The sequence below is a fragment of the Onychomys torridus genome, chromosome 1, assembly GCF_903995425.1.
Source record: "Onychomys torridus chromosome 1, mOncTor1.1, whole genome shotgun sequence".
Lineage (NCBI taxonomy): Eukaryota > Metazoa > Chordata > Mammalia > Rodentia > Cricetidae > Onychomys > Onychomys torridus.
This window is the reverse complement of record NC_050443.1, coordinates 120,368,068-120,438,092: the sequence shown is the minus strand read 5'-3', so window position 1 is coordinate 120,438,092 and position 70,025 is coordinate 120,368,068. Positions and strand designations below refer to the sequence as shown.

General features: G+C 50.3%; 2 protein-coding genes across 7 annotated transcripts; both read left to right on the top strand.

Moving 5' to 3' along the window:
- The first annotated feature begins 16,096 nt into the window (after positions 1–16,096).
- Ins (insulin) lies at positions 16,097–17,317 on the top strand. 2 transcript variants are annotated; one of them, XM_036176265.1, is made up of 3 exons: positions 16,097–16,290; positions 16,408–16,608; positions 17,116–17,317. In XM_036176265.1, the coding sequence occupies exons 2-3, from the start codon at positions 16,422–16,424 to the stop codon at positions 17,259–17,261; spliced, it is 333 nt and encodes a 110-aa protein (XP_036032158.1). In that variant the 5' UTR covers positions 16,097–16,290; positions 16,408–16,421; the 3' UTR covers positions 17,262–17,317. The 2 variants fall into 2 exon arrangements, with proteins under 2 accessions (XP_036032158.1, XP_036032153.1); XM_036176260.1 differs by having other exon boundaries at positions 16,231–16,294.
- A 10,599-nt stretch (positions 17,318–27,916) lies between these two features.
- Positions 27,917–43,198, top strand: Igf2 (insulin like growth factor 2). 5 transcript variants are annotated; one of them, XM_036176244.1, is made up of 4 exons: positions 27,917–27,941; positions 39,579–39,741; positions 41,046–41,197; positions 41,469–43,198. In XM_036176244.1, the coding sequence occupies exons 2-4, from the start codon at positions 39,585–39,587 to the stop codon at positions 41,703–41,705; spliced, it is 546 nt and encodes a 181-aa protein (XP_036032137.1). In that variant the 5' UTR covers positions 27,917–27,941; positions 39,579–39,584; the 3' UTR covers positions 41,706–43,198. The 5 variants fall into 5 exon arrangements, with proteins under 5 accessions (XP_036032137.1, XP_036032134.1, XP_036032147.1 ...); XM_036176241.1 differs by lacking the exon at positions 27,917–27,941 and adding an exon at positions 34,196–34,442; XM_036176254.1 differs by lacking the exon at positions 27,917–27,941 and adding an exon at positions 36,836–37,023.
- Positions 43,199–70,025: the final 26,827 nt, after the last annotated feature.

The window sequence follows — 70,025 nt, the reverse complement described above, 5'->3', positions numbered from 1 at the left end:
AAGTCCTTATGGCCTATGAATCATCCCTAACAAGGCCTGAACATCAGAAGATATCTGGAGGAGCTTACTTTAGTACTATTCAAATCTGAAGACATAGGCTTGGTTACAATCATTGGATAGGGAGGGCCTGGAGATGCTCATGTTAAATAGCAACTAACTGCTCTTCCAAGGTCCTAAGTTACATTCTCCAATAGCGTAACGCCACAAATTGTGCTCACAGCACCTAGGTATGACGATCTGGCCTCCTCCTCTCCTGCAAGATCATCATTCAGGCGTGTCAGAACATGTATGTAATAATGTTTTTTTTATAATATAATAAAATCTAAAAAATAAAAATAGCCATAATCCCATAAGTACTAAACAAAACAAAAAAATGGGATAGGACAGTAGGCCTTAGTAAATAAACCCAGGAAGCATCTTTCAGACCCCTAGAATGTGAAAGTACGTACAGGCCCCACTAAAACATCTGTAAATTGCCTGATCTTCTAAATGAACTGGGAGCAATGGTTTAATAGGCCAACTAGCTGCAATTGCCGTAATAGTCCTAAGACTTGCAAGTGCATTAGATAGGGTCCTATGGAGTAACTGTTAAGAAGTAATTGAATCCAGAGGTAGGCTTCATAGGCCTCTTCTAGTGAGAATTTTTTTGAGAAGTCGCCTTAAGATATAGTCAAGTTATCCCTTAGAAAGGCCTTCAGACCAACTGAGAATCAGTGATAACATGAGATTCTCAAACCGCCAGTGTTGCAGATCTTAAAAACGTGAAATATTTTGGGAAAGAATTTTTAGGGGCATGTCTCCACACACTGGACCCACACCACACCCTACACACCACCGCATTTTCATGCCCCCACACACCACCACCAGTGAAAAACGGGTATACCACTTTATAGACCACACTCCCCCACACCAGCACGGTGATTCACCGGCTCCGTGATGCGGTCAGATCCTGCTACCCACACCCAGGAACAGCCTGGGAATGGCTTATGGTTTGTTCTCCCGAGGACCTACCCACCCACCACTGGACCACACCGCTTGTATAAATAGGAATAAATATCGTTCACCCACACTCCCCCATCCACCCCCCAGCTCCACCTGAAGTAATGCCTTGAAACACCAAAATGAAAAAATGTAGAAAGGTCTTGCATAGCCACTGAGACGCAGAGAGGCCTAGGACGCATTAAACCTGGAGAAGGCCATTAAAATACTCATGTAAACTCTGGACATAGCCTTAAAGTTTCCAATGAAATTTGTGAAGTTTAGTTCTGTTCATGTGTAGAACATTGACCTTTAGATCCACTGTAATAATCTCTAGTTCCAAAGTGTAAGACTTGAAGAACTTGGGAACAAATTTTCAGATGTCTCTTTTTAGGACTGTGTAATCATATGCCTCAGTGAAACCTGGCTAAAGGCTATAGATAACACATTGAGCACAGAAGTTCCTGGACTATAATCATGTCCACTTTGCTCCCACCACTATCACCGGAGACACCTTACCAGTGAGGATTATAGAAAGTTTAGCCCCACGTTGATATTCTCCCATGATAAGGCTACGGTCTTGGTGAGAATTTGTAAGTAAGCCCGGACCTGGATGTACCCTAATGCCTCCCCAGTCAGAGACCTTAATAGTTTAAGGTTCCCGTAAGAAATTTTGAAGGCCTAAGCATCAAGATTACTTTGGAGAAGGTTCTATTGCTTCAGTCAGACCATTGGAAAAAATCCTTAAAGCCTAAATTAGAAGTAGATAAAATGTTTTAGGTTCCTCATGGAGAATATCAGCAAGGTCTTCAACCGTCAGTAAAATAACCTGTCTGTATGCCTTATAAAATCCTGTGATGACTAGAAAACATTTTAGGTCTCTAATTGACCCTTTGTGAACTTGAATACCTTTAATTACTTCAGTGAGATCTTGCACGGCTTTAAGTACCAGTGATGAAAAATTGAGAAGCCTTAGACCAGATAAACCTGTTGGAAGCCTTTATGTACATCAGTGAGGAGGGGAAGGTCTTAGGTTCCATGTGAATAACTTGGAAACCTAGCCCACTGATAATCTTGGAAAGTCTTATCCCGCTTATTAAGTCTTTTGAGGCAATCCTTTAGATTACAGTGAGATACCTGGCAGAAGGTCTTCAGGCCCTTTCCTATGTCTTATAGAACCTGTATGAACGTAGGATAATTGCCCACCCTGAAACCCTGGGTAATACCTTAGGCTCCAGTGAAAATTTGGGCAAGGATTTGACACAGGTGAGTGTAGTAGGAGAACTCTCCAGCCCCTGTCAAGTCCTCTTAGACAGCCCACTTATACAATAAATACACAGACATTTATATTATTTAAACTGCTTGGCCATTAGCTCAGGCCTACCATTGTCTAGCTCTCACTCTTATATTTAGCCCATTTCTATTAATCTATACTTTGCCACGTGGCTCGTGGCTTACCAGTACCTTACATCTCGCTTCTTATGGCTGTGGCTTGCAATCTCTCTGCCTCCCCTTCCTGTTCCCAGAATTCTCTTCTCTGCTTCTCCCACCTATACTTCCTGTCTGGCTACTGGCCAATCAGAATTTTATTTACACAGAGTGATATCCACAGCAGGTGAGAACATAGGGAATGACTTAGGCCTTACTGAGTACTGTAGAAGGTTTAGGTTCCTGTGAGAATCTGGGAATGTCTTAGTCCCCTGTGCCAACCTGGAATGCCTTAGGCACCAGTTATTACCTTGGAAAAGCCTTAGGTCCTGGTGAGAACCTGAAGAATGCTTTAGTCCACATTGGGATTTTGGGGAAGGCTTTAGATGCACAGTTATAACCTCAAAGAAGGCCTTAACTCCAGTGATAAACATGTTGGAGCTTTGGGCCACTGTAAGAATATGGTGATTGTCTCAGACCTAGTAACAGACCTGTCAAAGTCCTAATATGTAACCTGTGAGAATGTGTTGAAATTTTTGAGATAGCTTGAGACACAAGATTAATTTCTTAGGTTTCATTGAGAAGATGAGGAATGTCTTAGACTCCAGTGACAACTGGTGAAGGCCTTGGGCCACAGTAAGAAATCTATGGAATGTCTTAGGACACCAGTGACAACCTGGGAAGGCTTAGGCCCCAGAGATAACTTGAGCAAAGCCTTAGGCCTCAATGAAACTGTGAGGAAGGCCTTAGATCATAGTGAGAACCTGGAGAAGGCCTTAAGCATGAGTGAGAACTGAGAACATTTTAGCTCTAATAACAAAAAGAAGGCCTTGGGCCTCAATTAGACATTGCAGAAAGCCTTTGATCTCAGTGAGAACCAACAGAAGGTTTGAGGCCACAGTGAGAACATGGCAGAAAGCCTTTAGACACAGTGAAAATCTGATGAAGGATTTATAGAACCTGTGAGAACATGGAAAAATTATGGGGGCCCATGAATTCCCTGAGCATTACCTTAGGCTCCACTGAGAGCTTGGGCAAGGCTTTAAGACCCAGTGAGAACATGGGGAACACTGTAGACCATAGTGACAACCTGAGAAGTCCTAAGACCCGAGTGAGAATCTCGGGATGCCTTAGGTCCAGTGACAATCTAGAAAGGCCTTAAAATCCAGTAAAAAACTAAGAGACACCTTAGTCTCCAGTAAGGACCTTAGGAAGACTTCGGAGCCCTGAGAGAACCTGTAGAACAATTTTTAGGCTTCCAAGTGATAACTTGGGGAAGGTCATAAGGCTCAGGGAGACTTTCCAGGAATTTCTTAGATCTTCAGTCAAGATCTGGAGAAGGGCCTTTACAGGCCTGCTGAGAACCTGTAAAAGTCTTTAGGCCACAGTTAAAAACCTGGGGAAGGTTATAGGCTACAGTGGAAACCTGGGGAAGGTTATAGGCTTCAGTGAGAACATTGGGGAAGGATCATAAGGATGCCAATGACACATTTGGGAAAAGGGGGGGCCCTTTTTTTAAAGAATTTTTTTTTTTTTACAGTGAGAAACCTGGAGACTTTAGCCAGCAGTGAAAACAAGGTGAAGCCTTATTACCCCAGTGACAACTTGAGGAAAGAGTTTTAGGCTGCAGGTAGTAACTGCAAAAAGGACTTCAAAAAAATGTGAAGAATCTGGGAAGTACTTTTAGGCTCCATTTGACAACCCTGTTGAAGGGCCTTTGTAGGGGATTGAATCTTAAAAGACTCTTCATTAATAAAGAAATGGAACCTGGAGCCTTGGGTATTGGGGTGAAGGGTTGAAAAGATCAGAGAAGCAGAAAACGTATAGCCACCTCACCTTGCCAATTCCTCAGCTGATCCTGTTTCCTCAGACTGGAGGCCTCTCAGCTGAACTGTGCTACTCAAAAATCCTAAAAGATTAACCAGGTTCTATTTCCCTAGTCCTCATGCCTTACATAACTTTCTGCTTTCTGCCATCGTTTCCTGGGATTAAAGGCATGAGTCACCATGCCTGCCTATTTCCAGTTGGCTTTGAACTCCACAGAGATCCAGATGGATCCCTGCCTCCCAAGTGATAGGATTAAAGGCCATCGGTAGTGCCACCATTTTTCAGGCCCCTAAGTCTATCCTGTTCAGTCACCAGCCCCTAGATAGTCTGTCCTCTGACCTCAGACAATATATTGGGAGAAACAATATATCACCAGAGGCCTTAGGACCCAGTAATATTCTGGCAGAGGCCTTGAAATACACTAATGAACTAGAGCAGATTTAAGAGCCACTGGAACATGAGAAAGGCCTTAGGACACATTTATACCCTAAGGAATAACCTTAAATTACAGTGAGAATCTGTAGAAGTTTTTAGACCACAGTGAGAACCTGGAGAAGGCCTCATGAGAATTAGGGAAGGTCTCAATTGAAAAATTAGGGGAAGCCTTATTCACAGTGAAAAACTGGAGAATTTATTTCCCAGTGAGAACCTGTAGAAGGTTTTAGCTTCCAGTGAGATCCTTAAAAAAGTCTTAAGACCTCAAAGAAACCTAGAAAAGACCTTAGATTCCCAGTGAGACCTGGAGAATGAGATTAGCCCCAGTGAGAAAACTGTAGAAGGTGGTAGAACACAGGGAGAACATGGAGAAAGTCTTTAGACACAGTGAGAACCTGTCAAAAAACCTTAGAGACATTGTGAGAACTTGGGAAAAGTAGGCACCAGTGAGATCCTCTAGAAATTTTAGGCCACCATGAGAACATGCAGAAGGACTACAGACCCAGCAAAGAATATTGAGTGTCTTGTAGACTTAGTGAGAATTCAGCAAAATTATTATGTCCCTGTAAGACCCTGGGTAATGCCTTAAGCACCAGTGAAAACCAGGGCAAAGGTTTAAGTGTCAGTGAGAACATGAGAATAATCTTCAGACCAAGGAAATCTAAAGGCCTAACAGACCCTGTGAGAACTTGGGAAAGTTCTTAGGCAGCAGTGAAACCCTGTGGAAAGCCTTAGGCTTCAGTGAGAATGTGGGCAAGGTTTGAAGACTCATTGAGAACATGAGGAAAGACTTAGACTCCAGGGACAACCTAGAAAAGCCCTAAGCCACTGTGAGAACCTGTAGAATGCTTTAGGTCTCAGTGATAACCTGGAGAAAGTGTTATGTCTCAATGGGATTTTAGGGAAGACCTTGGATCACAGGGAGAACCTGGGCCTTTAGACCCAGCTAAAACCTATAGAAGGCCAGAGTGAGAACATGAGGAAAGCCTTCAGACATGGGAAAAATATGTTGAGGGGTTTGTAGAACCAGGGAGAACTTGACAAATATTTTAGACTCCATTGAGACCCTGGGTAATACCTTAGGCTCCTGTGAGAAGCTAGACAGGGCTTTAAGACCCATTCAGAACCTGGAGAAGCCCTTAAGCCCTGCTAACAAGCTAGGAAAGGCATTAGGCACCAATGAGAAACTGAAAATCTTTAAGAACCAGTGAGAACATGGGAAAGACCTTAGGTCCCACTGAGATCCTGAGGAATACCTTAGGATCCAATGAGAGCCTGAACAAGGATTTTTGAGCCAGTGAGTACATGGGGAAGGCCTTATATACCAGTTAAACCCTAAGAAGTCCTTCGGCCTGAGAGAGAAACTTTAGAAGGTTTTCGATTCCAGTGAATTCCTGGGGAAAACTGAAAGCCTCGATGAGACTTTGGAAAAGGCCTTAAGCACCAGTGAGAAACTGGAGAAGGCCTTCAGACATACTGAAAACAGGTTGAAGACCTTATGGCACCAGTGTGAAATTGAGAAAATGTTTAGGCCCCAGTGAGGTCCTGGGTAATACCTTAGGCTGCTGTGAAAACCTGAGCAAGGCTTTAAGACACATTGAGATCATGGGAAGGACTTACACTCCAGTGAGTATCTGTAGAAAATTTTAGGCACCAGTGAATACTTGGGGAAGACCTAAGGCCTTAGAGAAACTTCGGAGAAGGCCTCAGATACCTATGAGAACCTGGGAAAGGTTTTATGGCAAAGGGAGAATGGGGTCTTTAGACCCAGTGAAAACTAGCTGAAGGCTTTAAAGGCCCCAAGAAACCTAGCAAAAAATCTGGGGCCCCAATGAGACACTTGATAATGCTTTTGTCTCCAGTGAGAACCTGGGAAAGGCTATAAGACCCAGTGAGAACACTGAGAACTAGTAACAACATGGGAAGGCTTTAGGCCAGTGAGAACCTGCAAAAGGCCTTAGAAACAAGTGAGAAATAGGAAGGCATTATGCCCATGTGACAACATGGGGAGTCTTTAGGTGCCACTGGTAACCTAGGAAAATCCTTATACCACAGGGAGAACCTGGGGGAAGGTTTACACCCAATTAGAACATAGGAAAAACCTTAGGCCTCATAGAAACAACCAGGGATGTCTTAAGCTCCAGTGAGAACCTTAGATGGTTCTAGGCCTCAGTGAGAACCTGCAGAAGGCCTTATTCTTCAGTGAGATTTTGAGGAAGCCTTTAGATTGCAGTAAGAACCTGAGGATGTCCACAAGCTCCAGTGAGAACCTATAGAAGGTTTTAGGCACCAGTGAAAACCTGTGGAAGGCCTAAGGCCTCAATGAGACTTTGAAAAAGTCCTTAAATGCCTGTGAAGACCTGAGGAAGGTCTTAAGCCCCTGTGAGAACTTGTAGAAGGTTTTATGCCAAAGTGAGAACATAAAGAAGATCTAAAGACTCAGTGAAAACTAGTCAATGGCTTTAGGGACCCTGTGAGACCTAGGGAATTTTTTATGTCCTCATATGACACTTGGGAATGCCTTTGTCTCCAGTGAGAATGTGGGCAAGATTTAAGACCTACTGAGAACACAGGAAAAGCCTTAGGCCCTAGTGATAACCTAAGAAGGCCTTTGGCTCAGTGAGACCCAGTGAAATGCCTTAGACACCAAGGAGAAACAGGAAGGCCCTATGCCCAAGTGGCAACCTGGGAAGGTCTCAGGATGCCACTGATAATTGGAGGAAAGCTTTAGGCCCCATTGAGAACCGGTGGAAGATTAAGAACCAGTGAGAATGTAAGAAAAACTTTAGGTGCCACTGGGTACCTGAGGAATGCCTTAAGCTCCAGTGAGAAAATGTAGGAGATTTTAGGCCATGGTGAGTACATAGAAAAGGCCTTCAGACACAGTGAAAATATGTTGAAGGCTTATAAACCTTGTGAGAACATGCAGAAATTTTTAGGTTCCTATGAGACCCTTTTAATGCCTTTGTCTACAGTGAAGCCTGGGCAAGTCTTTAAAATACAGTGAGAACAAGGGAAAGGCATAATTTCCAGTTAAAAGCTGGAAAGGCCTTGGGCCTCAGTAAGAACCTGTAGAAGGCTTTAGGTGCCAGTGAGAAGATGGGGAAGGCTGTAGGCCTCAATGAAACTATGGAAAAGGACTTAGATCACACTGAGAACCTAGAGAATATCTTAAGCATCAGTGGGAACCTGTAGAAGGTTTAGGTCACAGTGAGAGAATGGGGAAGTCTTCAGATGCAGGGAAAATTTGTCAAAGTCTTCTAACTCTGTATTAACATGGAAAAAAATTTAAGCACCATTGAAACCCTAGGTAATACCTCAGGCTCCAGAAGAGCCTTGGCAAGGCTTTAAGATTCAGTGATCACATGGGGAAGGCCTTAGACTTCAGTTACAACCTGGAAAGGCCTTAGGCCTTAGGCCACAATGAGAACCTGCAGAATGTTTTAGGCCAGAGTAAGAACCAAGGGAAAGTCTTGAGATCCAGTGAAAACCTGTCAAAAGTGTTAGGCTCCAGAGAATACCTAAGGAAGGCCTAAGGTCTAAATGAGACTTTTGGAAAGGCCTTAAGATTTGTAAGGGTCTGATAGAACACTGAAGGAGACCACAGACCAAATAGTGATGTAAATCCAAAGATGTGGATATTAATATTCTAGCATAATGCAGGGTCTTTCACCTGTACAAAATGGTTATGGCCCCAAGAGGAAAGCTCCTTTTAGGGCACAGCTAAGGGTGTTTCAGGAACAGCTTAGCGTCATCTCATGTATAATTGGTTAAGCAAGCCGCAGTTACATTGTATACTTTTAATTGGCTGAGATTTAGTCCTATGCGTTTTTGGATATATTTACACAAGCTTGGGCAAGTTCAGACATGACTCAGAAGGGGCTGCTGGATTTGCCCTTGAGGCATGATGAGGGCTGACCTAACTCAGGCCACATGTTGCTTTTCTCTCATCCCTGAGTGTAAGGTATTGTGGATAAATGCCCTTCATAGGACAGACACCTGTTTTACCTTTCTCAGAGAACTGACACCTAAACTCAGCTGTGAGAGGGGGAGAGTTTAAACCCTTCAAGATATCTGTGAGGACCTGGAGAAGGCCTAAGCCCCAGTAAGAACCTGTAGAAGATTTTATGCCACAGTGAGGATTTGAGGAAGGTCTTCAGACATAGTATGTCTTAGTTAGTGTTGTGTTGCTGTGAAAAGACTTCACGACCATGGTAACTCTTATAAAGCAAAGCTTTAATTGAGGCTTGTTACAGTTTCAGAGACTGAGTCCATTATCCTCATGGCAGGGAGCATGGTGGCACTCAGGCAGACATGATAATTGAGAGTTCTACATTCAGATCTGTGGACAGAAAGAAGAGAGAGCTACTGAGTCTGGCTTGGGCTTTTGATCATCTCAAAGCCCACCCTTAGTGACACATACTCTAATAAGGCCACACTCCCATATCCTTTTAAAGAGTGCCACTCCAGTGGTGACAAAGCATTCAAGTATATGAGCCTATGGGGGCCATTCCTTATTCAAACCTCCACAGTGAAAACCTGTTACAGGCTTTAAAGACCCTGTGTGAACTAGGGAAAATTTCAGGCCCAGTGAGACCCTGGGTAATGTCTTAGTACAGTGAGAACCTGGGCAAGGATTTAAGATCCAGTGAGAACATGGGAAAGGCCTTAGGACCTGGTGACAATCTGGGAAGACCTAAGACCTCAGTGAGAATCTGGAGACAATTTTAGGTCCCAGTGAGAACCTGATGAAAACCTAAGGCCTCGATGGGAATTAGGGGAAGGCCTTAGGTCCCAGTGAGAATCTGGAGAAGTTTTTAAGCACCAGTGAGAACCTATGGAAACTATTAGGATAAATGAGAACATTTGTGAGGCCTACAAATCCAGTGAAAACAGTTAAAGGTCTTATAGACTCTGTAAGAACTTAAGAAATTTTTAGTTTTTGGTGAGAGCCTTGGAAATGTCTTAGGCTCCAGTGAGAACCTGGGCAAGGATTTAAGACTCATTGAGAACACCAGGAAGGCCTTACTATATCCATTGACAACCTGGGAAGGCCTTAAGCCCAAGTAGCAATCTAAAGAAAGTTTTGGGCTCCACTGACAATGCTGAGAAGATCAATAAGACTCTAGAGACAGCCTTAGATCCTGGAGCATAGGCCTCTGTGAGAAACAATCTTTAGAAGGTTTTAGGCCACAGTGAGAACATGGAGAATGTTTTCAGACCTGCCTAAAACATGCTAAAGGCCTTATAGGCCCTGTGAGGATGAGGGAAGAAATTTAGGTTTTTTGAGACTCTGGGTAATGCCTTAGGCCCCAGTAAGAACCTGGGAAAGGTTTTAAGACCCAATGAGAATATGGGGAAGGCCTTAATATCCAGTAACAGCATGGGAAGACCTTAGGCCCCAGTGAGACATTGAAGAGTGTTTAAGATCCAGTGAGAACCTGGGAAAGGCCTTAGGTCCCAGTGATAACTGAGAGGTCCTTAAGCCCCAGAAAAAATCTAAGGAAAGCCCTAGACTCCAGAATGTCCCAGAAGAGACCTTCAGCCCCATAGAGAATATGGAGAAGGCCTCAGGTCCAGAGAGAACCTGAGTAAAGCCTTAGGACCCAGTAAGGACCTGGTAAAGACATTAGGCCCCAGTGAGAATGCAGTGTAGCCCTTAAGCCATAGAACAAAAGCCTTAGACCTCAGTAAGTCCTGGCAGAAAGCCTTAGGCTCCAATCAGAATCTGAGAAGGCCTTACTTAGGCTTAGAACCCAGTGAGAATATGGGAAAGGCCTAAAGTGTGTGATGCCTGACATAAGATCTTGGTCCTCTGTGATATCTTGGATAAGTCCTCAGTATCTGTGACATCCTGGAGAAGTTCTCAGCTCCCATTATAAACTTTGGAGGGATGGAGGCCCCTGGGGAAGTCCTGAGACCCATAGAGACACTGTGCAGACTTTAAGCCACAGAATGGCCCTGAAGAAAACCTTTGACCTCTGTGAGACCCTGGGAAGTCATCAGGTACCATTAGAACTTGGAGATAACCTTCAGCTACCTTGAGACCCTGGGCAAGATGCTAGGATCCCAAAGATGTTACTCCTCTGGAAAGTCCCAAGACCCAGGTGAGATCCTGAGGAAGGCTTTAGCTACAGATGGTGTTTGGAGAAATCCTTTTACCTCAGTGAGAATGTGGGAAGATGTTACACTCTGTTGGGAGGCCTTAAGCACCAGTCAAGTCAGGAAGCCCCAATGAGACCCTAGGAAGTCCTTGGGCCCTAGAGAGATCCTGAAGATGCCTTATGTTCCAGAAAGACCTTAAGGAATGCCTTAGATCCCCAGAGAGACCATAGAAATATCTTGAGTCCAGTGAGACCCTGGGAAGTCCTTATACCTTACTGAAACCCTGAGAAGCTCTTAAGCTCAAATCAAACTTTGAAAAAGACCTTAGGCCCCAATGAGTTCCTAGGGAAAGTATAAGGCAAATTTAAATCCTGGAGATAGCTTTAGGCCTCACTGAGACCCTGGGGAAGACCTGGGATCTCAGTGAGAATCTGGGGAAGACCTCAGGCCCTAGTCAGTCCCTGTAGGCCTCAAAGCCTAGCAGTAACCTAGGGAAGGTCTTCAAACTTAGTAATAAACTAGTGAAAGTGTTAAGACCCACTGAGTCCCTAGGAAATTATTAATGAGACCCAGTGAGACTCTGAGAAGGTGCTAAGGCCCAGTGAGGCCATCTGGATAGGGCTTCAGAACACAGAGGGCCTGCAAAATGTCTAGGTGTCAGTGTAAACCTGGGAAGGCCTTGAGCCCTAGTACAAATCTGGGAAAGTCTTTGGGCCCAGTGAGAACCTGAGATAAGTCTTAAGCTCCAGTGAGAACCTGAGGAGAAGGTCTGCTACCCCAGTAAGTACCAGGAGAATGTCTTAGTCCCAGTCAGAAACTAAGAACACCTTAGGCCACAGTGAGAATATAGGAAAGCCTCAGGTGCAATGATACCTGATATAAGACCTTAATCCTGTGTGATAGTTTAGATAAGTCCAGGGTCTCACATCCTGGAGAAGTTCTCTGCCCCATTACCACTCTTGTAGGGCTGTAGCCTCCTGGGAGAACTTGGGTAAGGCCTGTGCCCCAGTGAGACACTGGGAAGGCCTTATACCACAGAGACCCTAGGGGAACCTTTGAACTTAGTGAGACCCTGCTAAGATATTAGACCCCATTTAGACCCTGGTGATAATATTTGGCTACAGGGAGACTCTGAGGAAAGCCTTTGGCTACAGTTAGGCTCTAAGAAAAGCCTTTGGCTTCAGTAAGTTCCTGGAGAAAATCTTAGGCCCCACTGAGACCCTGGTAAAGCCTGGTCCCAATGAGTCAGTGTGAAAGGCCTTAGTGTTTTTGAGACCATGAAGAAGTCCCTTAGGCTCCCATTCAGTCATTGGACTTAGGCCCTGGTTAAGTCCATCTACAGGTTTTAGGCTTAAGTGATACCCTTGGGAAGGCTTAACAAGTACTGACATCTGAGCTTAACAAGATGGCTCAGCTTGGAATGGTTACTAAGCCTGATGACCTGTGCTTGCCCCTAGGACTCATTCTGTGGAAAGAGGGACTCATGCCCTGTGGATTGCCATTTGACTTCCACATTTGGAAGTAAACAAACAAACAATTAATTAGTTAAGACATAGAGATAAAAGAAGAAGAGCTAAGACTTCAGGCAAGTCTGAGTTTTCCTGAGGCCATGGGATCTTGGGCAGTGAAAGCCCACAGATTCTCTAGAGAAAGTCTTCTTCCCTATTGAGACACTTACTTAGTGTTTGAGTACTGGTGAGACTCTGGAAGATTCTCCTGCTCTACTGAGGCCTTTGTTGTGAGGCAACTGAGCCCCTGAGGAGGGAGAAGAGCATCTTTAGGACACTGTAGAAGGGTCTCAAACATCAGAGATTCTTTAGAAATCCAATGAGCCCCACTGAGACCTGGAGGAGAGCCAGGAGCAGTGTTAAATCTTAAGCAAGGCCTTCAATCCCACGTGATCCGGAGGAAGACTAACCTTTCCTGAGATCCTAGAGAAGTGTGTGTGTGTGTGTGTGTGTGTGTGTGTGTGTGTGTGTGTGGCCCAGGAGCAGTGTTAAATCTTAAGCAAGGCCTTCAATCCCACGTGATCCGGAGGAAGACTAACCTTTCCTGAGATCCTAGAGAAGTGTGTGTGTGTGTGTGTGTGTGTGTGTGTGTGTATGTCTGTGTGTGTCATTATTTGATTTTTATTTAATCTTGTACAATATTTTAGAACCTGTGTTTCTCATGGAGTTCACAAGGTAAGATGTAAGATTTCTTGTATAATTCTGATCATAATATTTCATATGATTCTTCTGTTCCTTCAATCCATAGTGGTGTTCTTTTATTTGCTGATATTGATTGAGGTTTTCTCTATTGCTTGATCATTGTATTGACTTATCAACTTTATTAATTACAAATGCACTTATAATGAGAACATATTAAAATATTTAAATTTATGTTTTCTATTATCCTTATTTGCTTGAGTTAGTTTTCCCTTCATTTATCTGAAGGTCCTGTTATATGTACACATGTATATATGCCTTCCTGGTGCAGTGAATTATTCAAGAACTCTCCTTTTCTTGGCTGTAACCTTGTCTTGGAGACTATTACTTTTAAAACAATAACACCTGATTTTCTCCTGTTTGTTCTCTGCATGCTTAACCTTTTCCTTTCTAACTATTTTTTATTAAAAAAAATATTTTCATTCATTTTACACACCAAAGATCCCTGTCTTTCCTCCTCCTACTCCCTGCCACAAGAAGGCAAGGCCTACCATGGAGGGTTCTCTGTTCCTTTGAGACCTTAGGAGAAGCTTGGGTCCCACTGCAGCCATGGAGTGTTCCTGGTGTGATGGCTTGAGTGGGAAGCTTACCCACAGACTTGTGTCTTTGAAAATCTGGTCCCCAGCATGTGGTGCTGTTCTGGGAGATTGTGAAACCTTTTACACATGAGGCCGAGCTGATTGGCCTAGGGCCATCAGAATGAGCCTTAGGGTTATAGGCCAGGCCTTTTTCCAGTCTGACTCTCTTTCCTGGCCAGTGCCTCTGCAAGCTCCTGCTGCCACAGACAGACCAGTTCTAGCCACTAGGCCTTCCGTTCCACAATGGACCATGTCCCCTCAAACCATGAGCTGAAATAAACCTCTCCTCAAAGCTGCTTCTTTGGGAGATTCATTCATGGGGATATGAAAAGAACTAACACAGTAGGCAGGGGTAGTTAGGCCCTTTTCAGGTCTTGGGAAGTCAGTGACGCCCACTGAGACCTTAGAGAGGGCCTTAAGTCCCCTTGTGACCCTCAGGAATACCATGAGTTTGGATGAGAGCCAGGGAGACAGTGTGAACCCCACTGAGTACCAAGCAGAGACCAGGCTTCATGAACACCTGGAGAAAACCTAAGTGTGGTGATACTTTATTTGTAGAATGTGATTTTATTTGTATATTAATAAAGTTGCCTTGGGGTCAGAGCAAGCCATAGCAGAAGCTGGGTGGTAGTAGTGCATGCCTTTAATCCCAGCACTTGGGGGGCAGAGCTAGGTAGGATCTCTGTGTGTTCAAGGATAAAGCCATCATGGCAACACGCGCCTTTAATCTCAATACCAACCATAGAAGACCTGGAGGTCTGTACAGACAGGCAGTGACGTGGAGGTCATGTTGCTGGGTTTACAACCAATGAGAAAGCAGAACAGAAAGTCTACATAAAAGACAGGACCCAGGAAGTAGCTCTTTGGTGGGGAGGAAAGACAGAGCAGCAGTGAAGGGTAAGGTTTTCAGCTCTCAGCTATTGCTCTGACCTCTTGGCTTTTAACTCTGCAATTGGCTCTGTGTTTCTTATTTAACAAGATGGGTACATCTATATCTCAGTCCTGGGGAAGGCTGTAAGAATTTGAAATAGCAGTGACATGTGATATGGCAGGACCATGGTGCTTATGGAGACTCTGAGGAAGGCTGTGAGCTCCAAAAATGCCTGGAGAAGGTCTTAGCCCCACTGAGAGACTGGAGCTGTCTCTGGGTGTCATTGTCCTTAAGGGCGCTCTAAAACCTCACAGAGATTTGGGGAAGACATTTGTTCAGTTGAGACTCTAGGGAAGGCCCAGAGCCACAATGAAACCTTCACAGAGAGCCAGATGCTGAACCATGTGAGGCCCCATGAAGGCCTTAAGCCACAGGGAAACCCTGAAAGAGGCTGAGAGCCCTGCTGCAACCTTGGGATGGGGTAAGCCCATTGCAGTGTTGGCACATCCATGAGTGCCTTTGAGACTCAAGTTAGGTGTGCTCTCCATGAAAACCTCAGAGAGGTTTGAGGCCCCATATAGTTTTTCTTGTATTAGTTATAAGCTTTTTAAGGTCCCAAGAAGAGCCAGAACTGGTGGTACATACCTGAATTCCAGAACTTAGGAGGCTGAGTCAAGAAGACTGTGTTTAAGACACGCTTAACTATATACCACAGGACTCCTTGCTCAAAAGAACAAACTTGTAGGGAGACTGGAGCCCCAGTGAGTTCCTCATCAAACCCCTCTAGCTTCTCTGTGGTCCTGAGGACACCCCTCTCCACTGCCCCCATCTTCCCATCTGGATCCTGCTCCTTGCCTGCACTCCTCTGGGGGTACCCACATATCCCCTGATCCAGTGGACTCACTGTAATGTCCCAGATACCCAAAGTGTGGGCAGCTGCAGCACTTCCTGGGGGCCAGGGATCAGGGAGCAAGGGGCCCACCGTTCTAGTGTAATGGCTATAAAGCCCTGCATAGGGTAGAGTTCTAGCTCATGCAACTACACCAATAGTTTTTGCTGATTGTTTGGGGAACAGGGCAGTACCAAATCAGGGCCAGGAAGGGGTGTAAAGGAACCTCCAATCACTCCAAGGGGAGTCTGAGAAGGGTTTTGTAGCTGGGTAGAGCCTGCACTAAGAGATCAAGGCAGAGACTCTGAGCTCTGTACCTCTGGTGTGGACCTTGATGGTCTTCGAGTGCTTGTCTTGGGGTATTGGGGTAGGAGGGTGTACCATAGGGCCTCAGTCCAGCTGATCCCTGAGCGGTCGATGGGTTTGTGGAAGGAGGGATAGAAAGGAAGAGACCAGCAAGTGCCTTGATGCCTGAATTCTGCTTTGTTCCTACCTCTGTGGGTGAGCCGTGGTCTCAGCTGAGCTAAGGACCTGGCTATCAATGGGGACAGTGAAACAGTCCAAGGGACAGAGAAACCTGGCCCCCAACAGCTCTAGCTCCCTGGGGAATGATGTGGAAATTGCTCAGTCAAGGTCAAAGAAGGCCCCACTCTCACTGGGACAATGCCCCCTGCTGTGAATTGGATCATCAGGCCATCTTGCCCCTTGTTAAGACTCTAATTACCCTAGGGCTAAGTAGAGGTGTTGACGTCCAAAGAGAGCTTTCTGCAGACCCAGCACCAGGGAAGTGTTTGGAAACTGCAGCTTCAGCCCCCCTGGCCATCTGCCGACCCACCCCCTAGAGCCCTTAATGGCCCAAACACCAGAGTCCAGGGGGGCAGAGAGGAAGTGCTTTAGACTATAAAATTGGTAGGGACCCAGTAACCTCCAGCCTTAAGTGACTAGCTACAATCAGAGGCCATCAGCAAGCAGGTATGTACTCTCCTCACTGGGCCTGACTCCCTGGCCAAGACTCCAGGGACTTGAGGGAAGAGGTGGACTCCTCTCTTTCATGTGCTCTTGCTGGTCTCAACACCGCCTATCTTCCAGGTCACTGTTCCATCATGGCCCTGTGGATGCGCCTTCTGCCCCTGCTGGCCCTGCTGGTCCTCTGGGAGCCCAAGCCTGCCCAGGCTTTTGTCAACCAGCACCTTTGTGGTTCCCACCTTGTGGAGGCACTCTACCTGGTATGTGGGGAGCGTGGCTTCTTCTACACACCCAAGTCCCGGCGTGGAGTGGAGGACCCACAAGGTGAGCTCTGCCCCTGAATTTGGTCTCCAGTGCTTACCACCCTGGTTTTCTTCACCCTCACAGATTGTATCCTGAGTGTGAAGGGTCTCAGGGTAACTGGGGATGGGGGGAGGGGGCAGCGATGGTGCACATTTCCATGGGCAGCTGGACATAGGTAAACTTGGCAGCTGCTGGGAATGAATGACAGTCCAGCTTAAGGCTCCTAGGTGGTGGAGACCTGGGGGTAGGCCCCAAGATAGGCATCTATTTGGGGGCCCCCATAAAGCACTGATTGGGGAATGATGGCAGGATGTGTAGGCTTTGGAGCTCCTTGTGTCCATGCCCAGTGACTTGTCCCACATACATGTGGTCCCTGCCACCTGCCCTAACTTAGCAGGAGGGGCCAAGGTGAAAGAAAGCCTGGGGTAGGTAGGGGGCTGCTCGGCTGCTCCTGACTGGATTGTCCTGTGTGTCTTTGCATCTATGCTGCTGATGCTCTCACCTGCTCTGACACTGCCTCCCTGGCAGTGGCACAATTGGAGCTGGGTGGGGGCCCCGGAGCAGGTGACCTTCAGACCTTGGCACTGGAGGTGGCCCAGCAGAAGCGAGGCATTGTGGATCAGTGCTGCACCAGCATCTGCTCGCTCTACCAGCTGGAGAACTACTGCAACTAGCCCCCTCCCCAACCCAGCCCACCTTCCTGCAATGAATAAAACCTTTGAAGGAGCACTACAATCTGTGTGTCTGTGTGTCTGTAGGATGTGAGCAGGCACTGGCTGGTGTGGCCCCAGCTTAGTCCATCTGTCTGGCCATGATGGCTCCTAAAGGGTCTGCCCAAGACACCTTCTTTGGTGCTCTCTGAACTCCCAGCTTCTTCTTGGCTCCCTGAGCAACCACAGGTGTCCACTCCACCAAATCTGGAACATATAGTTCCTTCCTCAAAGCGGCCAACACTTACCTTACCCTTAGTGGTTTGGGAGGACTATGATCTCAAGCCCTGCTGCTTCTAGCTGAATAGAGAAGAGCTTGGAGTCTTTGGAAAGCATGGGTGGTGGCAGCTAGGAGCTGATGCTTCATAGCTCTGGCCTTCAAGGGCCCTGGGGAACTTTTAAACAAAAGAGGACCAGAATATTCCAACAGCAGCTTCCACCTAGCTTTCCTGAGTTCTGTCTGCAGAGCTATTTCAGATGGAGTCCCCGATGGGCCAGAAACTAGGCTTGGGAACTTAAGCTGGAAGGCTATGGAAACCATTCTCTCAGTGCTTAGCTCTGGGAGGACAGAGGACATCCCCAATCCCTCTCAGACTCCCCACAGGACAGGTGTTCCACATGGGTGAAAGGACATACTAAAGGATTCCCACAGGCACTGGGCAGGAGCATCAGAACCCCACTTCTCAGGAGTGGTCCAGTAGTGAGTTCTAGGCAATGTGGGCCATGAGGGAGCCAGATGATGCAAGGCTTAGGGCTGGGATCTCCTGTCACTTCTCAGCCTCTCCTTCCAGCTAGGTGGGGTCTCTCACTAGATGCCTTGAACCTGACTGCTTAGCAATCCCTCTAGAAATATCTTTGGTCCTAAGGAAAGGTCATATAACATCTAGGTCTTTGGTGAATCTCAATATAGAGCACCTCTCTTCAGCACCAACTGAGCACAGATTGGGTGGTACTTGTCAGTGAGATGAGAGCTTAGGGGCCTAGACAGTGATCCTGGTCACCCCAAGGCCTGGCTGACCTACCTGCCACCCAAGCCAAACCTATTTGTGTCTCCTTGAAAACTGCACCCAGGGCCAGGGATCTTGGTGGCTGGGAAGCTTCCTAAAGCAGTCCTGAGGACCCCTTCCCAGCCACCTACTTTCTGAGACAATACCACACCTCTACCTAGAGGAGACATGTCAGAAGCCCCTTGCAAGCTCTGCCCATGAAAAGATGGCCAGAACTGAACAGGGTGGGGGGTGGATGGTTGGACACTGGGCCTGGAATACGAGAAAGGAGGTGACTGCAATCCTTCTAGGGGAACAACACCCCAGCAGTCCGTTAGTGCAGCCTGAGACAGGGCACCCTGCTGCAGTGGAGGGTGTGTGTGTGTGTGTGTGTGTGTGTGTGTGTGTGTGTGTGTGTGTGTAGTCTCTGTAGAGCAAGAGCGGAAGCAGGAACTAGGAAGTGGGCTGGGTGGGGGGGTCTGCTGAACCTCCAGAAAGCCATTAGCCAGGGCTGCCTAGGCCTTGGGTGGATGGGCAGATGTGGCACCCCATCATTCAGGAACCACAAACTCTTGGGAGTGCATATAAGTCAGAGGTGAAGGAAGCAAGAGTCTTTGAGTCCTTAGGTCTTGTGGGGCAAGGCCAGCTTTGCAGCATGGGTTTTGGGAGCTCAGAAGTGTGGACCAGATATCAGAATTCCTGTCTAGGACTTCACTCCGAGGGCCTTTGACACAGACCTCAAGGAAGGAGCGAGCAGGTTGTCCTCAGGACCTGCCTAGGCTGAGGCATATCCCTATCAGCTTCCTGGGGCCTCCTGAAACTCTGGTTTGGGGCTCTCCTTCCTATCTCTTCTCATTTGGTCTCCTTGAGGAGAGGAGACAGAATACTAGAGTCAGGCATGTGTTGCCTCTCAATCCCTGCAGGAGTGGACAAGAAGCAGCCACTAAAAGGGACCCAGTGCCAAGGGAGCAGAGGTCGGGCCAGACTTAGTCTTTGATCAGCACTACCATGAGTGCTGACCTCAGAGATGCCAACTGAGGACTTCAGAGGTTCCCCTAAGCCCTCAGATCACCCCATGTAGGTCAGCCATAAACCTGCCTCAGGTCCTGCTGACCTTACCTCACTCAGCCCCTTCTGGGTACAGCACAGAGGCTATTGCCTGCCCTTGGAGCCCGTACCCAAACTTGTCCATGGGGTCTGCAGTGATAAGCATTTTCGTCAAGCTATGCCTGTCACTTTGGTGTTGGAGCTGGGGCTGTGTGTTATGGAGACCTACTCCCTAACAACCCCCAACCCTGCTGGGGCCCCTCACCATCTCTGCCTACCATCCAGGATCCTTCAGGGTATTACTAAGGACAGCCAGTACACCTGTGATGTATTCTTACCTGGTTCAGTTCCATATATGTCAGATGGAGAGACTCAAACTAATGCTACTACGCCCAGGGTGACGCCTCTCTTCTTCTCTGCACTCACAGTACAGGTCTCCAGACACCTAAGAGGATCTACCAGTGTAGCTGCCTTCAGGTTGGCTCCCCAAGATTGCATTGGCACAGATGAGCTGGCACCTCAGCCCAGCCCGGGATCGGTATTTGCCTTCTTACATTATCAATACATATTACTGAACTCATGTTCTCCAGGCCTGAACAGATCTTGAGTGACCTGACAGGTGGCTTCAGGGGGCCTGAAGTCCACCTGTTCTTCTGAGGTCCTTAAGGCCACAAAGTTTCTGAACCAAGGAATGGGAAGCACCCAGAACCAGGTAGCTTTTAAGTCAACCTGCCCACTAGGCAACACCAAACACTGGTTGGTGGATCTCTGGCCTAGCTATGAGTAGAGGAAATCCCCGAGGAGCTTTCTCAGAGACTCAGTCCCTCAGTGTTTTGGAGTAGATGTTTGTGAATTTTGAACAACATAGCCAGAAATGGCTAGTCGTGGAAAGTGTCCAGCAGAGGGCGCCAAAGCCTTGCTTTTGAGGCGCTCCAAGTCTGCAGGCCCTACATTTTACCGTGCTTGAAGCTGCAGTCTCTCCTTTTGCTCTTCTGCGCTCCCACGGACCGAGAGGCTTCCCAAAAGGCTGGCTGCTCTGGACGCGGAAAGGTATGAGGTTTGAGAAGGAGAGAGGTGTCTGATCATGCTGGGTGTGACCTTTGGGGGTCTAGACTCCCTAGATGCCCATAGAGCAGATGAACAAATGTCCAGGGGTCTGAAATATTCCTAGAAATGTCTCAGGTTACAGTCATCTACTGCCTGCCTTGAATTACAGCTGCCTAGAGGAGAGTATAGGGCAATCCCTGCAACTCCTCACACTACAGCTAAGCAAACAGGCCAGGGGTGCAGACTGTCTGTTTCCAGCTAGAACCTTGGTGGTAGCTCCCCAGAGCCCTAATGGGCACTGAGACTGGGAGCCAGAGGAGCCAGTGGTCTCTTTCTCTGCTTGGAGTTTTCTTAGGCACACAGACTGGAAAGCTAAACCCTGGTTTTCACATGAAGTTGGGTCTACAGGGACCCCAGGGTGCAGGATGCCTCATGCAAGGCCCATCTGGGACAGGGTCAGCCCTTTCCCATGTCTACCTTCTGCCCAGTGCTGAGAGGAAAGGACGGTCAATTTTGAAAAGAATGCTGGGGGTGGCGTGGCCCGAGGTCTGAGAGTTGAAGAACAGCCTGGATATGGTGTCACCCTTCTCCCCCCTGCCCCCCACTATTGTTTCTGGCTTGGCCACAGAACAGCAAGGCAGATTCCTTCGAAAGTGAAGCTGTGGAGGCAGCCCTGTGTGGTCCAGTCACACTGTGCTGGCGCCAAGTTACCCAGTGGCGTTGAGCCAGTCCCCTTGGAGTCACTGGCTCACTGCCTGGCCCCTAGGTACCCCCCCACACACACACACATACCTTGGTACAAACACCTCACCTGCCACCCTTCTGCTAGGGGTAGCAGAACCCAGTCCCTGATCTGCATACCCTTGAGGCTGACCCTTGAATCTGGGCCTGGGCTGAGACATAGGGTTACCAACAAGCCTCTCTCTCCAAAAAGGACCTAAGCCAGGGCTCCTCAGTCTGAGAGTTATCACAGTGATGCAGCATCCATCCAGTGCTTCATCCATATTCTCAAAATGACTAGATCCGACCTCTGGGCCAAGGCCACTGACTCTGGTTGGCTGAGCCAGTCAAGTCCCAATGGCCATATGTGCCTCCTCTCTGTGAACTATTGGTGGATTATTTCCCAGACATACCTGTATTTTGCCAACAACAGAAGTAGGTCTGAAAGCTGCCAAACCTGGGCATCCACAGACCCTCATGGTTCTATTAGGCCTCATTCCCCCACAGTCCTGCAAAGCTTAGAATCCTATGGCTGACAATGACCCACATTCCACCAGGACCTCCCTCTGACTCTCCCAGCCCATCTGTGTTTGTGGACAACAGAGTGGGAGCTCTCAGCCCTGCCAGCTTGTGGCTATTCATGCTGGGGCCCTGGCACCCCCACTCTGCTCTTCAAAGGCCACCCTGTCTTAGAACTGAGTCCTACTCCAGCTGGGTCTCTGGTCTTCTGTCCATCCCTAAGACCTACTGTGACCTGGACTGCTGGAGAACTGGAAGAGTCTCATAGCTTCTCTGGGGTTAGGGTTAGGGTTAGGGTTAGGCTCCTTAGAATGGGTCAGCAACACCTGGTAACCCAGAAGTAGTGAGAAATGGACCTGGGGACCAGGGATACACTGAGGCACTCAAATCTGTGCTCTGGCAATTGCTGACTACTCTTTTCCAGGCCTGACTTCTGAGGACCAAACACAGCTTCTGTTGGCAGAGCTAGGGAACTGATAGAAGGTGAATTGCCTCCATCTGAACCCAGATACTAACAAGGAGATGGGAGGGGCTGGCTGAGTTGGAAGAAGAGCTGAGAGAGAGAGAGAGCCAACAAAGGAGAGACCCCCATATCCCAGCTCCAGCTGCATAGTCATACCTTAAAAGCAAGGAGGAAGGGAGTGATGGGAAGGCTTTCTGAAGCAATATTCATGCTCTACAGTCTGTAGCCTTGAGGCAGGTCCACTATGGCCTCCCCAAAACTCCTAGCCAGGCACTGCTAAGAGCCATTATTGGACTTATGCTGAGCTCTTCCCTAAGGCCTGGCATATGGGCTGACCATGGTATAAACAGGGGGTGGCTATAGCCACAAATTGTACAATATATGTGTGGGGCGGTGAGTGTAAGAAGAGGTTCTCACCTCCCCTTTTTACCCTCAGCCTCCCTGGGTCAGTGGTCCTGAATCATGAGGGCTTGTGGGTCAGACTGGTGGAGGGTTGTGCCTTGGATCTGGGAGTCTCTGGCTTTCGTCTCCTGGAGCTAGCATGGCTCCCATGTGGGTTTTGTGGGGAAAAGGAAGCTGGTGCATTTCCTGTGTATGCTCCCAGGAGAGCCATGGTTAGATAGGAGCATCATACTCTAGGGGACAGGATCCCCAGGGATGGAGGATGGAGGCCTTCACTCATCTCAGAGTGAATCAGGGAGAAAGGTTTTAGCCAAGAGCAAGCTCTTGGGAGAGACCAGCAGTGCCATGCTGCAGATGAGGGAGTCCTCTGGTCCTGAGGTCCACTGTGTGTGCTGGGGCAAGAAGGTCTTTGAAGTTCTTTGAAATCTTTGCTCCGCTCTCAAGGCATCCCTAGCCAGTCTTCCACCCCAAATCCCAGAGTCCCATCTGGAGTAATGTTTTGTCTGGATAGGTAGAAGAGCCTTTATGAACAGGTCTCCCATGGTCATAGGTTCTGGATTGTTTCAGTTGCATTTCCACATGTTTCCAGAACAACCTGTGATATCAGGATGGAAAATGGAGGCTCTAGGTATATTGCCCAAAGTAATGAGCAGACTAGGTATTTGAACCTAGGCAGGCACCAATCACTTGTGCCCACTCTATTCCCATATGATACACATGCGTAGAAGTAGATAGAATGGGTCCCTCATCCCCAAGCACAAAGTTTTCTGGGTTCTCAGCTGTGGCCTTGTAGCTTTTGAGAAGGTGGCCTTAGTCTTTGCCAGTCTGCCAAGGGAAGGAGGAAGGAGGTCAATGTGCAGGGGTTAGGAACAAGTTCTATGCAGGTAGGACAAGGGGGCTTTTTTTTTTTTCTGGGCAATGGATTGAATCAGAACCTCATGCTTGCAAGATACTCTATCACTGAACTACATTCCCAGCCCTAACAGCTGCCCTCTTCTTCTCCCCATTCCCAAGGCTTAATAAAGCACCCTGTAATTATGATTGTGGGGAGAGAGATGTTTTCTGAGGCCTCAGTGTAATTTCTTAAATGACCACCAGATGTCAAGCTTGAGCCAGGTTTGCAAATTCCCTTTCCAGGTACAGGGTGGTGAGGCTGCCGATGGGAATTAAGAACAAAATTTAGCCCACCCTAGTTCTTCCCAGGGACCCCACGTCTTATCTGGAATTCCGGAATTATACCTAGAAAGATACCCTAATAAATTTAATTTTAATATAAATATGACAGTTTTCTTAGAACTAAACGGATGATTCAAGGTGTTTGAGGTTTATGTAGTTTGGGATGTTCCCAAGCTCTAGGACAGGAAGATATGCAAAGAAAACATGCCTGATAGGGCAGAGGCAAAAAAAAAAACCCAAGTACATAAAAGTTACAGCTTTGCCTCTCCCTAATTCCCCTTGCTGAGTACCCCCAAATTCCTGCAGTAAGAACTTTAGATTGTGCATTGTAATTACAGATATGGCCACCAGATGTCAGCATGAGGCCACTTTAACAGCCCAGCAAGGAAAATTAGATGCTAGAGATTTCTAGGGGTACCCCAGTTCTGTTTTCTATAAATGAGAGCCCAGACAGACTCCCTGAGTTAGATGACTCTCCTCTCCCCAAACTTCAAGTGAATACATTGTTTCTGTGCTTTGTCTTCATGGCTGTACCCCAATATTTGTTCCTTTGTGATCCCTTCCTCAGGGGTCCCCTAGACTGTGTCCCTCAACCATGGAAGATCCATGAAATATAATTATGAAAGGTCATTCCCCTCAAACCATAACTCACTGATGCCTAGTACCCCATTCCTGCCTCAGTGGCACCATAGTTTAGTTGCTCTTCCATGGGCACTCTTTACCTGCATTCTCCCCTTCCTTAAACATTCTGTGTTTTAAGACCCTAATATAATAAAAATAGTCCTGGGATTAGTCAGAGGTAGAAATTCAGGGGACAGAGCTTGGATTCATTTGGAAGAAGTACAGCTCTGCTTCTCTGCATTTGACCTGTGGGATATAAAGTCTCATTCTCCCCAAACATGCCTATCTCTACCACTAAGTAAGGAGTTCAGGGGGGACTTAGATAACAAAGGGAGAGGGAATAATTAAATCCTAGCCTGGGCTGATAAGCTGAGTAAGATAAAAAGATTAGGTGGAGTGCAAAGGGTACGGACTAGTGGATTTCTGTGGAGTGAACCGGTGTTTTTGAGTCTTTGCTCTATGCCCTGCTCTCCCTCAAAGCCAGGGGCAAAGGTTTCAGAGTACAAATGAGACTTCAGGCAATGCTTGTATCTGAGTTCCGTCCCAGCTGCTGTCAGCCCTCTGTGCCTTAAATGGAGCTGCATCTAAGCTAAAATGGGGTGAGAACCCAGCCAATCAACATCCCAAAAAGGACGAACAAGTGTCACTATACATGCCATCTGTACCAGTATACTTAGTGCTTGGCACCACTCATAGAGGGCAGGGGGCCAGGTCAGATGACTGATGACTCTAACTTGAGTGCTCATGAAACATGAAACGACACCATGATGGCGCTGTGTCACACAGACGCACCGGAAGCACTTAAAACGTAATTTAAATATTTATTTTGAACCTCGCATCTAATTTAAATAGGCCACGCCCCCTTTTTACCTGTGCCACGCCCACAGACATTCCAGGGTGTCAAGTGACTGCCATGTGTCACTCTAGTGAAGTCCCACCCATTCCCCACCCCCTGCACATAGTCCCAACCCCCTAGCAAATAGGAAGTGTTTCTAGCTTGTGTTCCTACCCACACAGAGGTCCTTATCAGGCATGGACCAAAGCCCCACCCCCTAATGCCCGCATACCCTAGGGGGGTAATTGCCATCGTCAGCTGCCCCAGAAGTCTTTGCTGCACTGTGCTGGTATATAATTTTCCACATTTGGAGGGGTCTGGAGACGAGCGTGTAGAGGACGAGGAGGTGAGGGGTAAGCCAGTCGGTTAGCATTTGAGCAGGTGCCTTGCTTGGTGGTGGAGAGCAGAGCTCACTTCTAGAGGCCCTGTTATCATGCAAGCTCCAAAAGACCCTCTCACTGGATCTTCAGCCTCAGCCTCATCCCCTTCTACCTCTCCCTCAACTTCAACTCAGCTGGAGTGTCTGGGCACCACAACCAGAGCACCCCCTGCTTTGGAGGAGGTTGCTAATCCTGGCCCTGCCAGCAGCTCATCACCCAAGGAACTTCAGAAGAAAATCCTTGGCACCAGTGAGTCCCCTGTTCTTTTTCTCCACCGTCCGGGGACTTCAGGGACTTCAAAGCGACTAGAGTACAGGTAACTAATTGGCTTTTCATTCCTTCTGTGTATGAGTGAAATTGTAGTTTAAATATTCTGATACAGTTAAGTGGGCTGGGGACTTGGGGCAGTTAGGATCCTGGTCTTTGAAGAGGGGAAGATTGCTGCTGGATCGGACCGGAGTTGGGGGGAGGGGTGCTGTAACGTGAACAGGTCTAAGCGTAGTGTGGACGGGTCTAAGAGAAACTTTAACTTCTGCAGGGACAGAAAAGACAGTTGGGGAGGGGACTTACGGGGCTGCACAAAGCTACAAGGAAAGTAAGTTTTCCTTCACTAATTTACCATGCAAAAGGAGAGCGGCAGGTCTCTTGCTTTTTCCCAGTGGGAGTACACGGCTGTTTTCACAAATGTGGAAGGAAAGAGTTTTTCTGTGTGAAAAATTTCCCCTTGGTGCACACTCGTCTCCATCACCCCCCCCCCAAATGTGCAGAGGGGCTAGAGATTCTAGAGCAGTGTGGGGTATATATTTTATATATATGCATATATATATAAAATCTTAAAAGCAAAGCTTCTCTGTCTATATCCTCTACCTCCTAACTACCACCAAGATATTGGAGAGTAAGGAGAAGGACCATGAGAGGATGATATCCCTTGCTATTCTCTAGCAGGGTTTAAAAAACAAAAGCTGCTTCTGTCCTGACCATGCCGGCTGCTTTGCTCACTTTCCCTCTGGTGACCCATCCACAAACAGTAATTTGGGGCAGCAGCAGCACTCCTGAGTGCACATTCGTTTGTGCATAAAGTTTTCTTCCCTGCAACTGGGATCCCAGACACTTTAATCCACCCAGGATAGCATTTATGGGGAGGGAGGCTATTTCCTGGAGAAGCCCTACCACCCTCCAGAGGCTGCCTTCCCAAAGCAGAGCCATGTGCCCTTTTGACTTTTGTTCCCATCCAAGGTGGGGGTGTGAGGAGAGGAGTGGAAGACTTCCATAGTTTTAGCTGTGACCCCTCAAAGGAAGCCTTTTGTGTGCAGCACCCCTACCCATGCCACGGCAGAAGCCCATCCACAATTAGGAAGGGGTCAGTTTGCCCTTCCCAAAGGAGGGTCTCCTGCCTCTCCCCGAGCAGTTGTCAAACTTGGCAAAGTGACTTCTCACCAACTGCTTTCTCCCTTCTACTTGCGAGGGTGGGGTGGGGGTGGTTAGGCAGCTGAAGGACTGGGCGGGGAGCAGGGCAACCCTGACAAGTTGACCCACAGGCTTCCCTATCCAGCAGCAAGGTGGGAGGGGGGCCAGACTCAGCTGGAGAAGACTTGTTTTTTGAGATAATCTCAAGGACTTTTGCTTCTCCTTAGGGGCCGAGTAGTCACCACCGAGCTCGAGGTCATTGTGCAGGAGGAGGAACCCAAGCCCATAGCCCAGGGTCCTCCATCTCCTTCGGCGTTTAAACCTGTTGCCCAGTATGCAACCAAGCCTGCACCGAGACCTGTGCCGATACCTCCACCAAGGCCTGAGCCAAGGCCTGTGCCGATACCTCCGCCAAGGCCTGAGCCAAGGCCTGTGCCGGTACTTCCACCAAGGCCTGAGCCGAGGCCTGTGCCAGTACCTCCACCAAGGCCTGAGCCGAGTCCTGTGCCTAAGCTGGAGCCAAGGTCTGAGCCAAGGCCTGTGCCTAAGCTGGAGCCAAGGCCTGAGCCAAGGCCTGTGCCTAAGCTGGAGCCAAGGCCTGTGCCTAAGCTGGAGCCAAGGCCTGAGCCAAGGCCTGTGCCTAAGCTGGAGCCAAGGCCTGTGCCTAAGCTGGAGCCAAGGCCTGTGCCTAAGCTGGAGTCAAGGCCTGTGCCTAAGCTGGAGCCAAGGCCTGAGCCAAAGCGTGAGCCCAGGCGTGAGGCTAGGCGTGAGCCCAGGCGTGAGCCCAGGCATGAGCCCAGGCATGAGCCCAGGCGTGAGCCAAGGCCTGTGCCTAAGCCTGAGCGGAAGCCTGAGCCAGGACCTGAGCCAGGGCCTGAGCCAGGGCCTGAGCCAGGGCCTGAGCCGAAGCCTGAGCAGCAACCAACCAGAGCAACCCGTGAATCCAGCCCCAGGGCCAGCTGCTGTGGCGTGTGGCCCAGAAGATCTCCACGCTCCCAGAACTGAATCAAGCCGCCCACCAGCCCCAGTCCTTCCCCAGAGGTGAGTGTCCATCATGCACCCAGCAGGGCAGAGGCATCTCTAGCACAGCAATCACATCTGGATGGCTGCAGATCCTGGGCTCAGCCAGGTCCCCTGCAGCCAAGGGACTAGCAGAGGCTAGGAAATCTACTCAGTCACACAGTTGGTATCTGGAACTCAGGTGGGCTCTGAGGTGCCTCTCCTTGGGAGCACAGGGTGTAGGCAGCGCCAGCATCCAGCAGTCTCTGTAGCCTGAAGATCCTTGAAGCTGTGCTCCCAGTTCCTGGAGCAAAGGTGGCAAGGGCTGGGGGTTAAAGGTCAAACAGCCCAAGAGGGAAAGGCAGAGGTTCCAGATGAGGAAAGAATCTGAGGAAAGAAAAAGAAAAAGAAACCGTTAGCTAGAAAGAATTGGGAGACTGAGGAAAGCTGGGCGTGGGGGTTGGGTGGGGCTGTTCCCCCTCCCCTGGCAGTTGCAGCTGTGGTGGCCCAGCACTAGTGGCTTGACCTCTCTGTGTCTATCCGCATTTGTCAAAGTGTGTGACAGTCTTAGGCCTCCTGGCTAACTGTGAATAGCAAATGAAATAATGGCCAAAGATACATTGTGAGACCTGTGAAGGGCCTTAGGAGAGAGCTCGTGTCCTGATCTCATTGTGTTCTGGAGGCCATGGGTTTCCTGTGCCTGAATGGGGATGGGAGGCAGCAAGAAAGGGCCTGGGGCCAGAAGCATTGTGGACTCCGCTGGAATAAGCTCTGCTGCTTGGTGGCCCCTGCAGCTCACTGCTCAGGTACTGGGGATCAGGAAGGCAAAGGCTCTGTGTCAGGAAGGCAGAGCAGTGGAGGTTGGGGGAGGGGAGCTGTGTGTGGGTCTGTGTCCTTGTGCCTAAGCCTCAAGTAATACAGGCTTTCCAGAGCGGCAGGGTGGGGCCCAGCAGGTAAATTCCTACCCCCCCACCTTCCAGGCTATCATGCCCATGCCAAAGAGAAACCAAAAACCTTCTTTCAAAGGTTGGTTCTGACACTAAAGCAATTAACATAGTGGTGTGGCCTCAGTCTATCCCCACTCAGCACACGGCCTTCTCTGCTGCCCCCCTCCAGCGCCCCCACAGCAACTCTTACTTACTTTTGGTTTGGGGTGTGTTGATCAGCCTGGTGGTGCAATCCTCATGGTGGTGGTTCCGGTAACGACTTCCCAGGCTTGCAGGATAACACAGAGCACTACCTGGGTCTTCCTGGTGTCGAGTCCCGGTGTGGTGGCCAGGTCCCCAGCAGAGTGTGGCCTCTGCAGCAGGCGTCTGTCCCTCCGGCAGGGCATGAAGGAGAGCATACTAAGGACCCTCAGAGAGGAGCTGGGTGTGCAAAATGCTGGGCTTGTTCCCAAGCTAGGGCAACAGCTGAGCCTGGGAAAGACACAGGGAAGTAAGGAAGACCCATTGCCTGAAGGGAGACAGACAGAGCCTTTGGCTAAGGGTGCTGGCCAGGCTTAACGGGTGAATCTTAAAGGGTATTTAATTTCTTCAGAATTTGAGCTTTTAAGCCCAGAAAGACTTGATTTGCCATGGTGGTGGGGCAGGGCAGGGATTGAGGCACACCTAGTCTGGTTGGTCAAGCCCTGCCTAGAGGAAACCATAGCCCCCTCCCAATAACATTTTAAGGGTGCTGTAGGTCCCTTCCTACCTCAGGGGATGGGGGGCAGGGAGTGAAAATAGAGGAAAGGAGGGGCCTTAGAGGGAGAATCCTGTTGTTGGTCCTGGCTGAGGGTGGGTTGAGTGCTTTTGAGTCCTAGGTTGACCCGGAACTGTACCAGCCTCTTCCCGGCCCCTTAAACCACACTTTGACTAAATAAGGCCAGGTGAAGGCTCCCTGGAGAGTCACATAGAGGAAGGAGAACATGCGTGTCCTTTTCCCCACCCTACCCCGCCTGTATGCTCTGGTGGCTCTTCAGTGGGCACCTCAAATGGCCTCAGCGTCTCCCTACCTGGCAAAATCCAGGAGTGCATCTCCAGGGGTGTTCCTGTGGCTTCTCCAAGGCACCTCTGCAGGGCAGAAAGCAGAGATTAGGCCATGAAACAGGCCACTTGGTGACTGCTGTCTTCTCAGTTGCCTCTTAGGAGCAAAGAAGCAGGACTCCGGAAATGGGGCTCTGGTCTCAGGATGTTGTTCACCCCCAACCTGTGCCACTTCTTGGGGAAAGGTAGAGAACCCCCAGCTGGCACTTGGGAGCCAATCTACCATTTCTTCCTATAAGAGACCCTTAGCAGAGGGCTTGTAGCTTGCCTGCTCTGGCTTCATGAGGACTGGGTGTTCACAGACACCTATTTTTTTTTTTTTTTTTAATGTTTCTTACTCCCAACAAATTTACAAGTATCCCCGAAATGGGGAATCACCATACCCCTGTCTTCCTAGCTGGAAGCTTCCTCAAGTCTATAGGCACACACCCAGGCAAGCCAGAAAAGCCAGGGATAGAGGCTGGTGGAAGGGGGGCAGCATGGGTGTGTTGGGGGGGGGGCAGGCCAGATGTTCTTGGAATAGGACACGGGGCTGATTGATGCGGACTGGAATTTGAAAGGGGAACATTCTCCACGTGCCTCATGCTCTGGGTGGAAAATGGGTGTGGGGGGGCTCTCTCAATCTTGCCAAGCTAATATGAAGGAGATGCCTCACCCTGCCTGGGTCCCCACACCTGTCGAAGGACATTAACTCCTGCCTCCCCAGAGTGTCAGGCTTTGAGAATCTACCCCCTACCCCAATACTGTCTTCTATGGGTCTCTCTGTGAGTGACTATAGAGACAAACAATGCTTATAGTCATGGTCCCAGGGTTTTCCCCCATTTGGTTGCTCCCCAGCACCTCCTCTACATACCAACACCCCACCCCAACCCCCCAGGTCCCGCTAGAATCGTGGCCCTTAACCTCCAGCATTGCCCAACTATGAGGGGGTGGCCTTGTTCCCAACAACATCACGGTGAGCCTATGTGTGGGTTTAATATTTGCCTTTAAGGAGCTGGACTTTCCCCAGCCAGAACCGAGTCGCAGAAATTTTCTGAGAAAACGAAATGAGGGCCTTGGCACCCAGTCACTGCTTCCACTGTGTCATTCTGCGCCCCTCCCCCTTTCTTCTCTGCTCCCCCACTTTTTACTCTCTTTCTATACTGTCCAAACAAAACTGATCCCTCCGTTGTTGATTGTTAGGGAGCGAGCAAGGCCGGATCGGCGCGTTCGGGGAGCAGGGGCGGGCAGGGGTGGCCACTGGGGGTGCCTCGGGCCCCCAAACAGAGCCAGGGACGAGCCTGCCCCCGGCGGCCGCACGGCCGCGGCTTCGCCTAGGCTCGCGGCGCCTGAACGCGTGGGGCGCAGGGGCGGCGGGGAGCCGAACCGGGCGCCCGAAGCCCAGGGAGCCTAGGGGAGCAGCGCTCGGCTGCTTGCTCAACGTTCCGCTCCCTGCCGAAGCCGGTCCGGCTTGGCCTCGCCACTCAAGCCCTCTGGGTGGCTATATGGCAAAAGAACGAAAAATGCAGCTGGCTTGGGCGCACGCTCCGCCGGCGCGGGTGCTCCCTGTCTGCTCCGCCTGCTCCCCTTTCCCGCGCCCGCGTTCCCCCGTGAGGGCGCCCCTGCTCCGTGTGAGTTCCCTGGCACCGCGGATCCTTGCGCCCCGTCCTTCGCCGCCTGGGAGCTCAGTTTCTCAAATACAGTTCTAGTTCTCTGTGGTCTACGTGCAGCCAGAGCAATTGGCCAGCTTCTCTGCACCTCAGGCGTTGTTTCCTTGGGATCCTCAAAATTGAAGCATTGCTTTCTGGGGTCCTCCAAAATCATTCAGCGTTTGTTTTTCTCACAAGTGAAACTTTTTTTTTTTTTTTGATACTTGATTTCCAAACGTTTCAAAAGGTGGGAATTAAGCCTCCGATGGCTCCCCAAAATTAGATTATGTGGCCTGGGCCCCCCGAGTTTGCTCCTGTCTCTTCAGTTTCATATGCAAGGTCTCAACTCAGTTCCCTAAAACTTAAACGTAAGCCGGGGGGTCTTGAGTCCTTTGGACACATTTTCCTTACTCGGGAAGGTGGACAGTTTCACAGCATTTAGGCGCTGTATCCACGGGGCGGGGGGCTATTTTTCTGTGTCCCTAGCACATCATATTATATCTGTAGCACTGTTCCAGCTAACTCTGTTTCCCCGCCAACCACCCTCCAGTTTCATTAACGTGGAACATAATACACTAGATTCTGTAGTCTGTTGCCCCAACCCCAAATTTTACAAGTTGAAACCCACTCAGACCTCCTAAACAATTTTCCTGGAACCCTCGAAATTCTAGCCTTTCTATGTCCTCCCCTAAAGGTAGGCAATTCAATCAACCTACACTCTCATTTCCCGGGTTCCAGAAAATTGAGGGAATGCTTTCACCAATTACCCTTAAAACTCACTCAACAAGAACCCCTGTTTCCCGCCCCCCCCCCCAACACACAAGGGTCGCGGGAGTTGGGATTTTCTAGGGCTCTTGAAAGCTTTCTGGCCACTGTTAAGTTCTTTAAAATACAGACGTTCTCATTCAAGCTCCCAAAGCAGGCTAAGCAATGATCTAAGGCATGTGCTCACATGTGGCAAGAGAGAGCTTTCCATGCTCTCTCAATTCATACATGTCTCTCTGGTTCACAGAAGGCACAAAGCCTTTTTCTTTATACTAGAATGTTGAATGTCCCAAATCCTTGAACATTCTGGGTATTTTCTCTGCACCAAATATCAAGAGTCCCTGGGTCCTTTTAGCTTTCCAATTTAAAAAAAAAAAATTTTGTGTGTGTGTTTTTAATTCAAACGCCAGTTGCAAAGTCCAGTACCATCCTGGACCCTTCTCCTCATTCCCCATGTTGGCCCATGCTGAGCACCCTCAAACATTAGGCAATGTTTTCCAGACCCCAAAACACGTTTAGTTAGCCTTGGGGCACGGGAAATTTCTGCTATGTCCCGCTGCAGTACCAGCCATGCACACACTCAGCCTTTTACATTTCAACTTTTTTCCCCCAGTCACCCTGCACAATCTCTGCAGATTACAAATTTGGGGCATTGATTCTTAGGTCCTAGGATTTAGGAACACATAATCTCTGTTCCTTGAAATGGAGGAATTGCCCCTAAAGTGTTCCAAGGATACTGGGGAACTTTAGATTCAGAAATTATTTTCCTGAGGCCCCCAAATTCAGGTACTCCAAAACAAATTGAGAGTTTTTTCTTCCAAAGAGTTGGGTTTTTATTAAACTTTAATGAACTTTGTTGAATTTATGACTCCTGCCAGAGTCTCCCTAAATTTAGACAATATTTTATGGTCCCCCAAAGCACAGTGAAAAACGTCCCAGATCCCCCAAATCCTAGGTTTTAAAAGTCTGTGTCTTACACATTTCCTAGCTACTAATTCTCCCTGCAATTTGGATTTCAACATCTATTGGGTAATTTTTATTGATCCCTAAAACTGTCGTATGTTTCTCCAAGCGCAAACATTGTCCAAGAAAACAAACTTCCCCCTTGTTCAACAAAATGACCGACTGAAATCTGTTTAAGAAATTAAAATATTAAAAGACATTGATTTTCTGTCTTCCTCAAATGGACTGCTTGCACTCCCAGCTCCCCTACATTTAGACAGCATTTCCCCATTCTCTGGAGGACTTCTTTGAAGCCACAGAAATTATAGAGGTGATTTTTCCCGGCTGCTACAAGTTCCACTGGCCTCAAGGGTAAATCTTAATCTCCACTCCTGCCCCCAAAATAACTGACCTGGATCCCTAAAATCCCATCTCCCAACTTTAAGCAATTAAAATTAAGCTCCCCAAATTTTATGTTGGGAATTTTCTTAAACTCAACAGCAACAACAAACTACCTAACTTCTACAAATTAATCTAGGTTTTTGTGGGTTTTCCTAAGTTTGCTGACCAAGATGTTGGGTTCCCCAAGTTAGGCTTGGATCAAAATGCCCCCTATTTTTGCATGTAATAATAATTTCCCTCATTCCCCAACTTGGGAGTCTATTTTTTTCTGGAATCTCAAATTTAGCTATCAACCAGTTTTCCCATTTGTGGAGTCTCTCCCGAGCCCCCCTACAGTCATCCACAGGGCTGCAAATCAAACAAGGGTCTGACTTGGGATCCCCGAATTGAGCATTGTTTCCGCTGGCCACCCGCGGCAGCTTCCCCTGTCCTGCGCATAACATTAGTTTCGGCCTCTTCAGTTTCCTACGGGCTCCCAGAGACAGCTCCGATTTTGGCTAAGTCTGTGTGCTCCAAATACACTCAGGACACTGCGCGACGGCCAGGACGTGGGCAGTGCTGCTCCCTCGTCCAGGAAAACGACTGGGCATTGCCCCCAGTTTCCCCCAAATTTGGGCATTGTCCCCGGGTCTTCCAACGGACTGGGCGTTGCCCCGGGACACTGGGGACTGCCTTGGGGTCTCGCTCACCTTCAGCAACGTTCACTGCGCTCCACAGATCCTCTCCAGCCTCTCTCCTCGGATCCTTCTGCGCCTGCGGACGCGACCCTCGGCCTTGCGGTGAGCTCCCCGTGGCGCGCTGCCGGTGCCCCAACTCTGCGGCTGCAGGCAACAGGCTACCTCTCAGCTAGTCCCCAGGGCTGCTGCCGAGCAGTGCTGGAGCAGGATGCTGGCTTCTCCCTCGGAGGCCGCGCTCCCTTAGGCGGGTGCCCCGAAACACGCGCCACTTTGCCTGTACTCTGCAAACAACGCGGTGGTAGGGCGAGCGCCTGACGGCCAGGAAACGGGAAGGGCAGAGCGTTGGGCAAAGCCAAACCGGGAAGAGGCGCTGAGCGCTCCGGTGGCTGGGAGCCTCCAGTCCTACGGGTCGAGGGCTTGGGGAGGCGCTGCGCGGAGCGCGGACTCACTGATTGATGGCCGAGCCCGGAGGTTAGCCCCGGGTGCGCGGGTTTCCGCCGGTGGTGGCCCCTTCCACTCTTAGAGGTGTGCGGCGTGGGCTGGTAGGGAGCAGGGTGCACCGGTTTATGAGTGGTTTCGACTCCGTAAAAATCACAATGGCTTCTTACATCGTCTGAACCCTCCAGGAGATAATTTCCCTCTCCTCTCAGACCCCAAATTATCGTGGTGGCCCCTGGGGCCGAACCTGCGGCTACGCAAGTTCATCGATCTGATTACAGGGAACTGTTATACTGGTATTCTGGGTGGGTCCCAAAGGCGTGCTGCTTAGACGCACTCCAGTGAGCTCTGGTTTACAGGTATGGTTTGAGCTACGTTTCCAGCTCTGCTTCCTTTTCTACGTTAGGATGCAGACTTTGCGCTGGGCTCCACGCAGGGCCCAACTCTGGCGTGGTCAAACCAGCCTTCCCTTCGTGGCGCACCTGGTGGCCCCCCGACACTGCTCAGGTATCCTACGCTAAGCACCGGGGGGCGCTCGGGATCTGGCTGCAACTCGAGGTGCCTCACAGTCCTCCCTGCCTGCTCAGGCAGGTGGCGGCTGCACGCTCCACCCTAGCCGATCCTGGGAACCGTCCACTGCCTGGGAGGTAGGTCCCTGTGAGGACCCCTCGACCCAGCACCCAGATACTTGCTCCTGAACTCTGCATGCCAGGATGCGCCTACTTTGTAACCCTCTAACTGAGCACAGGTCCCTTACTACCACTGAGGCCTAGGGTGCCACGCACATTGGTTCACACCAAGCGCCCCTGTCGCACGAGCACAGGGCACCCCGGAAACGTGACATGGGGCCTCGATTTTTTTGGAACGGATACCCGGTATTTCGTGGGCCTGCTGGGGCGCCCCACGCCCCCCCCCACCCGGCACACCCATGCCCAGGGCCCCCGGCCCGCGCCCCCCCCCCATGGCTCGAGTTGCGGGGGCGGTCCCGGGGCGGGGCGAGGGCCCTACGGGCGCCCATTGGCGCGGGCGTACGGCCAGCGGGGCCCGAGCGGGCGAAGAGCCGCGGAGTGGCGCGGCTATAAGAGCCGGGCGTTGGCGCCCAGAGTTTGCCTGCTCTCCGGCGGAGCTGCGTGAGGCCAGGCCGGCCCCCGGCCCCCCCTTCCGGCCGCCCCCGCCTCCTGGCCCACGCCCGCCCGCGCTCGGCCCGCCAGCGCCTCCATCCGGGCTGGCGGCCCCGCGTCGACGCCGTCCGCCGCCTCGCTGCTAACTCCCGCGCAGGGCGCCGTCGGCGGGGCCGCGCTCCGTCGGGCCTGCGGATCTCCCAACCGCCTCCTCCTCTATCTACCTCAACACCCTATTCCTGCTTCGCTAGAGGAGGCGGTCCCCACCGCAGGCAGTCCGGCTTGCAGGTCGCCGGCGTTGTCATCCCCCGCGCTCCCCCTCCCAGCCCTCCCCGGCGCGCAGCCCGGCCGCTCCCCTCTTCTCGCTGCTGTCCCGAGTGGCCGCGGCGCCGCCACGCCTGTCCCCCCCCCAAGAGGCCCGGGCTTACGACGGCCGAGGGCTCCGTCGGCCCTAACCGAGCTGGGTGCCCGTGGCCGGGGTGACGCCTCCATTCCTCCCCCCTCAGCACCGTCCTCGGCCCTTCGAAGTTGCGTCCTTTCCTCTGCTCGCGGTGCGCCCCCCCTCGCGCACGCACTTACCCGCCACCTTTCCTAGGCTCCCCTCCTGCCCCCTCCCCGTTCCTCCTCGCCTCAGACCCCCTCCCCCCTCACGTCCGCCCTCTGCCTTCGCCTACCCAAGTGGATTAATTATAAGCTTTCTGTTTCTCTCAGTGCTGTCCTCTCCCGCTGTGAACCTACCCGCCTCTCGCTGTCCTCTCTTCCTCTTTCCCTCTCTGTGGTCCCCCCCCCGTTTCACGTTCACTCTGTCTCTCTCACTATCTCTGCCCCCCACTATCCTTGATACAACAGCTGACCTCATTTCCCGATACCTTTTCCCCCCGAAAGTACAATATCTGGCCCGCCCCAGCCCTAAAACAGCCCATCCTCCCTAAAGAAGCAGAAGAGACGTCGTCCCCCCCCCACCAAAAAAGCCATCCCCCCGTTCTGGCCCGTCGCACATTCGGCCCCCGCGACTCGGTCGGAGCGGCGCTGGCAGAGGAGTGCCCGGCAGAGGGGCCTTCGCCCGCTCTTCGGTTTGCAAACACGCAGCAGGGAGATTGGGTGGTAACTTCGCCGGCTTCCAGGTAAGGGCTCTCAGGGGCCCCAGACGGGTGCGCAGAGCCCGACTTGGGCTTGGCGGGACTGGTGCGGCGAGGGTGGGGGCTGGGGTCCCGTCCCCTCTGCAAATTCACTCTCCCCCTTGCGCCGTGAGGTGGGGGAGGGGGCAGGGGTATGGGGACTGGTGGGGAGGGGGTGTGTAAGTTGAACTCACTGGAGATTTCTGATCCTTTGGTGCGTGTTGGGGAGAGGGAGTAAGCTGCTTTAAAATGTATGACTGGTGTTGTTCAGGCCCTGTCCCCGCAGGGTGCTGAGTGATGAGGAGGGGGGCAGACTCTCCAAAGCCCACCCTGGTATGTTGACTTGGTGCCAATGAGACTGAGAGAGGAATAGTGGGTGGGCGGGGCCAGGAGCCCCCCAAAATTGGCAAAGGAGTCAGGCCAGATGCCACAGTTCGCTGTTCCCCCCTACACACACACACACACACGCACACCCCAACTCTGTCCCCAACATTCTCAACCTAGAATGTAGGGAGAGGGGCCAGTTTCGGGCTCAGAAGGGCAGAAATGTTACAGTCTAAAGAGGAATAACTGCCCCTGCCTTTTACTGGGTGGAACTTTCCATAGGAGGATGTAGGAAGGAGCCCCCTCCCCGCCCCCATGAGTCTGTGCAGAGTGGGCTGGGGGCGCACGATGAGGCCCCCCCACCCCCAGTTGGTGGTGCTTTGCTAAGGAATGGTCGAAGGCTAGCTGTTGGGGGGTGCAGGAGAGAAGGGACTGGCTGGAAGGAGGGAGGGGGCGGGTGCAAAGGGGGCGGGGGGAGTGGTCAGTAAGGGGGGGGGGTAGGGGTAGGGTGGAGCCGGGACTGGGAGGAGCCGACTCAGACATAAAAGCCGAGGCACTGACCAGCTCGCAAACTGGACATTTAGCTTCTCCTGTGAGAGCCTTCCAGCCTTTTCCTGTCTTCCACCTCTTGCAGCCCCAGCGGCCTCCTTATCCAACTTCAGGTAACCAGGGCCGTGGAGCCTTAACCCTGCTGCCATCCCGCTGCTCCGGCCTGCCCCATGGGGTGGTCAGGGCATCGGCTAGCCTGGGGCTTCTGCCCTTGCAGCCGGGTCCGTTGCCTCTCCTGTGCTCCCCCAAGCCCCAAGCTTCCTCACCTGCTCCATTCTCCCCTTTCTCCTTTCCCACCGCCTGCCCCTTCCAGCAACTTTGGGCCTTCCCTGGGCCCTCACCTATCCCTTACCTCTTGGTCAGTCTCCTGCTTGCTTCTGCTGGCCACCCAGGGCTGGACCTGGAGCCAGTGTGATCTGGCTTTGGGAAGGGACTTCGAGGTCAGATCGGTCTCCCCATCCCCCACCCCACCCCCAGGACTAATTGTTGCAGCTATGGCCAGCTGATTGCAAGGCGGTGGTCGTGGCATAAAGGGTGTTAGGCGGGCAGTCTGGCTCTTGTAGAGGAGGTGGGCAAAGGTGACTTTTAGTTACCCGAGGGAGCTCAAACAAGTTTGTTTCTTGACTGTTCCACATTGGTCTCTCACATGTCTTCTTTGCAGCAAGAAATCCTCTGGGCCTGTGGAGCAGAGGCTTGAGACTGCGGTCTGGAGGGCACTACTTTCTGCAGGGTCAAGGGTAGCTTACTTTGGGCCGTGGTGGCCTCTCATCTCTAAAGAAAACCATTGCCCCAGCCTGTGGCCACACGATTTGTGACCCGTGGAGGGGGTGTGTTCCTCCAGACTGAAGTGCTCAGCCTCCCAGGGACCTGGGTAGAATTTAGTTCCTACCAGAAAGATGATCCTGTGGGCCATAGAGGGACTCTCTAGGGTCCCTGACCCTGGTTAGTAACGGTTGAGGCCTGGAATGGGACTTTAGGCTTTCTCTTGAGCTCTGAGGTGCGTAGGGGAGTCTGGATTTGGAGGTCTGGGTGACCCTGGAGAGCAAGGCTCACAGGAGTGCCAGCAGTCCCATTGTGCTAACCATTGGATTCTTGGCCTGAGCCTTGCTCAGCATGGCCTGAGAGTGGGGGTTGAATGGGTGGAGGTGGCTCTGTTGCTTAGGGAGGGGTGGCCAGCTTAGGGGGGCAGGGAGGTTGGCGACTGGTCCCTTTGGATGCACATGCTCCACGGTGGGTGGGGTGGAGCTGCCTGCCATCTTGGCCAGTGCTTGGAGGCCAGAGTAGGAGGGGCAATGGTGATGTGCCCTTGGGCTGGCCCCACCCCCATGATGTCATCACATGGAAACCAGGTCCAGTGTCCAGCGCTGGCCCCTGCTGCTGTGGGTGTGGTCAAACTGCAATTGCGCCTATGGGTGGGTGGTCTTCAAGGGTTTCTTACAGTTCAAAGCCACCACGCAGTGCCTTCCCGGGCTCCATTGAGTTTCTTCACACGCAAGTGGTTTTTTACCAAAGCCATTCAAGTGTTCCCGTTTTCTTCAGGTCAAATAACAGAATGAGCAAGCTGCCTTTCTAATTAAATTGCGTTTTCAATTAAGAGATGATAGGTGTCTTTGGTGGAGAGGAGCATCTTGGGACCAGGGGTGTGGCTGGGGGCCTCTCACTCAAAGCCTGCATCTCTTTTTTTCCAGATACCAATGGGGATCCCAGTGGGGAAGTCGATGTTGGTGCTTCTCGTCTCTTTGGCCTTCGCCTGGTGCTGCATTGCTGCTCACCGCCCCAGCGAGACCCTGTGCGGTGGGGAGCTTGTTGACACGCTTCAGTTTGTCTGTTCGGACCGCGGCTTTTACTTCAGTAAGTCACTCCAGAGAGGTGGGGTGGGGGGAAGGGGAAGGCCAGGCCTCCCTGGGTGGGGTGACAGTTAAGATATACTGGTTTGGTCTTGGGCTGACGCTGCCCCTCCCCTTTGGGCAGGCCTGTGGTCTCACACTCTGAAAGTTCGATAGTTTTTAAAAGTTAATAAAAAGTAAAACCAAAATGCGGTTGTCGGGTCTTGGCCAGGTTGAGCATGCACATGCAGTTTGGGGTGGCGGGGGTCAGGGGTGGGGCGGTACAAGGGAAGAGCCAGACTTTGACCATCCACATCCAGGGGTGCTTATCTGCTTTCAATATTGTTCACACTTCTGTTAATTTCCCAGCCTGGGGGGCTGGGCATGGGCTCCCTGCTTACAGAAGAGAGTTATGGGGCATGCCTGGGCGGGCAGGGGCATCAGAATGGATGACTCTCCTTGCTAGCATGGGCCCTTCTATCTTCCTCACCTGGTCCTGGACACGCGGCCTCCTCCTCTGCACCTCTGCCTACCTGCCTGTGAACTGCTCTGCGTATACTCCCACTTCACACCTCTGGAAACTGCTCCTGCTTCTGGGCACTCTGAAGCCCCCACCACCTGGCTTCTCTGAGCCCTCTGGCATTGCAGGGCCAGCCCTTGCTCAGGGAGCCACTCCTGCACAGAGAGGCTTCCAGAATAGGAGGGTCCAAGGTGGAGCCTTCAGTGGCTCTACCCTCAGCCTAGCCTCGGACCTGAATAGAATATGTGGGGGAGAGGGGAAAGACGGGAGAAGAGAAGGGAGTGGATTTTGGGTACCTCACTCCTCCCCTCCCGTCTTGTTCTCTCCTGCCCGATCTTCCCTGTCTCAGCTCAGTGCTGGGGGTGTGGGGGTGGGCCCCCCAGGCTCAAGGTGGCACCAGGCCAGGACCCCAAGTCCAGAGGCCACACCTGTGTCCACCATAGCCCCTTTGTGGGGCTCACCCTCTCCTCCCTGTTTTCCAAACCACTCCAGTGTGGCCTCTGGTCTCCATGGAGTTTGTGGGACAGAGAGGCTGTACCATGTTAGTTGCCAGACAGGAGGCACCAGAGGCCAGGGGCTGGTCCTGCAGCATGCACCTTTATTTCTCCTTTCTGGGCATCTTGGCCCACCTGGCTCACACTTCTACCTCAACCCTTCAGGGTGACCTAGTATCAGAGCAGGGCCTGGTGGGAGGGCAGAGGCAGTTACTTCCTTCGTTAGCCTTCCCTTGGGGAGCTGGGGAGGCCACCCTAATGGGTGCTGACCCCAGCTGATGGTGACTAAAGATCTCTGTCCTGTGGAACTTCCAGGCAGGCCTTCAAGCCGTGCCAACCACCGTCGCAGCCGTGGCATCGTGGAAGAATGTTGCTTCCGCCGCTGTGACCTGGCCCTCCTGGAGACATACTGTGCCACCCCCGCTAAGTCTGAGAGGGACGTGTCAAAATCTCTGGCCGTGCTTCCGGTAAGGCTTGGGACAGAGGGTACATTTTTAGGTAGTGGGGTGGGGGTTGAGAGAATGGGGGGGGTGGGGCCAAGAGACCATCAGCTTCTTGATTTGGGGTGTTATGGGGTCCATTCACATTTTATTATTGGCCCCTGCCCACAAACATAGATATTTGTGGGGAGCTGTCATGAGCTGGTGCGACTCTGGTGGGGTGGGGGCATATGAGACCTGGCTGGATCCTCAGCTAACATGCTACCCTGACACCTGCTGACTAGCGCCTCCTCTTCAGGACGACTTCCCCAGATACCCCGTGGGCAAGTTTTTCCAATATGACACCTGGAGACAGTCTTTCCAACGACTGCGCAGAGGCCTGCCTGCCCTCCTGCGTGCCCGCCGGGGTCGCATGCTTGCCAGAGAGCTCGAAGCGTTCAGAGAGGCCAAGCGTCACCGTCCCCTGATCGCCTTACCACCCATCGATCCCGCCCACGGGGGAGCCTCTTCGGAGATGTCCAGCAGTCATCAGTGAACCAAATTGTCTGGTAATTCTGCAATGTAATGCCATCACTCTGTGGCCTCCTCTTGAGCAGGGACAGTTCCATCATGTCCCACACTAAGATCTCTCTGCTCCACTTCTGTCCCTAGGCTTCTCCCCCCCCCCCCCATGCCCCGCCTCCCCACATCAGGCTACTTTGCCCCACAACATCGGGCAAGCAAACTCTTCAAAACCAAATCAATTGGCTCTGAACAACTAAGCCAAATTGATTGGCTCAAAACAAAATCAGTTGTCCCTAAACAACCCCAAAACAAAATTGATGGGTTCTAAAGAACCCAAATAATTTGAGACCCCCAAATAACTCTAAAAAAAAAATCTTTAAAACACAAAGTCCCTTTAAAACAAATTGGCTTTTTAGAAACACCAGAACTGTTCATTTAAAAATTAAATAACAAAAGAAACCAATTGGCTAAAAACATACTAAAAAATTAATTGGCTTAAAAACAATTGGCAAAATAAAGTAATTCGGCCCCCCCCCCTCTTCTTCCCATTTGGATCTTTAGTCAAATTGGCTTAGACTTGGATCTCAGAACCCAAGAAGAAAGGAGGGGGACCCAAAACTTCCCAGGTGGCATGTCATGCTTCGGTGCCCTCTCCTTGTCAACACTCAGATAGGGTGCTTTTAGCTTAAGCTGGCTGAGAACAACACCGGCCACCCAAATTCTTTCTTCACTGGCCATTCCATCACAAATGTCATCATGTCACCACGGGGCTGGGTGAGAGAACCCAAAAGAGGAACAGAGAACAAAACTTAATTGGCACAAGCCCCCAAGTCCCAAAAATCTCACTCACTTATCTGTACCTACCTAAAAAGCACTTTTATACTCATCCCCGCAGACACCCAGACATGCATTCGCGCGCGCGCGCGCGCGCGCACACACACACACGCACACACACACGCACACACACACGCACGCACGCACGCATTCACTCACTTACTCATATAGGTATGCACACCCCTCACAATTAGATGAGAAGATTGAAATTGCTAAATAACTCCTATTAGAACCACATTGCCCAAACCAAGGTTCATCCCAAATTCCCTGAGCAGTTTGCATGGTTTTAGCCTCCCCTCCCAGTCTATCTAGTTTCTGCTGCTGCTTGTGGGCCCTGTGTATGACCAGGCTGTATATGACCACCTAGGGAGGGAGGTGTTCTTCCAGGGCTCACTTCCATCTGGGCCAGTGCTCCCCAGCCCCCATGTGGGCCAATGCCTATCCATGTTATGCGTTGGCCTCCCCCAGTGTAGATAAGTTTGACCAGATAAGGAGATGGTACTGCCAAGTGAGACATGCTGCCCGAGTAGCCTGCCCCTGGGTGTGTTGCTAGGAGGAAAGATCTGGGGGACACCCCCTACCCTGAGCACACCTATGGGCCATCTCTGTAAGTCTCCTGGGGAGCCCCTGCCTTTTAGGGGCTCCCCAGGAGACTCACACTGATGGTGGGGAGAGTGGGAAGTCTGGCGGTTGGAGGGGTGGGTGGGGGGCAGTGGGGGCTGGGTGGGGGGAGCTATGGGTAGGAAGTGGTCCCAGAGAGGTTTTAGATGGAAGAATCAGGAGGAGGCACAGGTCAACTTGCAGAATTACAGAATTAGGACCCCAAATTTTATGCCAATTGATCTATTCCCCTCTTTTTGTTTCTTGGGGCATCTTTTCCTTTTTTTTTTTTTCTTTTTTTTTTTTATCCCTCCTTAGCTTTTTATGCGCTCATAATCAAATTGTACCCACTCCCTAAGTAACAGGGGAGCAGTGACCACGTAATGAATGCATTAAGCTATCATCACCAAGTACCACCATGTCCTGCTCTCCGCCATGTATCACCCTTGATGATTTTTGTTTGTAATCTGTCTCTGTCGCTTGGCCTGAGTTGGGAGTGGAGTCTCTGTTGTGTGCTGGCCACGCACCCACAGAGAAATAAAAGGAATTGAGAAGGCCGCTACCTGGCCTGGCTTCTGAGGACAGTGGCTGGTCCCAGGAGTTCTGAGATGTGGAGGGGGCGTGGGGCAGTGTCCCCTCAAGTGTCAGGACGGTGCTCGGAGGCCACAAAGATGGGGCCCCCAGCTGGCCACTGTCAGTTGGGGGGGAAGGGGATATAGATGTGAGAGTAGACAGGTTCCATCAGGCGGGAGCAAGTGGCCGCCTTCTGAGCATTTGGGGAGTCCTCCTCCTCGTCCCTCAGTGTCATCTTGCCCACTCCTCAGCACCCCACTTTGCCCCCAGGAGGTCTGGAGCTCTACAGACCTCCTGGGGGCAGGGTGGGATGAGGCCTGGAGTTGGGGAAGCTGGGAGGCTTAAAGCCTGCAGAGCTAGGAGAGCTGTGTACAAGGGGTCACCTGGACCCCGAGGCCCGAGGGTCTGGTGAGCCGTAGCAGCCACCCCACGGTACCTAGGACTGTGGCAGGGACCAGGGCGGCTGGAGGTTTACCTCACCCCCACTTCTGCCTCCAGTGCAGTCCCCCTGCCCAACAGTCCACTAGCAGTCTAGAGGCCTGAGGCTTCTGGGCCCAGGTGACAGGACTGGCATCACCCTGGGGGCGGTGTGTGTCAGCCCGACCATGGCACAGAGGGTTCCTCAGCAAGTGCCTGAAGAATGGGCCATTCGGAACATTGGACAGAAACTAAAGAAGTAAATTGTTATAATTGGAGGATGTGAATTGGCCTGATACCCAAAAGATCTCGAGGCACCCTAAATTACCTTCCCATTCAGCTGGACACCCACCCACTTAATGTGCCTCACTGGGATGGGTGCTTTCAGGGGCATTTGCTGACCATCCTCTGTGTCCCCGAATTTGCAGTTCTCCCCAATCATAGATCACCCTGATGCAGGCACCTACCTGGTCTCCCATGCCTAGTGTGGCCCTCCATCTTGTCTCTTCCCTATTGTCTTCGGAGGGGTCCCCTCTTGGGCCCCGCCCTTTGTCATCACCTGAAGACTCCCACGCGTCGAACGCCATTTGTCACCTGTGCCACTGCCTGTGTCTTCTAGCAGTGGCCCCGGGTGTTTGCCTCAACTCAGTCCCTTTAACATGCTATTTCTGGCAAAATCCAAAGCTGGGTTTTGTTTTTAACCTGTTAACGCTTGCAAGCCTAATAAAGCATTTAAAATACTATTTCCTGAGTTCTTTTCGGTTTTATTTGGGGGCCAAAAGGAGGGAAAGGTTGGGTGGGAAGGAAGAAAGAAGGGTGCCTGGTACCGGGGAGGCAGCAGGTGAAGAGGAAGGCCTTTGAAGTATGCATCCCTCTGATTCGTCCACAAGAAGAGGGTTCAATGAAGCACTCTCTGAGGAACCCAGTGGGTTGGGGACAACATTGGGCCCCAAATATTCAAAGATGGGGTGCTGTGGGGCTAGAGGGATCTTATGGTGCTTTTCCAATGAGTCCTGTACCACGGATATCCCGGGGAACATTGCCCTTAGCTTTGGGGGTGGGGAGTGGAGACTAGGATACTTCAGGAATCCCAGTTAGTGTTGGACATGGGGACTCAGGGTGACAAACACCTGGAATGGGCTCCCTGCACATGTAGTCACCTCCACTGTTCCCTCTCTGAAGGCTTTGTGGGAGCCTGTCTCCAGTAGTTACTAGATCCACCTGTCCAGTGGCGATGGTCTTCAGGGTCCCTGACCTTGGGAGAAAAGTGAGGCCAACCCTAGATGTTTAAAGCCTGGCTTCATTCTTCCCTAGTGCCCCCCCCCCATCCCCTGCACCATCATAAGGCAGGTGGGCATCTGCCCTTCCCCCCATGTGGGAGGAGCCCAGGCTGAGGCAGCTTGGTGAGGCCCTGTGCCTGGGACCCTGCCCCTTTCCCAGTCACTGCTTCCCACCAGCATTTCTTTCTATTGTGTTTGGTTAGTTTTTTGAAATAGGGTCTCACACTCTACCCCAGGCAAGCTTGGAACTGCTTGGAACTGCATATGGATGTCCGTGCTGGCCTAGAATTCATAACAATCCCAATCACCCTGTCTCAGCCCCACAAGTGCTGAAATTACAGGTACAAGACAGCATACCAGTTAGCATTAGCTTTTAGTTTTGTTTTCCTTCCAGGGTCTCTTTGCTGGCCATGCTGTGGGGTGTGACCACTGGAGGTCTGCAGGGATATCTCCAGGGCAGCATACATATCTAAGGGCTGCTTCCAAACTCAGGGTATACAGTAGTCATGGGGACTACTTGGAAGAAGCAAGCTCATCCTTGAAGAGAAAAACTGGAGAGCAGCAAGGTGGAAATAAAGGGGACTGGGCTCCTGAGACAGAGTTGAGGCTAGGCTGGGGCCTGGAGCTGAACTCCACACTCGGGGCAAACCACCTTCCCTGCCAGTGAGTCTTCTGAAAGCCTTCAGTGTCTGCTGTGGCTGGAGGGAGGCCCAGAGCTGCCCACCTCCCTGAGGACAGTGCAGTGTGTTCCCACTAATCAGCTCCTAAAGCCCACTGTGGCCTGTCCACTCTCTGTCAACTCTACAGTGACCTAGGCCCCTGTGGAGCTGGCTTTAGGGTGTCCAGGCTCCAGATTCTCACCCCCTTTCTCAGGCTGGTCCCTCTCTGACTTGCTAGCCAAGATCACCCAAACCTGGAGTTCTTAGCACCTCCTGCTGCCTCCACTTGTCCCTTGCTGCACCTCTAGAGCTCCCAGAGTGGCTTCTCACTCTCACAGCAGTGAACACCTGCCTTCCGGAGTACCTGCATGACATCCTCTGACCTCCATGAAGCCCTGGGTATAATCAACCACTTTGCCCAGACCTTTTGGATTATTCCTTACTTCTCAGAAACCCCTTCAGGGCTGCCTTACCCCAATCCAGGGTTCTCCAGGACAGTCTTGGGCTCTCTTTTCTCTCCTTTTCCTGCTTGGCAAATTCTGTTTGTTAAAGAAGTTCTTCCCTCCACAGATGCAGCTATTTATCTGTCTGGTTATCTATTTGTCTCTCTGCCCAACTTTCTAACCCCTATTCATTCATCCTCTTGCTTTTCCACCCTCTAACCAACCATCCATCCATCTACCCTCCCACTCATCTATTCCATACATATATCCACATATCTACCCAAACATCTACCCACCTGCCTACTCATACATTTAACCATCCATCCCTTACCCACTCATCCATTTATCCATCCAGCAGCCCATCCTTCCATCTACTGATTCATCCACTGATGTACACTTTTCCACCCACCCATTTGTCCCTCATCCACCAAGCCCACCTAGCCATCCACCATCCATCTCCCTACCTACACACCCACTAATCTACCTATATCTATACACCCACCCACCTATCCTTGCCCATTTACCCACCTACTACCCATGCACCCATTCACTCATCTATCTCCCATCTACTGATGCACACACTCATCTACCTATCTATCCACCCACCCATGCATAGCATCCATACATCCATCCACCCATCCACTCACTCATCCAGCCACCTATCTGCCCACTCATTCCCACACCCACCTACCCATCTACCCATCTACTCATTTATGTAACCACTCATCCATCAACCCACCTACCTGTCTATTCACCTACCCATCTACTTAACCATCCATCCATCCACTCACCTATCCATTCACACATCTCACAATAGCATTCTCACCTATTTATCCACCTAACCTCTCATCCATCTATCCATATATCTACCCACCCACCCATCATTCTACCCACCCATACACTAATCCATTCTTCCACCTATTCACCCATTCATCTACCCACCTATCTACCAATCCATCCATGCACATATACCTACTTATTCATCTGCCCACCCACTCATCCATCATTCTATCCATCTTCCTACCTACCACTCAACCATCCATCTACCCATCCACAATAACTTATCCACCTATCTACTCATCAACTCATTAACTCACTAAGCCACCTATTTATCTACCTATCTGCCTACCTGCTCACCCACCAACCATCCATCTATTCATTACCCACCCACCATCTATCCATCTATCACCCCATCCATACATGTGGGGGGGGGCACCTATAATGTTCAGGATGCAGGGTGTCTCAGGAAGAGCTGGGTGAGTGTGGTAGAAGTGCTGGATAGACCTCATCAAGAAGATGACACACAGAATGTATCAAGTGTAGAGAAGAACATGTAAGGGGAGGGATGCACATGGCTGGGCCTGGAGTATTAGAGTATCACTTGGGATGGGGTAGGATCGCAGCAGCAGGAAGTACAAGTATAAAAGATGAGATCAGAGCTAGAGCAAGGTCAGTTATGTGGGCCATATAGGCCATTGCTACTCACTCAACAAACACTTACAGACATCTCTTCAGTGGGGTGAACAGTGTCCTCCAGAAAGACATATTTACCTCCTGACCCTGGGACCTATGAATGTGAATGTATTTAGAGAAAGGAAGGGTCTTTGAAAATATATAAGGATTCTGCTATGACATTATTTTTAATTTAGGATAGGCCTAACTCAGAAGATAGGAGACAGAAAATGTTACAGAGGAATAAGGTTATACAAAGACAGAGGCAAGGACTGGAGTGATGTAGTCACAAGCTGGGGGTTCCTGAGGGTCCTGGAAGTGGAAAGAGCCAGGAAGGACCACCATCTGGATTCTTGGGAAGAAGTGTTACCTTGGCTCTTCTTGGTAGTTGATGTTAGGCTCCTGGTCTCTAAGAGAATGTGTTCCTGTTGTAGAAGCTCCAAGTTTGGGGTTGTTTAGCAAGGAATCACACTGGAGTGTCCTCACTCTGTTACAGCCCGGTTCTGGATATGGAAGGTTCCACAGCAAGTAACTTCAAGAGGAACTTCCATTCAGTGGTCTGAGCCCTGCCAGGCCTCACCTCCATTGCCCCACCCACCTGCTCCACTCACCTCCTTCCAGCACTAAGGTATGGGAAAAAGACCAGACGCCATTCCACTTTTGTTTAAAACATGACAGCAGCTTCTAGATAAGCCAACCAACACATGGTGACCTGAAGCCATCCTAACACACCCAGTCAACTACCTCCAACAACTATCCCAGCCACAAGAGCCTGATATCTGGGGACCTCTGAGCTTTTGCAAGGGCTGTCTTGCCTAGATCAATTCCCTTGAGAGACCTGCCCCAGGTAGCCTTTCTTGACAGGGTCATTCTCCATAAGGCCTACCCTGAGCGCCCCCTGAGGACCCAGTACACAATGGCACTTCATGTGCACAGGCACCACAAAGACTAGGAACAAAGAGAATAGGCTTCAAAATGGTACCTCCTGGGCCCATTTGTTCCCCAGGACATACTAAAGACCCTTCCATTCTCTCCAAGTCCACCGACCACAAGCCAGACTCTCAACTCCCTCTAGACATGTTCCCCATGAAACCAGAATGACAGGTCTAGATCTTGCCACTCTACCTGGACTCCTCTGTGGCTCACATGGACTGTCAGATGAAACCCAGAGCCCGAGTAGGCTTTGGGGTTCCTCAGCATATGACTGCTCCCCCATATCTCCCTTCCTTTATTCCCTGGGTCCTCTCACTTAGTGTCCCCACACCCAATCCTGTAAGGCAGCCCTCACTCCCAGACCCTTTGGTATCTGTCAATACCCAGTGGCTTTGCCCTCCCTTATGCTATCCTGGGCAGTTCTGTTCTGAACCCCTCAAATGTGTGGTCTTCTTCAGATAGCAGTCTGGCCCCCGCTCGTACCCCAGAGATGCAGTAACCAAAGCGCAAGATGTCGACTGTCAGATCCTCCCAGAGCTTGTTTGGAGTTTTCTGGAGCCTTACTGCAGAGCTGGCCAGAGAGATGGTGCCTCTGGGGACCCCAGGGCACCCACCACAGAGATCCGGGCTTCTCCATGCCCATCTTCTTCAAGGGTGAGTCCTACTCTTCGGTGGCCTCTTACCCTTGGACCAATTCCCTGGACCAGGTCATCAGATTCATCTTTAAGCACTTGTTACCACCTGCCCTGGTGCCCTGGCTTCCAGGGTCCTCAGGTCCCCCCAAGTCACTGAGGCCTAGCTCCCAGCAGGAGCTCTTGCCCAGGCAGAAATAGGCTGGGGTTAGGGGTGGTGTCATGCTGACAGTACCCCCCAAGCCTGGCCTCTCTACCTGCTTTGCTGAGCCCTGCCCCTGCCCAACCCGCTTCTGGCTGTTGGGCCGAAGGCCTCAGGCCTCATTAGCGCAGCCTGCCGCCTCTCCAGCTCCCAGCTCCAGCCAACCCAGGCCTCCGCCGGCCAGAAACCAAGAAGAAAATGCCTGTTTATGCCAGTTATGCCGAAAGCAAAACAGTTTGTGGTTTGTGACCCAAATTTTTTGCCTTTTTTTTTCAAAACATAACAAAGCCCAAGACAACTCCCTCCCTGCCCCCACCCTTCCCCCAGGCAGACAGAACTGATCTGTTTACAGCTGCAAAGCACCCCCACTGGCCTCTGCTCTGGCTGTGCCCTCATCCTGGGTACTGGGAGCCCCCAGGAAGGGACTGCAGGCCTGGTGAAGTGGTGAGGACAGTGAAGGAGCCAGAGGAGGCTCTGTCTCCCCTGGGGCAAATGCAAGAGTGAATCTGGAGACTAGCAGTGTTAGGACTCAGTCAGATTGGATCCATCCTGGACCGAGCAAGAAGGTGGAGGAAACACTGTCTGGTTGTGGCCCAGGTCTGCCCTGAAGTACTAAGCACCCACCTCCATTTCACAGGACTGGTGCCTAAACCGATGGGCCCCACCTGTCCACTGGCCTCCTTCCTGCATCTCCTTCCTCAACCCTCAAAACCCATGATGCCCTGGAGCCCACAGAGCCGGGATGTCCTCTGTCGTTGTGGTCTGCTTGGGTCAATGGGTCAACAGATGCCCAGCCAGGTGTTTCCTGGCTGCTGTTGTGAAAATATGAGCTATCCCTGGGGAGCTGGCTGGGATTGATGGCTTGGACGCTGTGGAAGTTCAGTGGTCAGGGCCCTGGCCATACAGAAGGAAGGGCAGGGTCCCTACTTGCTCTTTCTCTTAAGGGAGACAGAAAACCTAAGCAAGCCTTTCATTTGAGCCTTACCACAGCCCCCCCCCTCACCCCCCAGCTCCCAAACCCTCTCATTCATCCCAGGGAATCCTGGTCTCCATTTGTTGTCACCCTCCTGTGTCTGTACCAGTCTGGATCACAGAAGGGTCTTTTCTGAGTCAAGGGGGCCCTGAGATAAGTTCCACTTACTTACCAGAGGGGCCAGAAAGATGGCACCTGGGCCTGAAAAGGACCTCCCTATCCATGAGAGATCTTCCTCCCTTGCATCTGAAGAGGGCAAAGCAGGAAGTCCTGGACATGGAGGGCAGGAAGAGTCTCTTTTTAGAAGGAACAACCAGGAGCTCAAAGCGCCCCAGGATTGAATCCTGGCTCTGAACCTCAGCTCACCCTGCCAAGGGTTCTGGGTGGCAACAGGGAGATTTTAGGGAGAGACCAAGACACCCAGATATAAGTTTAGGGAAGATGCTGTAAATGTGAGGTGCACTGGAGCTAGGGAAGGCTTGTGGGGTGGTGAGGGTTGCAACAGGAGGGGCGGGTTGGGGGGGGAGCAGGGTGGTGCTCCAGTTGGAAGGAGCACAGTATGGACCAACACCACTACACAGACTAGAGTGGGGTGTTCTCACCCCTCCCAGCCCCAAAGAGGGCAGGCCTGGGCTCCTCTGCTGGTGGGATTGAGGGGCAAGCAGAGAGTACAAAGCCACTGAGGGCTGCTCTTGGCCAGGCTGGCAGGCTCTCCTTACTGGCCTGGAGCAATGCTTTGGGAAGGTCTGGCCAGTACCTCTACTCCCCCCCCCCCCACTGCCTGTCATCCCTGGCCTCCCCTCGATCAGGACCAGATGTGCCTTGGAGCAGGAATTCTAGCTATTTGGTTAGCCAGCCGCTTGCCGGTCTTTCTGATAAGGCAAATTGGTTCTCTACAGAGTTGGTCTTGGAAGACAAGGAGGAGGAAGAGGAGGAGGAGGAGGAGGAGGAGGAGAAATAAAAAGATGCCTACCCTCCCCATCTTTCTGTGCCTATGACACCCCCAGACAGGTCCCTGGCCTAGCTCCAGAAGCTCCTTTCTGATACACACTGGGGTAATGGAAGGTGTGCCAGCGCCCAGAATGTGGGGGTGGGCTGAGGCTAGGGGAGCCTCCCTGTTCCCTGGGTTCAGAGCCTGGTAGAAGGAAAGAAACGGAGAGCAAAACTTCTACAGTGATGGGGTAGCTGTTGCTATGGCCACACTATTCCCTCAATGGTTCTACAACCCCAGATCCAGCTCAGCACAGGGATCCTCTGTGACATCTGAGACTGATAACTTACTGCTTCCCAGATGTGGGACTCATCTTCCTTCCTTCCTTCCTTCCTTCCTTCCTTCCTTCCTTCCTTCCTTTCTTCCTTCCTTCCTTCCTTTTCTTTCCTTTCCTTGTTAGTCAGCTTTCCTATCAGACCTCAGAGGAGCCCCTAGAACCATGAGGATGGACAGAATTCTGTTCTTGTCAGAATTTCATTCTGGTCCTCAGGATAATCATAGTGAACAGGACACAATTCATCTTCATAAGCCTGATAGACAGCCAGGCTGAGGAGATAGCCAGGCTATCACTTTACAAAGCCTTGTCATTTTCTCTCCCAAAGTGTTCTTCGAATCCTCCCCAGGTAGAAGCTCTGTGGCTCTCCTGTTGGAGCTGGAGAGCTCCTCCTTCTGGAACCAGGCACTCAGATCTGCACTTTGGGTCCATAAATTCCACAAAGGCATATTGTTTCTATTCTGTCAATGGCATTGTCTTGCTAGGACCATTTTGGATCTCAATTTGGTCTTCCAGAACTTGGCTTTTATCTTCCAGCATTGAACCTTCAATAGTTGAACCTTGAATAGTACATAATGGAGAAAGGAACTCAATGTGGGCTGCATGAATGGGAGGGAAGGTATATGGATGTATGAACGCATGGATGAATATGTGGGTAGTGAATGTATAGAAAGATAGATGGATGGACACATGCATGAACATGTAGATGGGTTGGTGGATGAATAGATGCAAGGATAGAGTTATTGGTGGATGGAAAAATACATGTATGGATATGTGGATGGACTGACTGAGGGATGGGCTGATGACCAGATGCAAGGATAGATGGGTAGATGAATGGATGGATAGATGGATGGATATACGTATGAATATGCAGATGATGGGCAGATGGAAGGGTGGGATGGACAGATGCAAGAACGTGCAGATATATTGATGGATGGGTGAGTGAATAGATAGATGCATGGTGTGTAGGTAGTTAGATGGATGGATAGAAGATAGGTTGAAGGTTGGATAGATGTGTGAATGTGTAAATGGTTGGATGGATGGATGGATGGATGGATGGATGGATAGATACATTCATGACTGTGTGAATGGGTTGGAAGGTTTGGAAAGGTGAATGGATGGATGCATGAATATATCAATGTATAGAAGCATAGATGGCTAGAAAAATGAATGGGAAGGTAGATGGGTGTGTCAACTGTTCAGCCACAAACATTTACCTGAGTTCTCATCTGAGATAGTCTTAGTGGAGAGTGAGTGAAGAGAATAAAGACACTGCAATTTACAGAGTACCTGTTCCTAGTAAGTGTATATGCTCATTCTGGTTGTATTATATCCCCCTTCTATAGTCTGCCCAAGCATAGGGGATGAGATTTATTTATTAATTAAATAGAATGTAAGTTAAGTATCTAGATTTTTCTGGAGAACCTAGAAAATCTGAACACATCAACAACCAGGCTTCTACCTAGAAGTTATAAAATCACTCAGAGAAAGTATGATAGTTTTATGGGCAGATTTCTAAGATCATCACTATGCCATGCAAAGCACAGAAGATGGTTAGCATAAAATCCTGATACCAAACCCAATCATGGTAGCACACACACGAAAAAGAAATCCACAGTTTAAAGTTACATATAAAGAAAGATACAAAAATTGCATATCATTCAAACCACTACAGTCTGAGTTGCTTGTATCCTGACACACCATCCTTAAATTCCATTACTTCATCACTCAAACTGCTTGGTACCCCACCTCACCATCCACTGTGTTCATCAAGGTCCCTCCAAAGCTTCTTTTTAAAATTAATTTTAATATTTTATATATAAGAGTGCTGGGTTGTGTGTATGTCTATGTACCACATGTGTGCCTGGTGCCCACAGAGGCCAGACAGGGCATCAGATCCCCTGTAAATGGAGTTACAGACATCTATGAGCTGTCATGGGGTTATGGGAATCAAACCAGGGTCCTCTGGAAAAGCAGCTAGTGTTCTTAACCTCTGAGCCATCTCTCCAACCCACCCCGTTTCTTACAGCCAAATATAGTAGTTGTTTCTTTATCAGACTTGCCAGCTCAGCTGCACTTGTGACTGCTAAATCCACCCTGAAATCAAATAGAATGTAAGTTAAGTATCTAGATTTTTCTCCTGAAAAATTATCTGGGTTCTATCTCCTCATGAACTATCAAAATCCTAACACAGCAGCACTTCCACAGAGAGAAACTATAAACCTTGAGCTGTGGCAAATAAAAAATGAGCTAGGATCTCCAGATAACAAGCAAAAGTGGGTAGATCCTGAAAGGAGAGTCAGAACATGATGTGGTAACCAAAATCCGAGTAGCGACAAGTCAGCTGGCTTTCTGATTAGAGAATGCTCCTGCAGTGATGGAAAGTTATTAAAGAATGAGAAAAGAACCCTCAGAAGCTGTCAGAAGGAAGAGTTACTCATTGCTTTTGTCATTGCTGTTACCAAATGCCTGACAAGAAGCAACTTAGGGGAAGAAAGGTTTGTTCTGGATGAAAGTTTAAGGGAATGTAGTCAGTCATGGTAGGGCAGCCATAGTAGCAACTCATAGCGAGCGGTGTTGGTGGAAGCTTGTTCACATCTGGGTGGGCCAGGAAGCAGAGAGAAGATTGGAAACAGAGATGGACTATAAACTGAAAGTCTTGCCCCAAAGTGACCCATTTCCTCTATCTAGACACTACCTCCCAAAGACTCATAGCACCCCAAAACAGCACCACAGCTGAAGACCAAGCATTCAAACATGTGAACCCACGGGGAATATTTCACATCTAAACTACAATAAAGCATCTACTCCACTCACATTCTGCTGGGGCTGGGCTGAGGAGAGCTGAGAGCTGAGGCGAGACAATTCACAGGTGGTGCTGATCTTGTCAATCACCTGTCCATGCAAATGCGTCAGTGTTCTCCAGAGCAGTGCAGCAGTCTCCAGAGGTAATGTTCACAATGCAAGGCACCATGTCAAATCACATGAGACAGTAGGGATAAACCTGTGTCTTATTCCCAGGGGAAAAGACAACTGTGAGGCTCTAGCCCTGGCATTAGGGTAATTAGACAGAATTTACAATGTCTCTAGGGGGCTGTAAAGGAAGCTAGATAATCAGTGAATAAGAAAGTATGGTGTCTCAGCAGGCAAACATTATTTAAAAATGGTTTGGACTGAAAAGTACAGTTTCTGAAATGTTGAAAAGAAAGAAATATTACTGGAAGGGGCTAGCTACAGGCACGGGGAGACAGGAGAGATATGTGAAGATATAGAGCAAGACAATACATTCAATATGAATACAAGAAAGGGGACAACAAAGAATAATATGAGGACTGGAGAGATGGCCCAGCAGTTAAGAACACTGGCTGCTCTTGCAGAAGACCTGGGTTTGGTTTGCAGTACCCACATGGAGGCTCACAACCACTAGCTTCAGGGAATTCCATGCCCTCTTCTGACCTCCTTAGGCATCAGGCATACATGTGATATATATATATATGTGTGTGTGTGTGTGTGTGTGTGTGTGTGTGTGTGTGTGTGTGTGTGTGTGTGTGTGTGTGTGTGTGTGTGTGTGTGTGTGTGTGTGTATGTATGTATGTATGTATATAAATATAGGCAAAAATGCTCATACACATAAAATTTAAAATAGTAGTATGGAGACTGAAGGACAAATGGATGGTGTCAGAAGTTTTAATCCTTGGTTAACTAACTGGAGTTCCAAGAAAGGAGAGAGCAAGAGGTGGGGTGTGTCATAGGACTATGGGACTATATAACTATAAAGCTACAGTCATAGGACTATAACTAGAAACTTCCCAAGTTAGTTAAAAGCCTACACTTACCATTTCAAGTAGTTCATAAAAACCAAAACAGGATCAGTTCAAAGAAAATTGTGCCTAAACTCACCAAAGTCACATTGATAAAAGAGAAAACTCAAAAGAAAATCTCAAGAGAACGTCATGGTACCTAACAGGAGGATGAGTCAGAGGACCATAGATATCTCATCAGGAAACATGGCAGTCCGAAAACAACAGAACCACAGTGATCAGAGCCTTTAACTTGCTGGTGCTGTGCCTACTCTGTCCAGTTGGCCTGTTTGCCTTCTTAGCTGCCAACTTGACACAGCCTAGAATCACCTGAGAAGGGAACCACAATAGTGACTGCCCAGATCAGATTGACCTGCAGGTGTGTCTTTAGGGGATTGTCTTGGTTGTTCATTGATGCAGGATGGCCCAGCAACTGTGGATGGCACCATTCCCCAGGCAGGTGATCCTGGACTGCATAAGAAAGCTAACTGAGCACAAAACTATGAACAAGTCAGCAAATGGCATTCCTCCACGGCACCTGCCTTGAGTTCCATCAATGATAGACTATGACCTGAAAGCATAAGCCAAATAAACCCTTTCCTCCAGTAGCTTTTGGCACAAGTGTTTTATCACAGCCTCTTGAAACTAGAACACCTGCTCATCTTGTTTCATTTTTGGTCCCCCTTTCCTTAAAGGTCATGTGCCTAGATCTGACCTTTCCTCTTTTTCTGACTTTCTTAGACCTACATCCTGGAGACCCCTGAGTATGGATCTCTTATTTCATGGTCCTGGCTTTGAGTCCAGGTCTCCAAACCTGCTCAGTTCATCTGCCAGAAAATTCTCAGGGTAGTATTCCTCAGGACTACCCACCCTAGTCCTACAGTTGCCTGAGCTAGGATCCTGTGGTGGAATATTGTGGGCATGACTCTACAATTGCTATCATTTGTACTCGTGAGATCCTTATGAGGTTGGGCCTGTTAACATTCCTTCATGGGAGGGAGAAGGCTGGTCATCAGACACTCTTCTGAAGTTCCAGCCACTTTTACATGCCTGCTCCCCACTCCTCAGCTGTATGTAATCCTGCTGACATGACCTTGGGATGTATTATACAAAGCAAGGGGGTAAGGTTTTGATGATGCAGCTTTGGTCACCCCTTACCCATGTTCCTATAAGTAACCCCAACTAAACCCACTTCTTCACAAAGCTGGGTTTGGACAGAATTAATCCTCCCTTGGGTCTGTTGGTGCTGTCCTATCTGGAGTGAATTTGTTTGTTCACATCACTCCTATCTTGCCCTTCATCTCAGGCAAAGGACCTATTGACTCTCTAGCCTTCCTGTCTATAAGCCAGCCTTCACTCAGAAGTTTCCAGGGACCAAGGGCCACTTGATGATACTTGCTGCTCATCTGTCTGTTATAGCTTGTTCTCCCTACTCATTGACTGCACCATGAAAGGAAAGCTCGTCAGTCATTTCCTAGTTCTGGAGTGGCGCAAGTCAGGCACTGAGCTGGAAGTCACAGAAGAGCCAAGGAAGGATGGGAATGCTGCATGGGACCTGTCTCTGCAAACTCACCATCTGGAGGTGGGCAGTGACCGCTAATAAGGGCTTCAGTGAGCTGATACATAACTATGGGCTGTGGAGAATAACAAGGCCTCTGGGTCTGAACCCTCCTATGCCTGGGTTGGCACTCAACTTCTCTTGCCTCCTAAGTCCAAGGCCAGAGATATTTGGGGACCTGTCATCTAGACTGTCCCCAGCCTTGGCTCCTAGGCATAAACCTTTTCTCCTTTATCAGACACAGGCTCTGGAGGTTGAGATGGGGTGGGAGCAGATCACTCAACTGCCTTCCCTGGCTAGGAATGCATTCTACTGCATTCCCTGAGGTAATAACTCCATGGGATGGCTCCTGGGTAAGTTCTAGGGTTGGCATAGATTCATGTGTCATCTCAAAGCTGCCTCAGGGTTCTCTGGCATCTCAGGGAAGGCCCAATGACTTCTGTGGTGGGAGTCTATTCTCATATTCCATTTGCAGCAAATCACTCACTATGGACGCAGAGGTGACTAGCTTCCATTGCCAAGTTCCCCCACTCTGACTCATATGTCTGTCACATTCCCCAAAGTACTCATGGACTGAGACTGCTCCATATTCACCAGAAAATGCTCCTGACATTCCCAGAAGTATCCACCAGCCTCATCCCTCAGCTAGGTAGATTGAAACTCCAGTAGGAGGGCTCAAGCTTGAGGATGCTTGGACTCCTGCTGTTGGACATGTGTCATCCTATCCAACAAGCACCTCTGGATTCAGGGATAGGAGGTACTGCCTAGAGTTTGGAAGAGTTAGAAAAGAGGAAAGATTCTAAGGCCCTGTGTTCTTCAACATTATAAGAAAGGCAAGGACCCCCTGATGAGCCTATGGCCTAGGCAGAATGATGGAAGGAAGAGTGATTCCCCTGCAAGTTCTACACATGCTCTAGCCTGCTGTCCTTTTGCCTGTTTGTGGCCTCCCACCAAGGGGCCTATCTGTATGCACCATCCAAGTCAGATCTGAGCACAGGAGAGGTACTGGAGACCTCCTAACAGTGCCATGGCATCATCCATGGTGGAGTTAGGCCTCTGTGCCTCATTCTAGACAAAAGATGAATGGGCACATTGGCTGCCCTGGAGCAAAGGCGCTTCCAGCCCAGGTAAGGAGGAAGGAAAAGAGCAGCTGGGTTAGGTGTGACTCCTCCTAGCCTTCCACACTATGAAAAGCACAGGAGCCAGACAAGAAGCCGATGGCAAAAGCAGCTTAATCCTAATACATCTCACTCATGGCTATTCCATGGAAACTCCTCATGGCCACTGTGGGCCACCCAATTTGAATTCATGTAATTCCATGACATTCTAGGAAGCTCTTTGTCGTTTTGCATGAGGAGAAACTTGGGGCTGGCCTGTCACAGTGAGAAGCCATGTACTTGCTTTTTGCCACACTCCATCTGTCATTAGCACAGGAGCAGATTTTGCTTAATACAAGTCAAAAGTCCAAGAAACCCCAAACTCTATTGCTGCTGGCTTTGAGCAAGGGGCCTTATGAGAGGCAGCCACAGGTGTGCTGGGCAGACAGACTAAAGAGAGCACTTCTAGCTTGGAACAGGAGAAGATGAACATCTCCAGAAAGGGAGAGGTCTCCTGGGGGCTTTGCCGCAGAAAACTTCATGGAGATAATGGAAAGAAAGGGAAAACATGGAAGGTGGGGCCCAGGGATGGCTAGGACCAAAGTGAGGAGAGCAAGATAGGTCTATGGTGGTAGTAGTAGTGAGGCTGAGACACTCTCGCCAAGGCGCTCCAGCAAGGACAGTGTGCTGGGGTGGAACGAAGGGGCTAGCCTGGAGACCTCTGGGAGCGTAATAAGCTCCGGGCATGGGCTAGCTGATAGCTAGCTGAGGAATGTCCTTGATGGACATTAAATCTCAATCCTGGAGTATGTTCTTTTTAATATTCAAATGTATAGCTTTATCTCATGAAAAGCTCTTTTAGGGAGCCTATATAATTTCTAGGAATGTAAAGTTCTGAGGCCAGAATGACTGAGAAATGAGGTCACAGAGCACAGAGCTCAGGGGTTACCAGTTCTGCCTAACATCGGTAAAGAGAATAGTGTGTTGTCTGTATAAATCTTGGTATGTTGTCCAGCTTCTGTGTGCCTCAGTTTCCCATTGTGACAACCAGAGACTCCATGAGGGTGTGCTTCACACAGGATGAGCTGTGTAAACAGCCTGGATTTTGTGGTTCCCCATAAAGTGAAGCTAGTGGCCTCAGAATCAAATACATAGTCAATCACTTGACAGGGTAAAATTCTTATTAGGGCCAGCTAGAGAGATGGCTCAGTGGTTAAGAGCACTACTGCTCTTACAGAGGACCTGGGTTTTGTTTCCAGAACCTTTATGGAAGCTCGCAACCACAGACGTTGGTCCTGGCCTCTGCCTGTGTGGGCAGAATGCATACAAATGCATGCTCCCCCACCTCTAGAGAGTTATTTCCAGCAGTTAAGGGAAATGACCTTACAAATCATCTTGAGATGGTTCACTACCACAGAACCTGCACCCAAATGCTTGTAGCAGCTTTGTTCCTAATTGCCTAGATGTCCATCAGCAGGTAAGTAGGTGAAAAGCTGGCATCGGTTGGATGCCCAGGGCTGCAGCTCCATGCTAAAAAGAAGATAGTTGTCAGTCATGGGACTAAGACACATGGGTACAGGAAGCCAGACTGGAAAGACTCCACCATGCTGCAGCATTCTACAGAGGGCAAAATCACCATAAGGGTCAAAGAATCAGCTATCGGGACTCAGGGTAACAATGGGAATGGGTGGAGCCCAAGGGATGTTGAGGATGGTGGAAGTATTCTGTTTGACACTGTAAGGGTGGACATTACAATAAGGCATTACACACTTGTCTCATCTATGAGAATGTATGATTCCAAGAGTGACTCCAATGTAAGCGTGTACTTTAGTTAATAGTGTGTGTTGACTGACCAGGTGAAAGCGAAGTCCCACACCAGTGGAAGCTAATAATGACAGAGGAAGCTGACTGCTGGGTTCTTCTTGTTGTTTCCAGGTTGACCTTGAACTCAAGACCCAGTAGACCTTGACCTTGAACTTCTAATGCTCCTGCCTCCGCCCTGGAATAACAGGTAGGCACTACCACACTCTTTATGCCATGCTAGGCATTGGACCTAGGACTTCTTGCATGCTGGGCAGACACACTACAACTGAATCATATCCTTAGCTCTCTGCACCATTCTATAGACCTAGTGAGGGTTTTAATTTTTAATACTTACTTAATTTTTTCTGTCTGTGAGTGTTTTGTCTGCATGTATGGGCACCACATATGTGCCAGGTGCCCACAGAAGTCAGTAGAAGGCATTGAATCCCCTGGAACCTAAGGAATCCTCCTGTTTCTACCTCCCCAGCTTTGGGATTATGTGGTAAGGCATGCTTGTCTTTTGATGTAAGGACAGGTCCCAGAACCCAGGCTCAGAGCATTTCCTTCTCTTTAGGGATGGGATCCCTTCCTGGGATTGCATCTGTCTCATCTTCAAACCAGCTGGTTGAGAGCTCTCTGCTGGGCTGCTACCCATTCGTGCTCCTTCAAGTTTCCTTCTGAGCCTCCTTCAACCATTTCCCAACCTCAGCACTGCTTCAGTACAGGTCCACTGAGACACTACCTCTACCAGAGGTGGGGCAGAGTAAAAAGCCATTTCCCCTGCTCTCAAATCAGGTCAACAGTGGGGCTCTGGGCAATAGGAGAGACTGTTGAGAAGGGGCAGGCCCCAGAACCTAGGCTCATTTCCTTCTCTTTTATTGTGGGGGGCTCTATCTTTTATCTACTGGTCTTTATGCTCAACCCTTTTGGGCCCCCATTAGAGAGCTACCAGTGGTAGTCAGAGCTACTGACTTCAAAAGTGAGAGAGAGAGAGAGAGAGAGAGAGAGAGAGAGAGAGAGAGAACATGTGCATGCATGCCTTGGGGAAGTCACTGTTCCTGGCCTCACCTGGCCAATTTTAGGAAGCCCAGGGGTCCCCAGGGTCCTGTCTGGACATGCCCTCCGTGTCTGGGACAGCCCCCAGCCGTCTGAGTTCTTGGCTCCAGCACCACCATCTAGACAGTGGGTGTCCTGGAGACCCCAGCCCTCCTCTCACATTTGTAGAAAAACAGCTGCTTCCTGTTTGTGTCCAGATTTCAGTTGTTTTCCTGTTCTGAGGGTCTAAGAAATCATGAGTTGGTTGTCCCGACTCTGCAGCGCCGGCTGCTCTGAGGAGAAACTTAATCACTTTGTTTTCTTGGTTTAGGTTTTGCTTTTTAATAAAAAAATGACCCTGCTCTGCTCCAGCCCTGGGGCCTGCAACGTTCCTTGCATAATAGGCGTCAATTTAAATGCTCTGCCCCAGCTGGCAGAGCGGGCCGTGGGCTCCCAGGGGAGGGTGGTGGGTCTCCAGGACTGGACTTGCCAGGACTAGAGCATTTGGGAGGCAAATCACAGGCCAGAAGGAGCTCCTCACCCCATCTTTGGCAGGAGAGCCCCAGAAAGCCCTGACCTTTCCCGACCGTGGGTCAGTGCTGAGGAAGACTCTCAGTGTCGTGTCAGGTCTGGGCCCCACAGGGAAGGGGGCCAGGGAAAGCAGAGTGGATGACCTGTGGGGCCCCTGACTTCCTGCAGCAGTCTCCCCCTACCCTTTCTTTCCCCTTCATCCCTCTCTTCTTTCCCCCTCTTTTGCCCAAGGAAGATAGGGTGGACCCCCAATCCACGCTGTCTCTAATATTCTTTTCTCAGAGTTGTAGTAACTTGGCTTGGACCAATGGTACTAGCTCACTTCACAGGGTTCCAAAGTGTGCCCAGGGTCTATTGTGTACCCCACAAAGCACCCCAGTTTCCTCTTCCTGTCATTGATGTATCTACCAAGTTGTGGGGCGAGGAGCAAGGGACAGTAGTGATTATCCCTCCGACATCCCAGCATTGCTGGGACTCCGGGCTCAGAAGCTCACTCTCAGAGTATACACAGCCTGTTCCTAACACTGCTATTCATAGTCACCTCGGGAGTGGCGACAGCAGAGTGGTAGTCAGCTGACAGGGACCTGGGCAGTAGAGGAATGTGTGAGGTGGTATCCCTGAGAGGATAGGAGGGGCCAGAGAGGGCCATAGACAGGAAGTCAGGCCCTGAACAGTGGTGGGGCTGAGGTAGGGCAGGAGGAGGGGAAGGGAAGTGGGTAGAAGGACTCCTGAGAGGGAAGAAAGGGCCTGGGGTGTCAAGTGGGCAAGGCCTTTGGCATGGGAAAAGGATGGCAGATGCCAGGATATGGATAGCACTTGCTGCTTCTCTCATTCCAAGCTAAGTTGTGGAAGAAGCCATGTGTGATCATGGGAGTCACCTTTCAAGATGGCCCTAGGGAGCTTCACTTCTGCCCCTCTCTGCTAGCAGGACAATAGAAACAGCACTTCAAAGGGGAGGTGGGGTCTCTAAACAGCCGTACAAAACAGACATGGGCCCTCCTGTCTGTCTTTGTTTCTTTCTGAGTCTGGGCTCACAGGCCCTGTGCTGAGTTCTGCATGGAAGGAACTGAGGCCTCCTACCCATAGCCTAACATCTTGTGGAGCGTGGTTCCATTTCAGTGGAGCTTTCCTGGCTCAGGGTGGACTGCAAAGTTTCCAGGGTATAGAGCTCTGAGAAGGAAACCTAGGCGGGTATGGTGGCTCAGGCCCAGGCTCTCTCCAGGCCTATGTCTTTGACTGTTCCCCATAAGGGGCTGAGGCGGCTCAGGCCTGCCTAAAAAGGAGTCTCAAGCCAGGTTTCTATAGCACCAGTGACTGGCACACTCTAGGTTCTGGAAACTTGATGGACTAATCTGGGCACTAATCCTAGCAACGGACTGGACCTGCAGCTGTGAGAAGACCTGAGGGGATACCGACATGAGACCCTCCTGTCCAGGGCTGGCTCCCCACAGCTGGTCCGGTTCTGCATCTTGCCACTGGGTTAAACTGGCCCCAGAAGCAAGACTTGCCTTGACCTTTCCTGGGCCACTTCTGGGCACCTGAGGACCCTATGGCAGCTCTTACTCAGAGGTTGCCAGGGATCAGAGGAGATTAGCAGGTGAGGGAGGCTGTATGCAGTATGGCTCCTTGTTGTGAGACATCAGGAGCCTAGTGACCTTTGAGGAGGGCTCAGAGACTCTGGCACTTTCACTGGGGGGTTTTAAACTGGGGCAGAGCAACAGAAGAGAACTTTCTGTGTTGCCGGAGCCCTAAGGAGGACAGAGCCTGGAGTCTTAGACCAAGGTGGCCTTTACTATGTACAGGCGTGCATGTGTGTGTGCATGCATGTGCAGGTGTGGGTACATGCACATGTGTGCATGCGTGTGTGTGTGTGTGTGTGTGTGTGTGTGTGTGTGTGTGTGTGAGAGAGAGAGAGAGAGAGAGAGAGATCACAGGAAAAAATGTGATAAGTTTCTACATCTTCATCTCTTGGGCTACTCGGGTCTCCTTGTGTGCATGCTTCTATGAAATTCCCTTCATCTAACAATGATCAAGAAGATGCCGGCTCTGCCTGATGAGGCACAGTCCATTTGCACTGACTTCAGCTGTGCCCACCTGTGTGACAGCAGCAGATTGAAGGAATGCAGGGCCAGTTCTATGCAGCTTCCCATGTGTTTCTCCAGAACCCTTCAGGCAAGTGGGCAACCATAGGTCTGTGGCCAGATTCTCTGACCAATGGCTGGAGCTCTGGGTCTTGGGCTGGAGCTTCTAGCTCTCCCTCAGCCTAGGCAGAAAGAGAAAAAGAGCTACCTGGAGCAGCTTCGGTTCCCTGCCTGTGACATGAGAGCACACAGTTTCAACTGTTTCATGCTAGGATGAGATAGTGAGAATCACCACACTTCCTGGCCATGAAGGAGGCGTGAGGAAAGGGATGCCACTGAGGTAGCTACAGGCTGAGTCCCTTACAACAGTCAGAGATAGACAGGGTAAGAGCATGAGGGCAGCAGGGCCTCTTGGCTTCCTTTGCACTTCTTTCATGTTCTTCTCCAGAGAGGCCCCTGTCCCACCCTGCTCCACAGCAATCCTTCTCTGGGGTCAGTATGTGGGGCTGTATTGCCTGCACATGGGCCTTAGGTTCTGGGAGGCCCAGAGACAGGAAGGGCTCCTCGAACCATTTCTGAGTTCCTGGCAGCCCCTGAGGAACAGAATCTCTGGTCCTGGGAGTGACCCAGATTTCCTCTAGAGACCTGGCTTCCTTACTCTCCTCCTGTTGTCCCCAGGGGTGGCATGTCTAGGGGCAGAAGCTGGAGGCCAGCCTTGACCTGAGTTTCAACAGGATGCCAAGAGCTGGGACACCAGCAGGAAGGACTGGACCCAGAACCTCTGTCTTCCTCCCCAGCTGGGCATGGTGGCCTGGGAGGCAGAGGATGGGTTGAGGAGGGGGGACAAGGGAAGGGAAGGGAGGAGCCGAAGCAGGATGACTGTAAGGAAGAGGATGAAGGGCCTCTAGTTAGGAACTTGAAGAAAAGACAATACTAAGAAACCAGAGTCCCTCCTTGATGAGCGGGTGGGGAAGACAGAGCATTGCCTCTCTTCTCCTTTCTCCCTAGAAGGCGGCCTGGAACAGCTGGCTCCAGCAGTCTCGGTCCCAGGGAAGGCATCACCTCATGAGGAAGCCTCTGACAGATGTGCTTCCTTGGTCTTTTCTGCTTTCCTGCTCCCACCCCCAGCTCCATGCATCCCATTCTTAGGGCCCCAGGACCCCCAGCAGATGAGGAGGGAGCCTGGGTGGAGCAGGGTGGAGGTGCGGCAAGACCAAGCCAGGCCCATTGTTTAGAAAAGGAGGAACTGACTTCAGCTCCGGGAGCAGGGCCTCCCACCCTCCCAGGCTTCCTGAGCCCTGGCTGGCCAGAGTGGGCTTTGTCCACCTTATTTGGGGACTAAGAAGCCACACTGCTATGTGGCCTGGGGGTCAAGGCATGAAACCACAGATTTGCAGTATGTGTAGAGGGTATCTTTACAGCTATTCTCTGTGCTCAGAGCTTAGCTAAAGAAAGCACCATTAGACTATCCATTTAATACTCTATCTAGCTGGCCACAGCTCTTCTGTATGCCCCTACCCATCCCTACATCCTATTCCTCTTCTGCCTACTCACATCTTCAATCATAGCCAAACACCTATACCCAACATCAATCAATCCATCCATCTCACCTACATCCCTCACTATCTATCTATCCAAAAATCTACACATCTTACTCACCTATATACCCAGCCAGCCAGCCACCATTCGTCCACTTCTATCCCTTCATCTACCCACTTATTCATACATCTACCCACCCACCTATCATCCTGTCCATATACTTATCAGTCCATCCATCTGTCCACATATCCATCCATCCATATGCCTACCATCTATCATATCCATTCACAAGCCCGTGTTTGTCCGTTCATCTACCTATAATTTATCATGTATTCATCCACCATTACTCCATCCATCCATTCATCTTCATATCAGTCTATACATCTCTGTAACGGTTTTAATGAGAATGGCGCATGTATTTCAATGACTGTTTGGGGAAAGATCAGGAGGGGTGGTCTTGGTTGGAGGAAGTGTGTCTCTGGGGACAGGATTTGAGGTTTCAAAAGCCCATGCCAGACCCAGTCAGTCTCAGTCTCAGTCAGTGTCCCTGTCTGTCTGTCTGTCTGTCTGACTATCTGACTCGAGTCTTTAGATCAGATATAAGCTTGCAGGAACTGCTATGACATCATGTCTGCTGCTATGCTCCCCACCATGACAGTCATGGATTCACCTTCTGAAACTGTAGGCAAGCCCTTGATTAAATGCTTTCTTTTATAAGCTGCCTTGGTCATAGTGTCTCTTCAAAGAATAGAAAAGTAGCTAAGACAATCTCCCAGCACCATTTCTACCATTTTGCAGCGTCTTGGTTTGATTTGGTAACTGGAAGTCATTGCTGAGAAAATTTCTTCAGTAAAGGTTTTTGTTTTGTTTTGCTTTGTTCCTTTGTTGTTATTGCTTGGCAGGGGCAGGGTGCAGAGTAATGCTGCTTCCTTCTTTTCATGCTCTATATTGATGACTTGTGGATTTGAGCCATTGTGAGTGATGCCTGACACCATGCCCAGGATATAAGACTGTCCCATTATATAGATGGAGATGATGCCATTGTACAGGAGATACTAAGAGAGCTGGGGTTCCCAAGGCTGCCAGTGTGGGGAAGGGTAAGTCTGATTTCTGATAGACCATGGCAAAGCATCTTTCTCTTCTGGTCTGGCCTTCTCTGTGAAGGGGGTATACGATTGCTGTGAGGGTTGGTAAGAGGAGTCTGCTGGACACCTTCAATATGTTTCCTGGAGGTGAAGGTCACTCCTCTCTTTGACCCTGCTCTAAAGTCCCTTGGGGCTGAGACTAAACTTTCAGCCCCAAATAGAATCTCTGAAATGATTTAGTGAGTTTCTTCTGGGAAAGACTCAAGTGAGGAAAGATAGTACATCCAGTTAGTACCACAGTAGCCCTGCTAAGATGTCTGGGCCTGAAGCTACTTCTCTGGTGCCATGTGTGGAGGGCCTTGCAACTTTCCCTCTTTAATGATTGGTACTTCTGAGCATGGAATCCTGGGTCTAGCTTGGGTCGCTTTTGAGGACCCCAGCCCCTCTGCCTCTCAGGTCATCCTGACCCTCCCTCCCAACACCCTTGAGTCTTCAAGGATGGCTTTCTCTACCTTTTCCTTCCTTCCAGTTTCCATCTTCCTAAATCAGGGAGTGCCTATATGCTGGGGCATTCTCTTATTATAGGCTCTGAGTACCTCCCCTTTTCTCATTGAGAGGCGAGCCGGCATCCAGATGTAAAGCAACCTGTGAAATGATCCCCTGACTCTTGGCCAACTGTCCTCCAAATTGGGACTCATGTAGATTAGGAAAGTACAAAAAAAAGTAAGATGTTTATCCTTCAGGCTTTGAGCTTGAAGAAAGGGTGCAGGGTTCTGAGGAATAGAAAACAGGCCTAGGTTGATCTGGGAGGACCAGGATGGCAACAGAGGGTCCCAGTACCTTGGACTCAGAGGGAACCTCCTCCTGTGCTGTGCAGGTTTCCTGTCTGGCCTAGGTAGGTGCCCCCCCCCCATACCTTCACTACAGACAGTGACGTCAGTGTCTGAGATAACAAGGCGCTGTCCTGGTACACACCCCCTCCCACCACCCCTGCATAGTCCCACTGTAATCTGGGCTGTCTGGACAAAGATGCCACCTCAGTTGGGAAAGAGCTACCATTGGGATGGGCTTCTGGTTGACTTGGTGTGACAGGTCTGCAGGTCCCACTAGGAAAGACTGGGTGTCATTCTGCCCTTGTTATCTTTGCTGTGTGTATGTTAAGACCCAGCTGTCTTTGTCAGAGGCACATGTGACCTGGATCCCAGCTAGATATGCAATGGATGCTCAATAAATATATAGATAAATAGGTGAGGCCTGAATGAACTTGGCCAAAGGGACGAGGGTTGTATTTGAGCCTCTTTGCAGACATTTTGCTCAGGCCAACCTGGGTTAGCCTTGTAGGTCTGATCTTCCATGCCTGGCCACCACAGTGGACATGCGGGGCTTAAATACTACTGATATGGTCTTGTGGGTCTTATAGGGCCTGACCATAGGTTCCCCCCCCCTTCCTGTAGCCCATTTGTGCTGCCCAAAGGGAAGCAAAGCTCCAGTTGAAGCAGCAGCTGGGCCACTTCTGTTTTCAGACAAGCTGTGTGTGACACCAGGCTCCTCCTCTCAAAGCACTGGGGCAGAAGGTGTTTCCAGCAGATGAGTGGGCAGAACAATATCCCGAGGGCTCATAGCTCAGTTTCCTGGCACTAGCCAGTCCCTTGGCATCCAAAGCCACACCTCACTGAGATGTTCTGTGCCAGCTGGCAGAGCCAACCTGGGGATGTTTAATTGTATTTTGCAATGAAAACCATGGGCAGAGAAGCTATTCCTAGAATGCTAGGGCTTAGATAGGGCTGCATGAGCCAGACTGGTGAGGACCTGCCATTCCTGAGGACCCCAATGACTGCAAATGGGGCCAGAGTGAGGGAGGGTCACCATCAGAAAGTTCTAGGCACAGTGGGTGATTGGAATCAGGTGAGGCTCTATCAAATGGACTATAGATGAGCAAGGCTGCACCAGCACACTAAGCACAGAACTCACCAGAACAGGTAACAGCAGGGAGTGGAGGCAGCCACATACCACCTCAGCTTCTCAGTATCACTAGGGTAAATGGGAAGGGACACCTGAAGTTGCATGCCCTTAAGGTGAAGAACGACTGGGGATGGTATTGGGTAAGCACTGGGAGCAAGGTGAAGGGGCTCTTGGCAGAAAATGATAATGCTGGCTGTGAGGTGGGCACTGGCTAAAAGGCCTGAGTGGGAGGCGATAGTGGTCACTCTATAGGAAGATAAGGTCCCAAGTGTTCACCTGAGATTGTGGCACACGATGCAGGCTTGGCTTGGAATATGGATGTTTTCTAGGATAATGACGCAGCTCCTTTCCAGGGAACCCAATGTTTCATGAACTCTTTAGGCCTGCCTGGGCTTATTCTGGGCCCCTTGGCACACAGAGGCAAGGTCACGACTTGGGGCTGGGAACTTGGCATATCTTTGACATTTTGGGTGCTTTCTGAGCTGTGCTGGCAGAGTGGGGTGCAGGAAGGAAGGATGTTAACTGGCAGGAGTGTGTGCCAAAGATCCACCTGGTGTACCTAGCTGGCAGCTCAGGCCCTCAGCCTATACCTGTCCCAGTGTGCTGGCTTTCTTGGCTCAGCTCTGCTTGTTGGGTGACAGGCAGCTTGGTGGACCCCACTCAAGAGCAAAGGCAGAGACTGAACACTGGTGACGTAGCCCCATTAATGGCCCAGCCAAGCCTGCCTCATGGGCAGAACTAGGACTGCCCAGCCATTATCCAAACTCCTTGGCTGATTCCCTCCAACCCCAGCATCAGTAAAAAAAAAAAAAAGAAAGAAAAGAAAAGAAAGAAAGAAAAAAAAAAAGAAAAGAAAACAAAAGGCAGCCCCCACTTTCCTGAAGCCACCACAGGGGTGAGTGCAGGATGGACATTACCTCTGTACCCAAGGCTGGGTCTATGAGAGGATATGAGAGGAGGGCAGGATGGGGCTCAGCAGGCATGAGCTGATCCTACAGAAGAAGAGAGCCTGGCTTCAAACACCAAACTGGGCTGCGGCTTGAGATAGAGACTCTCCACAAGGGACACATGAGGCTTCCTGCTGGGTTTCACACCCAAAGCATGGTGAACCATCTGCTGGCATGGGGCCTTGAAAGTGGGGCTTCAGGGAATGTTGACAATCTATGCCATCCCAGATATCCTGAGAGCCTTGCTGGTAGCTTAGGTCCTGCACTGTCCCTGGGTCATATAGGACCTGGACCTCTCACATGCTTCCTCTCAGCCCAAATGCCTTCTGTATTCAGTTCTCCCCTCCATGACTTCTTGGCATGACTACGGCTGGCAGGTGGGCAGAGGAGGGCCAACTGAAAGGCCTTCCACATCCCCTATAGCCACATTTCTGCCCCCAGTATTGCTGTGAGTAAAACTGGATCCTTCCTTCAAGCTCTATACCCAGGCTCCATGCCCCCACTCTTGCACACTGCTTAAGAACCATGTAATTTCCTGGACCATGAAATGAAGTATTCAGGAGACACCAATGCTCACAGAGCCAGATGAGGCCTGGCAGGCTCTGGGTATTCATAGGCATCCATTGCCATATGAATGTACCAAGGTCTTT

What these genes read in the sequence shown, in the direction of transcription:
- Ins (XM_036176265.1), top strand. Translation starts at nt 16,422, where the DNA reads ATGGCCCTGTGGATGCGCCTTCTGCCCCTGCTGGCCCTGCTGGTCCTC. An exon ending in TGGAGTGGAGGACCCACAAG is followed by an intron (nt 16,609 to 17,115) that starts GTGAGCTCTGCC and finishes CCTCCCTGGCAG; the next exon opens with TGGCACAATTGGAGCTGGGT.
- Igf2 (XM_036176244.1), top strand. Translation starts at nt 39,585, where the DNA reads ATGGGGATCCCAGTGGGGAAGTCGATGTTGGTGCTTCTCGTCTCTTTG. An exon ending in GGACCGCGGCTTTTACTTCA is followed by an intron (nt 39,742 to 41,045) that starts GTAAGTCACTCC and finishes TGGAACTTCCAG; the next exon opens with GCAGGCCTTCAAGCCGTGCC. An exon ending in AATCTCTGGCCGTGCTTCCG is followed by an intron (nt 41,198 to 41,468) that starts GTAAGGCTTGGG and finishes CCTCCTCTTCAG; the next exon opens with GACGACTTCCCCAGATACCC.